The sequence below is a fragment of the Struthio camelus genome, chromosome 2 (assembly GCF_040807025.1).
Source record: "Struthio camelus isolate bStrCam1 chromosome 2, bStrCam1.hap1, whole genome shotgun sequence".
In the NCBI taxonomy this organism is placed as follows: Eukaryota; Metazoa; Chordata; class Aves; order Struthioniformes; family Struthionidae; genus Struthio; species Struthio camelus.
The window spans coordinates 59,559,779-59,630,637 of record NC_090943.1 but is presented as its reverse complement, the minus strand read 5'-3'; the positions used below and the strand labels follow the sequence as shown (position 1 = coordinate 59,630,637).

Here is a 70,859-nt window from a genome sequence, read left to right as displayed (position 1 = left end):
GTCAGAGGCCAACGGGTCTCCTTCTGCACTGCCCAAGAGACAGCGGTACAGGGAGGACTACAGGGCCATAAACACTCGTTGCATAAATTTAGCTGAAACACTAAATTCCTTCCCCTTTCTTCTCCTTCCTTTCTCCCCCAAGGGTTTTAACAGCTATAATTAGGACAGTGCCGGGGGAAGTAGAAGGCTATACCTCATCTTAACATAGGCCAAGTTCTGTTATTTTGGTGCCACAAACCCATAAAAGAATAGCAGCCCAGGGCTGAAAAAGAGCCACGAGATTAGGTAAACTCTCTAAAATACTATTCTAAGACCTATATAGAATGGCCTAGCATTCAGATGGTTTACACTTCCCTCTTCTCTGGCTCAGCTGAGCAATACAAACTAACTACATCCCTATTAGAATATTGGCCAGCTGAGTTACAGAAATACTTTCGGAAGCATTAATTTTCTATAGTGTCTCCACTGTTCCAGTGTTCTTCTCTAATGCATCAAGATTTGTGATGCATCTTTTTTTAATTATCACTTTGATCTTAAAGGCTCCTGAATGAAAAGTAAAGACAGACATTAATGAACAGGAGAATTTACAGTAAAGTAGTTTATGGAAAAAAACACATATAACATTCTTTAATGATACTATTTTCTCTTGCAGCTTTTAATATGAGTAACTGCTTATATTAATGTATATAATAAAGTATGTGGGATAAAAATATAAATAAACGATATAAAGTATATAATAAAGTAACTAAGTGCATACCAATATTAATATAACCAGCTCTGAAATAGAACCTCTGCACCTGAATCCTTTCCTCCTTCTTCTGTTTCATGCTGAATATTAGGCTTTCAGAGCAAACCTATCATAGCAGTATTGTAACTTAGCGGCCATGCTACCCCTTCTCTTTTCCCTCCATGCCGACAGCACTACCCTTCCTCTCCTGTCAGCTTGAAATTGCTCACTCCTTTTTCTCTTGTCTCACGCAGAAAGGGTCCCAATGGAGCATCATTCAGCTTTCTTTTCCAGTTTGTAGCACTAAGCATTCTGGAAGCTGACGTTTGGTCTAGAAAGAACATTTTCTATCGGCCACTCAGCGTTCGGCCGCTGAGCAGACTGCAAGCGCGGTTGTTTTAAAGTTCTTCAGAAGTGTTCTCTCCTTTCAAAGCAATCAGGTTAAAGACCTTCTCTGTCTTCACTGGTTGGTTTGGAAACAAACCAGTGATTTCATTAAAAACCCAACGATTTCAGCCTAGTGATTTTTAAGTACACCTCCAAAGGGTTTCGTGCAAAGTCTCTAAGCGAATTTATGACAGCCTGTTTACGTGGTTGAGCACAACAGGTGGCGGCGACCACACTGCACATTTGCCTCCCTTGATTTGGGCAGTGCAGGGTTCACGTGCACCTCACTGCTGCATCCAGAGCAGCAGACAGGCGAGTGAGCTGGTTCTCTTATTCTTATTTTATATAGAAACTTGACACTATCCTACTGTAACAGTAAAAAAAAAAAAAAAAAAAAGACTCCGAGAGCCTCTGGTTGAAGCCAGGCCTGTTCACTTAGGGACAGGGGCATAAGTGCCACTTTCCCAGATGCCCTGAGGACATCGCCACAGGCGATTTTCACAATTTGTCCAAGGAAGTATGACAGTTACAGCTGAAAAAACCCCATCTCTTTGATTTGCTGTGCCCTGTGCAGGATGGCTGGCTAGCATTGCACTTAATGTAGTGTTTAATTAACATAGCCAAAAATGAAGTTTGGATTACAGCATGTGGAGCAATAGTTTTCACTTTAGAGTCTGACCCTTTTCTTTAGCCACAATGAAACAAACAGAGCTCCCTTAGAAAGAGGATCGCAAATATATTTGTAAGCATCAGTAATCAGCTTATTCCTCCCCATTCTCCCCCCGGTTCTGCAAACACAGCCTGACTGTGAAGCCGACTGTGAAACCCACACATGTTGCATCCTGGGAAGCGCGTGATGGGAGAGCATCCTTTTCATTTCCTAAATTAAAAGCGGCAATTGAATTGGCCCCCCTCAGCATCGCTGCTGCCCCACGTAGCGTATGACCGAGCTGGCTGCCTCCAAACAATAGGCCCATTCGGAGGAGGCACAATAACTCAGTGGCCAAGTTGCGATCTATCTTGGTGGCACCTGCTGCAGCTGAAGCCCCCATCTGTGCTCCCTGGAGAGCTATGACATGTTGGTACTTAATGTGCTTGGTGTCACTGCACTTCCTCAGCTCTCATTTGCTACAAAGGAAGAGAATTTGAGAGGAGAAAGAGGGGAAGAAGGGGCTCACAAAACCACATGGATATGCATGCACCCTGAGAGCATGAGTGTCAGTTGGAAAACGGGTCAGGGGCATGGACACTGGGGCAGATGCTTGTGCAGAGCAGAAGTAATTAGGTGCACAAATCTTTCTGTTGTTCACAGACTCCTCAACACCTATTATCCCTGGTGCTGCACAAAGGAACAGATCCCATGTGCAAAAGGGGTTGGAAAGCCTCTGTTTCGCTTTGCGCTGTTGAGGTGGTTTGGGCCACAAAGAGGGAACAAGAACTGGGAAGGAGACAACACGTTGTGCCCAAGATGTGGGCACCCTCTACCCGCCCTTCCCCACTCCCTCACTTGTCTTACCTCTCTGTCCTCCATTCCAAATAAAATCCTTCACCCCTCCCAAGCTATGGGCTTATTTTGTTACAGATTTGACATTTGGTTTTTTTTCTCCCACTTCCATCACGTTATTGTTATATTTTAAAAGTTTCAGCCTTCTCATGCAGGACTTGCACTCTACGCCTAGGCTAAGTTGATAGGTAGGAGGCTAAAGCTTACATCTTGTTTCATTTGTCCATACTTTAAGCTTGCTTACAAATCTTGCTCAAATGTGAAGTGGCCACTTTGTGCTGGAAGCGCAAAATGACAGTAAAAGATGCAGAATCTTCTGTTTGGCGCTAGATACTTTCTGTCACTATCAAAAAACAAACCTCCAAAGTATTAGGACCTTTCATATAATATGTTGATTCTGCTCTTTATATTCTGCCAGTATAAACCAGAAGCAACTGCCCTGAACATATGAGACAATACCAGTTTGCATGACATCAAACATACAGGCAAATGACTTTCTGGACTCACATAAATGCCTTATCTCCCCCAGTACTTCAGATGAATTTTCTCTGTATTTTACTAAAAAACCCCACAAATTCACAAAGATTTTTTTTTTTCAGATTTAGATAACCAAAGTTAAGCGCCTGCATCTGCAGGTAGACACATAAATGAGTGTCCTGCCTTCTGACTTCAGCTTGCACTCTAGAAACAATGATCATGAAACCTGACCTCGCACACAGGATCATCTCCAGCACCCACTGAAGCGCACAGGAGCCTTCTCTTTCAGATTAGCAAGCCCTGACTCATCTCCTGTTGCACCTAACTTCAGGCACTCAGGTTTGGAAATATAGAGGGTTGCTCAAGGTCACAGGAATTGTCAATGGAAGGGTCAGGAAAAAAGCTGAACAATCTTGTCTTCCCACTGCTTGCCTCATCATTGCAGAGCAACACTTTGGTGTGCAAAACTGAGTGAAACCATTAATTTACACTGTTCTAACTGCTTGTTTTAAATTATTTATTTTGTAAGCAGATGCTCTTTCCAAGGCTAAAAAGGGGAGCCCCATAAACGAGAAAAGATACTGCCTACGGAAGAACGGAGTGCAAAAATATTTCCCCCGACTCTAGAGATACTCTGAGAGGTGCTGAGATGTGTTCATATGCAATTGTACCACACCAATATTAGGGCACATAACAGCGTGGTGCTCAATTAGCTTTGCACTGTTGTGACCCTGAACACTGCTGTGACTGGACTGTCCCCTGTTCACATACTGCAGGCCTGATGGCTGTGCTCACCAGCTGCACATACAAGCGTGGAAGCCAATAAGCTCTGTAAATGCTCAGACCGAAAACCACTCAAAAATACCCATCCAAACACAACACACATCCCAACTACGGTTGAGAGTTTCAACAGAGACTGTTGTAACTTGCTGCAGCCGTTGCTTAATGCTGCCCCAGGAGATCTACACTGAAGTGCATGGGCACCTTCACCTTGTGGTGAAGGGCCGGGGAGTCGTCCCAGCATGAAATATGCCATCTTGATTCGCTTGCAGGCTACATTATTTCAATACCAGAAAAGCTGAGTTCATACTACCAATTACATTTTCAAAGCTACTTTATGTTATTTGAGAGAAGTGCTAAGCACATAATGCAAAACCACAAAAGTGCTTTTTTGGCATTCTTTAACTTAGGAAGAAACGGCCATGCTAATTTAAGGTTGTTGTAACCATCCGCAGACTGAATTTCAGCCCAGGGAAAGGTTATTATTGTTAAATGCCTTTTCAAAAAAAAGTAGGCTTATTTTAAGAAGTTAAGATGACCTTCATTTGAAGTAATAGTCACTCTAACACCATCATTTTACTAACAGCAAGCACGGAAGGCATATGCCTACTCACTAGAAAATAATAATAGGAAATCTGAACAATTCAGCCTGTCCTTTGCTCTGCTGTGGACTTATTACTTGGCCTCATGCAAGTTCAGGGAAGTAAGTGGAAGGATTTCCTTTGACTGCAATTGTCTTTGGATGAGACTCTTAAACATCCTCTACACAGGCTCAGCTGACCTCTCTGTAAATCTGAGATACTGACTGCTCCCAGAATTTAATTGATTAATCTTTGCAAAACATTTCCTAATCCTTGTGCAAAACAACTTGATGATTATTGCACACATTAAGTTATATACATTATATATATATAATACAAATACATATTCATTCTTCTCGCTGTAAAAAATTTCCAGATAAAACATTGAATTTTTTTTTTAAGAGCATACATTCTTCTATTAATAAAGAAGGCAAATATTTAAGCATACTTTTATCTACAGGACCCTTTTCAAGCTACATGCAGACGACATAAAAGACAACCAATAAAGACAACAATGTAAAAGACATCAACATAAAACCCATCTTTTAGTGGGTCAGCTCCATAACTGCTTGAAACTGACTTAATGTAGGTTGCCACCACCAAAAAAGGTCGTTTCATCCTCTCCCCCTGTCATGTTTTCCTACCTACACTCTTGTGTTGGCACTAGTGCATTGACAAATCTCACTCTTCGTTTTTTCCCTTCCCCAGGATAATTTGCAGGTAGATCCCTTCCCTTGTATGGTTCAGTAACCGCATGGCCACAGAAACACTTGCGCTAGCACAAACAGGGTGTCAGAAACGTGTGGCTGGGGTGGCAGCAGGCACCTTTCCTAAGCAAGCATCCTGCAATGAAAGGTAAGCTTCCACGTCCACCCTAAGCCATCTCAGGTTGTCACTCCAGGTCCAGGAGAGAGACTGTGACCCAGAGCACAAAATAAATTTCACTGGGGACCCAGAAGCCACAGTTCCCTTCCATATTTCCTAAACCTCCTCTGTGCACCAGCTTGTGAGCAGCGCCAGATCTGCCTGCCAGCTCAGTGGCAGCCCAGTTCGCGTTTCTCCGTGTTGCGTGGGAGCTTCCAGCATTACTATGTGAAATCCATCTCTGAGTACAAATATCACATGAAGTGACAGCAACAGGAGAGAAGTGTAAAAGCTGTCTGTGCTGAGAGCCCAAATACACACACAAGCCTTAGTAACACAGATTTAAGAAGTAAAATAAAAGAATGGCTCATTTAGCCAGACACATGAAGATGAACACTTACCTTGGCAGCGTGTGTTTTATATATAGTAAGAAGGTAAGGTCTCTGAGGACTGCCAAATACAGAACACAAACAAGTGCAGTGCAACTATTAATAATAAATTTTAACTCTTAGTTGGTCACTTCACTCACATTCCTTCACTCCTCTTGTCAAAGCAGCAGAGCAAAGCATGCTGACAGCTTCCATAAATAGCCGAGATTTGAATAATTCATCAGCAGGCAAATGGGATGCACATTTATACAGAGCCTGAGCATCTCCCTTGCCGGCTTTGAGAACCCAAGTCAGCTGAACGCATTTCCTTGTAGATATCAGTCAGCTCCAACATAAAAGAGTAATATAAGACCACAGAATCAAAGAGATTTGTCTAGTTTTATGTAGGGTTTTAAACAAGGGACCAGAACTTTCCTGATTCTTAAGACTCACTTTGGCACTCACTAAACTTCTTGCTTGTACAATGTGAACAACTATATTTCTCACTCAAAGAGTCCTCCCGGATGCTAAAAGAACGAGCAATAAGCATTTAAAAGAGAGAGAACTGGCTTTGCAAGGGGGTTGGATGCTTACACTTAGATACACTGAGATATTAACATTCATAAACCCACTCCTTAGGTGACACCTAAGCAGGTAGGTGCCTAGAGGTATGTTATAGCACTGCCATGTCCTATTTGTAAAAGCTAGCTGTAATTAAGGTGCCTTTGATATTGGGAGAAACACAGCAAAGTGTGAGACTCCCAGTCCAATATATGTTGCTTCTCTACAAGGCCAAAAAGAAGCAGGGCAAAGTATCACAGTAACAAGGCTAGATTGCTTCCAAGACCCAGTTAATTTATTCAGCAATGGCTCAGTTGCCTTTACACAACACCACCGCTTAAGTATTTGCACTGCTATCTGAATGCTGACAGCATTAAGGAGTTAGGTATCTAGCACATGCTGAGGCACCATGAGGATTCACAAAATACTGTGAACCTGCTAATTTCACCTGCAAGGCTCAAAAGAGGCAGTGCGCCCTCCATGCACCGACCCGCCTGTGCTACCGAGGAGGAGCGCAGAAGGCACCAGCACTTGCTTTCACTTTACGTCCTTGTTTAGGACCTTCTCCTGGAAGGCTCTAGGAATCAGTGCAGAGTGTTGCACTTTGGGAGACACAAGCCAAGTTTTTCAGATGGAGAAGGGTTTCAAACTTGTATAGAAGGTTTGTAAAGGTTTCAAAACTGTATAGAAGACACATAAATGTTCTAGCTGATGACCTAGTAGCTACAAGGAGAAGATTCAGCACCAGCTCTTCCTTTGGCCAACTGCTGGAGTAAAGCTTACTCAGAGAGCAGACTCCTGACATACGCTAAAGAGAAGCTAGTTATTTGGAGATCATAAAAGAAGACAGATGTTGCGGATTCTAATTTGTACAAGGACCTAAATTTCCTCTATAATATATAGTCAAGCAGAACAGGCTTGTGCCAATGTAGTGCCTGGCATTATTGTGCCACATACAAGAATGATTCCATGAACAAAAAAAGATCTCTGAAATTAGCCAGCCTGATGTGCAAAGATCCAGCATAGCCCTTGAACATATATAAATGTCTATAAGAATTGATGTGACTTTGCTCATGCTTAACATTAAGCAAATGAACTGATGTGACTTTCTTTGTGCTTAACATTAAGCAAATGCTTTTCTGGATCAGGGACTAAATTTTCTTCTTGCAAACAAATAACACCAAGGTAATTAATATAAAAAAAAAGGAAATATATGGTACAAGATTGATCATTTCAACAAAAATAACCTTACTATCTGAAGGCAAATGCCTCAATATTCAAGAAAAATGAGTTCAGCAGATCGTATATTCACATCAGGAAAATCTATTACTTATTCAGTAGCAAATGCATTAAGGGTATCATCACAAGCAGTAGCACTGCCAAGCGCTATTAAGAAGCTGTGCATTGAGTCAGGCCGCTCCTCATAATTTATTAAATGAATGCCTCTTTCTTCATTCCAGCAAAGACTGGCTTCTGAGATTGTGATGTTAAGAATGATTGGCTAAATTGTTTTCTGCAGCACGGTTTTCCAAACAGCAATGATTTCTACTTGTTTTGTTCACTTTGGAAACCAGGACCTGACGTTGGTGCTGTCCCAGCAGGCCTCACTGCCCCCACAGCAGCATGACTTCAAGCCCCAACAAGCAGAGGGAACTTGTCCTCCGTTGGGAGCTGTAACCATCTCCGAGAAAGCCAGGTGAGATGCCAGTGGTCCTGTCACCTGCCCTGCTGGACAGCTGAGTGTGCTGAAGGCTGGGGGCTCCCTTCGCAAGTGGCTTGGCACTGCACCGGAGAAGGCAGGGCCAATGGTGGGTAGCGCCTTGTTCCTCTGTGCTCTCCTCAGCTTTCCTCTTGCAACTCCAGAAAGCACCATCGTTCTTCAGGTGTCTTGGAGATGGAGGAAGCGGGGGGCTGCTCTCACCTCAATGTTTTTTTTAATATATGAGGCAGGGCTTACAATAGGCGTTTGAGTTTTTAAGTCTATCTGGAACGTAGTGCAGCCAGGCACTGCATTGGCACAGGAGCCACCACAGCTGCTATAACATGCATGAGGCAAGGATTTCCCTCAGCTGGGGGAGTCCTTCAGCAGCTGCAACCCACTGAATTTACATTTCCTTTAGTGTCAGGGAGGCTGTACAAAATAGCAGCTAGGGATCTGAGAATAGAGCCTTCCAAAGATAACTTTATTATTCCTGGTAACTATGTAATTTTCACATGTTCTGTTATTCATCTGCACAAGATAATGCCCCCAGGTACCCATGGGATAGGGAGTAAAATATAAAGGCCTATGCTGGCAGGTCCCTCTGCCTCTCCAAGTTAATCAAAGATTAACCTCTTTGGTTAACTTTAGTGGGATGCTAGGCAAATACTTTAAAAAACGCAAGACAAAGACTGAAATCAGGAACACCTTGATGTAAGTTCAAATCTAGAGGTAGGTAACACAAAACTCGGTGTCGGTTCAATACCTTTTTAGGAGAGCTGCACTTACTAATGCCCTACTACTTAAACCCTTCACAACCTTTTTTCCAGACAACAATGAATACTTCTCTGTCTTGGGAATCATCTGTGCTTTTATTCTAAATGACAGTGTTATATGAATCTGATATTATAGATGTCCTGGGAACCCATTCTGCTTAGCCTCAATGCAAGTAAATGCATAATCTTGAAAACTATAGTACGTATACATATACTTAACTAATTTGGAGTGTTTTGAGTTTGAAGTCTAGCAATAAAAATCTTTAAAAAAAGCCTCTAAGCATGGTGGATGTCACATCTAAACAGCAACATGCAATTTCAGAGCAATTACAGAAACTCTGAAGAAATTCAAATCTGGAATTTCACCACTTTGGCTTATCTCAGCCTCTTTCCTGTGCAATATTCTTGATAAGTAAATCACTCATTTGCTAAATCTTAATGTTCTGATAACATAAACACACAACAAAGCATGAAAAGCAAGCTGCACTAAAAATAGTGGCTTCATGGAAAGGTTTTACAGCATGAGTAGGGAGAGCTAATAGAGGAGGTAGGAGGTATTGACGACATAGTGCTCAGAAACCCACAACCTTGCAGGTTCAGAAGGGGAATTCCCTCACGTTGGCCGCCATAGCGCAGGCACAGCTGCAATGCATTGCCGTCATCTGTTATGCTGCTCCCTGAAGTTACCATCCAGCCACACTTGGTGGTTGAGCTGAAACAAAGTAGTGGTCCTGGTTTACTTCCAAGCAGATCAGCCATTATTCGCTAACTGGCGCTTTTGTTTTCTACTTCAGTGCGCTTGTTTCCCGTCCCCTGAGGGGCTGCCTTGAGCCCAAATTAAGGAAGGTTGTTGAGATTGTGAGAGAGAGAGCCCTGCACCACTGCTGTATGTTTTCTTGGGATATGCAGAAAACTTCAGTATAAAAGGCCTCAGGTAAATCCCATAATTAATAGATATGCACATTATTTTGTTTTTCTTCTAGAAAAATACACTTTTTGCTTTCCCAACACAAAACACACAGCATGATAAATTATTAAACCAGAGCTTCAGACAATCATGTTGTTTCCACATCTTTGCACATCTAAAATCTGACAACATATATTTGTAAGAGCAAAGATGTCTTTTCCTCCTTTGTGCCCCACTTCTCCCCCCTCTCCATCCTACTTCCAAAGAAGGTCAATTTTTCATGCAAGCTGTACAAGTAAGTGGCTCAGTTGTTTTGATTTTGCATTTCTGAGTTTTCATGATGCTGGCACCTGTGGGAAATGTTCACTGAATCTGGATAAAAAATCTACCTTGGTGGATTTAAAGAGGGCTGGCTGGAAGCTATGTTTTTTCCTTTTTCCATTTTTTAAAAATAGAACAAAATCTCAGTGGAGACCTAAGACTTGCAAATATTACTGCAAGAATGGGGAGAGCAGAGACGAAGGGATACGTTCTAAATTCTCACTCATCTTATATATTCAAGGAGCAGGGAAAGAGGAAAGGGAGAGGAGTCAGCTGTGTCTTTTTGCATGGTTCTCTCCAGGAAAATAAACTTTAATTTCAAATGAATATTTTTGGAAGCACCCACAAAATGGATGCAGCAGGACCACCTTGGATATTTGTGTACAAATGTAAAGGGTCCCTCCTCTTTCCTCATTTGAGGAGAGAATCGTTCTGAAGTGGGTATCACTCTTTCTGTTCTAAGCAACCTGTTTCTAGCTGGTATGAAAGTCACACTGGCTTTCAGATCTGTTGTTTTTGTTGCTTTTTTTACCCCCCTCCCTGGGGGAGAAACACAGCATCCAAGCCTCCAGGTGTGAATTTGTAATTTCAGGTTAAAAGTGCACACTTCTCTGAATATGCATTTTTAATTGTTTTTTTCATTAAGAGGTCACTAGAACTATCCTCTCTCAGGCCTGTGGAGGCCAGTTGAAGGACTTCTCCCCTTGCATCTGAGGTGGTCATCCACACATCTTACTCACTCCACAGTCTGCAGAACACAAAAGCAGCACTAATAATTTCATTTTCTAGCTTGCTTCCCTGCCTTGCTAGTAGCTATGAAGACATAGAGGAAGGTAGAGCCCCCTCCAGCGCTGGCTGCAAGAAGTGCTTTTGAGAGGCCATGTCCTGGGAAGCAGGAGAATGGGAGAGTCAACCTTTAGTTTCTTGTGTTAGTCTCTCTACAGGGCTAACCATCAAGTATTTTGTTTAGGAACCTGGAATAGCTTATTATTTCTAGGGAACTATGTTTCCTTTAGTAGTCATTTCTTGTGTGTGTGCTGCTTCCTAAGCCAAAGAGTAAAGCAGTTAGGTTTTGCATTAAGTACTTTAAGCTACTGACTCGATTTTCCCAACAGGATGGCCCCCTTTCACTGCATCTCAACCCAGCCTGTTATGAACTCAGCCTCCTGAAGAGTGAGGAAAGCTCCATGTTAATTGGATCTCAAGTCTTCATGACATTTGCTATTTTACCTCTTGGAAAATGCACAAAAGTCTTCAGAGTGAACCAGCAAGAAGTTGTTCCAGTACTGAGAACACTGGGTGACAGAAAGCTAGCCGAGATCTCTGTCAGGATACAAGCTCCTCAGCTGTTTTTTAAATTATTTTGGTGGTATCTGAGCAGAGCAAGGAGACATTGGTAGAGATAGAGAACTGGGTAAGACAATCAAAGCTGCAATCAAGCAATATAACCTGTAAAATCACATACACTGAGTTACTCTTAGTTTGTTCTACCCAAAGTACAACTGGGCTAGGAGACCAAGGGTGACCTATGTTGAAAACCTAGCAAGTGTCTCTCTGAGTGCCTCCAGGAAGAGAAAAAAGGTGGAGACATAGTGGCAGACTCTGCGATAAACAAGAGTTCTCCATGTTAGAGGCTAACGTTATGGCATAGCAGAAGAGATCAGAAAAGACAAAGCGTGATCTTGAGCTGTTGACTCCGGGATTGCTGCAACCTGAATAAAACCGAGGAGTTCTGAAGCTTCTCTCATTATTGCCAGTAACAGTTTCATCAAGGGTTCAGCAACTTGCGAGGCTGGTGTGCCAGACCATATTTTTCTATCCCAAGTTAGCATGCTGACAGAAACTCAGGGGGAGGCATGCTGCTGGTGTGACATGCCTCTGTGTAGAACAGTACCTCAGTTCTGCTGAGCTTGTTTCTCAGTGGGAGCTGCTGCTTCTTGTGAATGTCTCACTCAAAATGTTGCAGATCCCTTGCAAAGCTGCCAGCACGTCATCTTTGGCAATCATGCTTGAGGTGCCTGCATCCCAGTTTTAATGAAAACGGAAGGGCACCTTACCTGCTGCCACCATCCTATACCAGTAACATTGCTGCATATGAGTTTGGCTCAGTGGGAAGTGACCTGGGTCTCTTTTGGTATCTATCTCTCTTCAACTTCTTTGTGTTCACTCGTTTTCATTGAAAATCCTTTTTTGGCTTACCTGTTCTTCACAATGCAATGCAAGTCTACTTATTTCCACAGTGCTTTCTTTCCTCACAAGTTTGGCAGCCTTTGTGACCTGCAGTATATTTGGCAGCTGGCTAAATACAGACTCATACGTGATTTTAATGAAGTTTAGTCTAGTCTAGTTTTGATGGAAGGTCAGTAGTACAGTAACCAGCTGGAATATAAAACAAAGTACAGCGCCCTGTGTAAACCCTCCCTGCCTCTGTTTTATCTCAAGCTAGTGAGGTAAAGACCATAAGTTCATTACAAAAGGAGCAGAGAAGGAGAATTCCTGAAGAGGCAGAATTGAAGAAATCATTTACTTTATTTGATAAACCTGTATAACTGCTTGAAACACTTCACAATATTAGCTTTCAGGACCTTTGTGACTCAGATTTCCTCTGCAGAGGCAATTTTAGCTCTGCCAGTTGGTCAGAAATGACCTAGGGAATCTCATTATGAGTTTAACTTTTCCACCTTATTCTCCATTTAAAGAAGTTCCCAGAACCCTTTCTGTCTTAGAAAATAAGATGTCTGTCTTTACACACTTACTGGGGGGGGGGGGGGGGGGGAAGCTTAGATTCTCCTTGTGTCACCCATCCTTGTGTTCTTCAGCAATTCACACAATCACAGAATAAGCTGTATTTCACCTGCATTTTAGTTGTCTCTGACAACAACAGATTTTAAAAATCCAGCTCTGTATTACTGGCATATTTTAGATTACGGGATAATTGCTAAATAAACTAATTTCAACACTTTCCCAAGAGGATAGGGATTGAACACAAACACCCTGTTGGATGCTTCAGTGGTCATAAACTGTTCAAAAAGGTTAAGTCAGAATAAGTAATTTAAAATAAAAAACTGAAATAGGCAACTGGGGAATATAAGTGAAATTTTCAAAGCAATCTATGGCCGTGTAGACACATTCCTATTTATTTCAATGCATTTAAACTGCTTTTTTGGAAATTCTGAAATTTTTTTTTCATTAAGTTTTCTCTGCTTGGCCACATCTTTTCACTTCTGCCTTCCTCCCATGACTACAGGTTTGCCCATGGGTTCTCCTAAACACAGGGTTTTCTTCACTATTAAATAAGACTAGGGGCTAGCCTGTTGCTTGGACTAGCCACACTAGGCTATAAGATCGAATGCTTCAGTCACACTGGAACAGAGAAGGCTATTTATGCATTGGAGCTAGAGAAGACAGAATGGATAGTCCTAGTTCTGCTTCTCTGAGCCAGCATTTTGTGGAGGGAACGTTATACCAGCAGTACCTTATTGCCACAGTCTTTCTCTCAAAAGCAAAAAAGAAGGCAAATCCAAAAAGATCCAACCCAAACCAGAAAAGCAGTAAAAAATGGTGTAGGAGAAAAATGAAATTCCATGGGGAACACCAACTCATGTTAACTATGGCCATAAACTCAAATGTAAGGTGGCAAAGCAGAAAAAATGCATTTTTTAGTTTAAGTTGTTGTCCCATAGGAACTAAAAATTACTTGAAGGCTAGAGATGTCCAGCGCAACTTCATCACAGCATAGCTTCCCAGCTCTGGAAGGATTAAATCCCAGAATTAAAACAAGCATTTGCTAGACTAAATAAAATCCTTTCAAGCCCAGTTTCCACAGCTGGATTAATCCTTCCTGGCTACAGCAAGATAAGCAAGGTTAACCGAAGTCTTTCTCAAAGGCAGCCCTCCTAAAAAGCCTTTACTTCGTTATTAGGCCTAATCTTACAAGGCTGAATTATGTATTTGTCCAAACTAAAATCACAGCCTAGACCAACTCTTCTACACGTAGGACAAACTCATTAGCTCCTTATCTCTACCGTAGACAAACTCCAGGCAACCAGGAAGCAGTTCTACTGCCTGTAGTAATCTCTACTGTAAAGAGACTGCTAAAATTTCTTATAACATAGGTCCACACTTACTCTGAGCTGTACCTAAGGTCATGACCTTGTCTTAAAACAGGAATTCACCCCTGCTACTGCAGAGGATAAATAAAATGGAAGATGGGAGGTTTTTTTGCTGTAGTGTCACAAGCTGGCCATCTTCCCAACAGCTGGGTAGTTTTGCTAAAGCCTTACTAGCCATATTCACAACTACCGCAGCGGTGCATCAGCTATTTAACGGAGGTAGTGGGAGAAGGTTCTAGGTAGTAACTTAAATTTAGCGGTGACATTTATTTTCCTAGTGAAATAGCTTTTTTTTTTTTGCTAAGAAAACGCTCACATGCTCCCCTCAACTCCTGCCAGTTTAATTACACCTTCAATAATTCAGTTAGCAGCTGCTTCATCTTCCTAGCTAAATTATTTAGTAGCAGACTGAGGAAAAAACACAAGTGAACACGTGAGGACGGGAGCTCTAGGAATGCAGCTAGAGATGGGCATGCAGAACATCTGGAAGAGAAAGTCCTGCAGTGATTCTCCATCAGAGCCTAACCGCACATCTCCCAACATACAAGACATCCCTCTATCCTTCCCCCACCCCCCATTTTTTTCCTTCGTTTTAACTCTTTCCTGAGCTAAGCTTTCCTGAGCTAAGCTTTCTAACTCTTTCCTTGTGGCTTCCCCAGTAAACTGATTGTGTTGTTTAAGCTGAAAGGACATATCAGACCCCAAACACACTTCAAGGAGAGGCCTCAGAAGAGCAAGGAAAGGTTTGTTTTCAGGAACTAGGGAACAGTTATCCCACAGGATAACAGGGTATCCTGAACACCAGTAGGGGTAAAGATAAGGGTTTCATATAGGTCCTAAAGATTAAAAAGGGAAATCCTTAGAAGAAAGTATGGGAAGAGAGAACACTAAAAATGGATCAGAGATGTGGGAGTAATGAAACAAAGCTGATAGCTTCACTGAGACAAAGGAACATGGAAAGCAAGAGGGAGAATGGATTTGGGATTATATATGAAGTGGGAGAGGGAAATTAAAATGGCACTTTTTAATGATATAATTAACTGTCCTTACTGAGGCTTTCTCTCAGCCGATAAATTTTGCATATCTGCTTACTGTATTGATCCACATTTCTGGTTATTAACTTGTGACAAGGTCATCCACTTGAAAAGAATTTCCAAATGAGGCAATGAAGTAATTAATTTCTCTGTTAGAGAACCTGTTTAGCCAATAACAGTTCTGAATATTTTAAGAAAATTTTCCCCTACTTAGAAGAATATATGGAATATGTGTGAATAAGTAATAGGAAAAATCTTACCCCTCCAGGAAAGTGGTGAGCTAATTAAAGAACTTCTCATACACTGATATATTATTAAAAAATTAATTAATTACAAAGTGTGGCTTTCTGGTGGCTTTATGAAAACCAGTGCATAAATAACTGCAAGGTACTGCAGCCAGATACACTAAATGGCAAGTGAATCAAAACAGTGCGGGTCATTACGTGATATAAAGTGGTACCTGGTCCACAACTAACAATCCATATTCTATTTACATGACCCTAAGAGATCAAGGCACTTATCTCCACTTTCCCTATAGAGTACTAATGCTGAGCACTCTCCAGCTGTTTATTTCCCCCCTCCCCATTCCTATTCCCCTACTGCTGCTTTTCTGATAACTCTCCACTGCCTCGGGAATTCCTCTGCAGCTAAAATAAGATACAAAGCCATAACAGTCTCAGCATAATGAGTGACGCATTACAGCTCTACTTCTATATGCTACCACTCTTTTTCAGCTTATCAGAAATAGGAAAATTTGGATACACATATTTTGGGATGCTTCTTAGTTTTCCTCCATGAGTAAAAGGGAGCATCCCCCTTAGCATGAGCTGTCCTTTGTTATTATTAGTGTTATGTGCTGTTTCCACTCAAGCTGTGCAGACACCAAAGCATTCTTTTGTAGGAAATGAATTGCGCAAAAGTACAATGTGCTTTTCTTTAAAGGAAAAAATAAACTGGAAAGAAGAAATTACAAAGGCTCCAAAAAAGCCTTTAATAAAAGGCTCGGCTTAAATTATTGCCACAATGTCAAGCATCCTGGAAGAAGCAATATGTTTCTGGCCTGTGAAGATTACTAGTGAGGGAACTGAGTAAGAGAGTGGGATACACTAGTAATTCATAGGCAACTGCAAATAGAAATCTTCATATATGTTATGGCAGCATAACTCTCCTGACAAGGTACTGAGAGTCCTCCACTCTCACTGACTCTCCTGAGGATTGAAAACTGAAAGTAATTAGCAGCCAGTTGCTCATCAGTTCTTGAGCTTTGCCTCAGTATGTTACTTTACTGGAAGACGACCTAGGAAGAGAGCAGGATTTCTGCCAATTCAGGATTTCCTAAAATAGAGGAAGTTTGAGAATACAGCTTAACCTCCAACCTGCATTAGTTCTTTTATTCCTAAATTAGGAGTGGACTAATGTAGAATCCTTGGTATTTCAGCACAGCAGTGAGTCAGCTGGAAATACGGAACCAAGCTCACCCCAATGTAAGCTGCTTAGATCAATAGTTTATACCACAGGTGAAATTATCTCCAAGGACACAGGCAGAAAATAAAAGAAGGGCATTAAAAAGGCTGGGATTTATGAAATGTAAGATATTCTTTCAAGAAAGGTGTCCAACAGTTAGCATTTCCTGAAAATTTCACATGGGGGAAAAAAGGGATTGGGTTGTGAAATGATAAGGAATGACAAGGCTGTGCATATTTTGGCAGTATTGCTAAGCAGCATAATGAAGTTTAACACGACCAGATTATAATACAAACGTCTAAACATTCAAGCACTGCAGCAAGAATTGCCTTACAGATGGTGTCCGGGACAGCAGAGTACCAGGGAAGCTGAGGGAAAACGGTAAGGTAGGAGTTCCTGCAGCAGGAATAAAACCAGAAGTTTCTGCCTGGCCCATCAAACGCTCCACGTACTTTTGTCACATCTGACTGATGGAAGAACTATGGTACACTTTAGATAGCTTAAATTTAAAAATCTCAACTCTACATTCTCTCCATTACCGTAAGGGCAGAAAGAGCGGGTGAGAAATTTAAGAGATGGGGAGAGCTGCTTCCTGCTGCACTCTGTCCTGATCTCAGCATAGATTCAAGAATTTTTACAACTTCTGTAATTCATGACAGCTGTGGATGGTGGTGGTTTATGGGAGGAAAAGAGAAGCTGCAAGTTTCAACTGCCTTTATCTAGGAACCTGAAAAGGTCAGATAGTCCATGCTTCCTTTGACCATTTGGTATGGCCGAATCTGTCCCTTAATTTTTAGAAGCCACAAGCGTGCTGCAGTTCATTACATACAATGAAACCGAGATGTGGTTTGTGCCATTTCCGTGAGGCTTTGTAGCTGCTTGTAGCTTCCTAATAATTGTTTGGAACAACTATCTTCCACCACTGTTCCTCAGAGACCTTCAGCAGAGAGCTGCTGTTAGTGCTTCTGCACAGGCCCGCGATGTTGTGTTTTGTGGTCTACAGCAGTGGAAGAAATACTTTTCTGTAATGGGCACATCACAACCAGAGGCATAGTGAAAGGGGCTAAATGCGATGATTTCCATAGAGAGAACCCCTCCAGCCTTTCAGAAGTTGAAACGGGCACCTGTAGTACCTGGAGCCAGTGGCCAACCTTGTTGAAAACAGGCTTGCAAGCAGCCCATGTGAAGTGGACTTCTGGGTGCACCTGGCTTTTCTTTTAAGCTGTTGCCTGCATTCCAGCGACCTTAAGAGTGTGAATGGTCCAGAAAAAAAATATTCCTGACAAAGCTCCGTGGGGATGCCATGAAATTAGCATTACCTTCATTTCAGGGATGGAAACAGATGCACTGAGAGATGGGGGCAATTTTCTGCACTGATTGTTAGTGTACCTACTAAGCACCATGGCTTACAGTAACCACTTAAGGGAAGATGCTCAGCTGTGAAATGTTATTGTCTGTAGCTTGACCAAAATAACTACCGATTTTACTGCTGAAATAAGGGCCTGGTAGCTCATATTTTTCTTACAGCTTTTTCTGATGCTTGTACGATTAATAAGAACTCCTTCTGGCCATGATTAATACTGACTGTAAACACATAGGAAGAAATCTTTTGGGACATGGATATAGTATGCACAGTATACAAAAAGAGTAGCCTGCCTGACAATGCTCTTTAAATCTCTGAATTCAGCAAGGAACTTTAATCTTTTTATTTTTTAACTACACAAGCCAGGCTTTTTAGGAAAACTCTGAGAAACATATTTATCACTGGTCATCATTTTTCCATTTTAAGTTTATCTTTGGAAAGAAAAGAATCTTGATGAAAGTCTCACATACTCCTTCATACTTCTCAGACCCAAATGTGGCCAGAAGATCTGTCCATAAAAGGAAGGGACACAATCTGGCCATAAGATGCATATCCTTAAAGTGTCTCTGTTCCTGATGCAGACAACATTCTAGAAAACTGTATTAACAAAGCTAATATCTATGCTCTTGGGAAGAAACAGTCATTGCAATCAGGGCCATTATAACACCAATAATCACAAAATTAAATTACTTTTGATCAAGACGAGCTATTCTCAGACAGCTCTCTGTTGTATCTGCTAAACAGTGATATCACCCAAGTGACAGATTCAGGGATCCCAACATCCGTCAAATCAGGAGGATTAGGAAGATACACTCTGGCGGCTTGCAAGTAAAGTACATCTCTTTAATCAGACAGAATAAGACAAAAAAATGATAGCAAATTCATTTCCTTCATATTTTGCAGCATTAAGTGTCTCAGAGGAAAATAATTTCTGTTTTTCTTGAAAAGTGATCTAAACTAAATCTTTGCACATCAGTTCTGATATTTTTGCTGCTGAATGATCTCTGGTTCTTATTTTTTTTTTTCTTAAAAAATTTAACTGATTTTTTTATTTTTTTGATTAGACGGAATGTTATATATAGCAGGTAAAGGCGGCACCTTATTTCTGGACGAAAGAATCTAATCATAGGAGGAGAAAGTCCTACTTCTGGGATTACAATTATTTTTAGATTCATACGTTACAGAGAAAGAATCCTGAGCATAGATTCTGCCATTGTTGTTCAGCTGAGTCATACTCTTCTTTTACAAATGATCCCACTGATCAGAATGGGGTAAACCACTACCCTGTAGAACAGAAGTGATCGAGTCCGGTCCTTGGAAACTGGGTCAAAAATCAGGCTTTTTTTTTCTCCCTTCCTCAAATGAAAGGTGAAAACAGGAGGAATCATTTAGTAATAAACCAGATTTTCAGCTGATCTGAAGAGCTCTGGGTAAAGACCTTTATGGGCCTATGCCCCAATCAATGTTTCAATATACCGTATCTTTGCAGCAGTTTACTTAAACTGGGAGAGTAACCTAGCCAGAATAACGGCCACTGCTAGTGATAACTGTTATAACAATGGCTTCGGTACCTGCCTTTGCCACTGACTGAGGGGGCAACTTTGAGGGAGTCACTTGCTCTTTCTGCACCTCAGTGTGCCACCTGTCAAACGGGAATAATGCTCTTTAGCTGCCAATATAAATCACTAACAACAAAGTGATGCATGATGTGGGAGTGATATTTGCTCTGCCATCTGTTTTCACCGTGCCACATGCATGGTTACTTTGCCGTTATTCCCTCATTGCACAACATAGGTACCTCTCTTCCAGCAGCTCCTGTTCTTATCACATAAACGGCAACAGGATGCCTCTTACTTCTACATACTTGCCAATAACCGAACCTTTTTAGTCTTCAGATCTGAATGAAGTCCCTCATTTTCCTTCTTCCATTTCTTTTCAGTGTCTTTCTGGTAATCTCTTCTGGTCAGCACAAAAAAACACCCAAGGAGGACTGATTTGGGGCTAGAGCAAATCAGCTTTCCCAGAGCACTACGGTTGCGCAGGACTCATGGGCTCTAGCAATGTATCATGTTGGGAGTGGATGACTAATAGACAGGTTTAATTTACACTTCATTGATTTCAATGAAAATCCTTTCATGATTTTAAGTAACTCTTGTTTATAGCACCACAGTTTGGTGCCATATTGCCTCCCTCTCTCACTTACTCAGAATTGCAATTTCCCTTAAAAGAAACCCCATTGAAATTAATGGCTTCTTGAAGACTAAGGTATAGTTTATCCTGTTTCAGAGTGATAAAATAAAGGTATTTTTAATTGGGACAAACCCTCCCTCCTGTTTTTCCTCAGAAAATCATAGATGCTTTGCCTGATCTGATTATGACTGAGCAGGGATAGTCATAAAATTAATGAGAAGGGACTTCAGAATGCAATACATTTAGAATGAATGTTTCCTACAGAACTGGTCCCTTTTTAAGCTGCTCTGTACAGCCCCTTTAAAATCACTATTCTTTGTATTTAATATTAATCCCAGATTATAAAACAACAAAATCTATCTTTCCGACCGCCTGCTCAAAATCCTTATTTCTAGTGGAAACATTTTCCATAATATGCTGTAGAGCCACAGTATAATGGAAAACTGAGCTGTAAGCCATATTGCTAGACAAGCCGATGAGCCTGTGTGATGGGAATAGAAACCCCATTAGCATACCTCGGGAATGGATGTAAAAATTACGTCAGTCATGTAAGTGGGGCCTGACTGCCCTTCCTACAGTATGACACACACTCCATTTAATGTGCCTCATTCCTCTTGAGTCTCCTGAACTAGTTCCTGCTTTTAGGAGACATAAAGGATTAATTAGACTTATATCCAAGACATGACAGACAGGGTATTTCTATATGCTTGTGTAGCGAGAAGAACAACTAAAAAGCGCAATCATGTTGAGAAATATGTTGTATATATATAGAGAAGAGTCTGTGCCCTTCTAAGAAACAAACAGAAACAGTCAAAAGTTTGTATTGGGATGAAAAGAATACGCAAAATATATCTCAAGTTTTCAAAATCAAAGGATTGTTTTAAAAGGTATGATACTTAACAAAATAGTAATACAGGGTTGTTCATTTGCAGATTTAAAAAAAAAAAAAAAAAAAGCCTAAGATTTCACATGATCCAGGAGTGGAGCTTCAGAAAAATCTCTTATAATGTTTGATAAATGTGCAACTCCACAAAAGTTTTTGTTTTGGGTCTTCAGACCCAAACTGCTCCAGAGCAGGTTCAAGCTTTGCTTTTAATATGTTTAACCAGCAGATTCAATATGAAATCAATCCTATAGTCTTTCTTCTAAATGGGTCTATTGTCTTCAAGGAGGGAAACTGAAAGATAGGATGCTTTAATTTCTGTCAAACATCAACTGTTTAGACTCAATTTATGACAGTCATCAAATGCAATCTTAGTTTTCAGCTGTAAACTCAATCGCATTAGTATCCAATAGTATTTTCCCAGGTTCTCCCCAATCTGTTCTGCATTAAAAAACAAAAGCACCATACTTGCATATATCCAGAAGTCTTGGGTTTCAGTACTTGTCATTAAATACAATAATGCAATAGACCAAATTCTGCCTTGAATTATACTTCACTGACTTCAATAGAATTTCCAAGGTATAAACATAGACTGGACAAAACTGGATTTATGCAGCAGTAGGCTGCATAGCCTACTTCTTTCTCATCCTTTTCATTGATTTTCCTCCTTTTGGCCTCAATTTTAAAAATATTTGGCAAGTTAGAACTTAGGCAAATTATTTGGAAACCTAACTTTTATTTACTGAGTCTCATTCACCATATTAATTATACAATGCCCGCAGCCACATGAGGGGAAAGGATTTTTGCTAGTATTTTGTTTTTTTAAATACTACTTAAAAAATAAGTTCTAAAGACACAGGCACCTCCATCACACACGTGCTTTGAAAACATTTCAAACCTTTGATGGAGCACAGAATATTCTGTTCCATTCTGAGGAACTATCCGTTTAACACATTGTTTTACTGTTCTTTCCATTTTATGTCTGCTTTTTGCAAAGCGGTCCTTATGACTGTACAAATTCAAGGCCGTTATACCTTGAAAGTCACTGGAATGCTGTCAGACCCATTTGCCTGGCTTTCTGGCTGCATAAATAAAGTGTCAACCGACTAGACATACACAGAGGCCAGTACATTAGTTCTCAGTATAGATCTAATTTAACTCGGTCAGAACTATGTATTACAATTGATTAGCTTGTGTCCCATAACAACTATCATATTTTCCTTTGTACTTTGCAAATTTAGTCTATTTGCAGATCTTTCACTTACATGGATGCAAGTTTCTTAAATCTGACTTTGACTGTTTCATATCTCAGTAATGACTCTTCAGCTTTTGTTTTTCGCCTACCAGAAAGCTACACTCCTCTGCCACCTAGTGCTTTAAAGAAGTATACTTTATATCTACCACCTGCTCTTGCTGACATAGTGTGTTCAACAGAACAGATAAAAGGTTTCTGCACAACCCTTATCAGAATTTGCTTAATGTTTTTTGCTTATGTTCTCTATGGATATCACAACCCATCACTGCCAGAGATGGCCTGTATCTGTGTAGACTTTAGTATGACACAAAGTCATTTAGCAACTTCCATCCTTGTATTTTAGGACATTACATTCTGCCTGGGTTCTTCTTACATTTAAAAGAAAATAATTTTTACCTATAGACTCCTTACAGGAAAAAACATAATCACATAAAACATTTATTTAATCATGAAATTTTCAGAAAAGGAGTCTGTCTTTCGACAACTACTGATAGGTTCCCATAGTATCAAAACGGAAATCCTTGAGGCATACAATTTTTTGTTTTCAAATGGGTTCTGGAGTACAGCGTTTGCAGCATCCTGCTTGCTTTTTACTAGTTTCAATTTACATTGTTGCAAAAAATGTATGTAAATATACACACATTATTGCAATTTGTGTTTGTTTCAAAATATCTCAAAGAGATTTTCATCTGCAAATGTAAATGCTGTAAATTGTGGGTCATAAGTTTAACATGAATTGGAATCAGAAAAAATATGAGCAAGATTAGAATATCCTAATTTTGATAAAAAGAATTTGGCAAAAGATTCCATTATATATAAATAGGATTTATCTCAAGTAACAGACTATGCCACGTTTTAGAGGCGTTCTGGATTAAAAAGAGCGTTGTGTTGTCACTGTTCATAAAGCTAAGCTATGAAAGTGAGCTTTCCTTTACTCCATCTCTTTTGAAGGAAAAGTCATTCATCTAAACAAACCATGATGACTCTCACTGAAGATCCTTTCTTCCCTGGAAAATTAATTGGTACTCCATCAGTTTTACACAAAACTCAACTATTTTTCAGTTGTTTCTACTTTTTCTTTTAAAGACCAGGAATACCAGACATTTTAATTACTTGTTCCCACAACATAGAGAAACCACTATGAAACAGTAGTAAGTTACTTGTCCTGTCCAAGTTGCACAAATGCAGTACTAACAAAAGCAAGCTGCAAAGGCTGTAAAATGAATTACCACCTATGACCTTGCAAGTACCTTAAAACTTCTAGTGGTGACGCAGCCTAACTTCACTAATGTTTCATAAGAACATTATTGTAAAGCATAATTCAATAGAGTAACTCACTATATTGCCACTTATACTTATTACTCCATTAGGAGAAACCACTTGTCCTCTCTCATGTTCAGAGATAAATATTCATATACTTTTTTTTTTTTTTTTTTTTAAGAATACTTCTATGCGTCTAAGGAATTAATCCATGACTCTCTCAATACCCTAAGCTAACAGAGCGCTGTACAACTGATCTTATTAAAAACCAAAAATATCCCCCGTCCCTGGAATCCGTACACACTTTTCCTTCAAGACAACAACATACCACTCTTAATGCTTGGTTCATCTCACCTCCAAAAATGTCAGTCTCATCCCATTCAGCTCTGGCAAATGTAAACCTTCCAGTGTGCTTCCAGTCTGCCTGCTTGCCACCTTTTATTGGCTTCATTTCTGAATAAGAAGTGAAAGAACAGATAGCGACTGGGATAAATCCTGTTTAGAAACGTAGGAAAGGACTCATGTTGCTTGCTTAGATACCGTCAATTGAACGGCATCAACAGTTAACAATATTCATTATTCCCTTAGACTACAGGGGAAAGGCAAGATCCCCACTAACATCTGTTCCTGATTTCCTACACCAGTTGTCTTTCAGAACATGGAATCCAGAATGAGGAAAGCAAAAGTGAAGAGTTACAGCACAAACACTATCTCATTCTTTAAACTAGCATAATCCAAGATTGGTGAGACATATACAGACAAAGGCTATTCTGAAAAACGTGGTCCAGCCTCCTTTTATATTCCTACTGCCTGTGTGTCACGTTTTGACCCTGACACGCGCCAAGCTACTGTCAGGTACCAAACAAAAACCTAGCTGTGCAAAACTAGGGAGTAGTTTTGTAGTGTTATAGCTCTCCAAACCAGGACATCACAGGGCTGAATACATACAAGTGCCAAGGAAACTGTAGAGGAAACATAGCCAGAGTTCAGAGGAGACTTGCATTTTTCCTCAGCAACTAGCTCTTGGATTGGCTGAGCTGTACCTTTTGTATATTTAAATCCCTTCCTAAAATGTAAACTCCTTAATCTTAAAAGCAATGGCAGTACTCGTACAGCTAAAACTGAAGTGGAATCCACAACTAGTAGGCCTAACTACATCACTGAAGAGCAACGGACAGTAGAGGGCAGAGCTGCCCTCTCTGCAGAAGACATACAAGGCAGGAAGGCACACTGTTCTTTTTGCTTTCCCGAGTGCATGCTGACCACCCACTTAACTGGAATGGCTGCAAAGAATCACCTTTCACCCTTACATTATTTACAAATTTCCAGTCATTACGTTTCAAATCATTCTCTCACTGAAGAGCCATAGTGCACTTTGAAAAAAAGTCTGTTTGTGTCCCTTTAAGGCAGAAGTCTGTTCTGTATGCAGACAACAAACAGAAGTGCCTAACATACCGAGCAAGCAATGTGACAACCACTGTTTTGCTCAAAACCAGGAACATCAAATATTTCAAACAGCAGCACTGTGGAGAGATCCAGGCCATGGAAATTACCACAAAACTGCATCTTTTCTTGTAAAGGTACTTTGTATCTAGTCAACATTACATTTAATTAGCATCCTTTTTTTTAGAGCAGCAGACAAAAAGAGAAAACTGATCTCCCTATGAATCTTTATACATTTTATTCTATATACGTGAATGTTTTATCTCTGTTAAAAAGCGTTATTTACAAAAACAGCATACAACATTAACATATTATTCTGTCTACAGTAAGCAAATATCCAAACTCCCGGTAGATCCTGACTTCTCTTTAATTATGACTGCTACGCGTCACTGAGAGGCATTCACCACTGCATGCTATGGAAACAACACATGACTGTAATCCCATATGAAATGAAATGTGTTTCAGTCAGACTTCCCAAAACTTGATAGGTTCGTATCAGCATTAAGTGAATACAACAAGGAAAACAGTCTTGAAAAGCACCATCTTTCCTGCTGTAGCAACTGTTTTTGTTTATATTAGTTCTATAACATCAACTTTGAATAAACCAGGATGGACGCTTCCTGGCTCTTTCAATGATCCGCTTGCCTTCATCTTTTTCTGTAGGCTTTTCTCCATCATAAAGAACTACAGTTTCCAGAGTAGGAGCATTAAATGGTCCTCCTTCCTTTTTACGTATCTCAAGCCGTATCTGTTGAGTTTCTGCTTTGACCTTTGCATAACAATAGCCACAGAGAACATGCTTCTGTTTCAAGTGTCCACATTCAGGGCAAACATCTATATTTCTCTGAAAAAGAAAGTGAAAAATAGGAAATTTTGAAATTTGAAAGAAAAAGAAACAGGGAAAGATTACAAACAACATATGTAAATGAAATATCAGGAAAATTCAATTGCATTTTCAAAATGTATTGTTCTAGCTAAAGACTTTTTTCTGCAATGCACTGCTATGTCAATGCTCACTATTATAAGCAGCCTATGAAGTCAATGCCTACATTATTATGCCTACTGATGTTTGGAAGACTGAAGCCATGGGGTTTCCACCAAAACTATCGCTCTTTAACTTAACCACAGCCTACTGTTACACATTCTGATTGTCTTTGTTACAATATGTTTTGAGAACTACCATGTCTTTTAAACCTATTTACAAACAAATTCCAAACAGGTGTTTCAGTCAGTAATGACCGTTAGCACAAATTAGTCTCTAAAATAAGTGAAACTAAAAAGCACCAGAATTAATTTTACCCTGGCATGCTCACTCATCATTAATAAAATTGCTCACACGGAATAAGGTGGCTAGCCAACATAAATTAGGTAGTTACCTTTACTTTGATAAGCTTATTTGGATTTCTTCGCCTGCAGCGGTTTACTTCAATGGTGCGTCTTTTCTTTGGAGCAGCCATCCACAAAATGCTATCTAGGAAGCTTGGCGCCTCATTACTTTCACTAGCCTCTTCTACAGGCTCTGGAAAAAAAGCTGGAGCTTGGACAGCCAGTGCTGGCCCTGAAGGAAGAAAGAACGCGTTACATTGCACCCAACCTCCATTCTCACCGGCAGCCGAACAGATGCAACGCGAATCCTTTTACTCCTGTCAGAGAAGGAGGTAAGAGCAGCCAGCGATGCCCCCGCGGCCGCGCGCTCGCGCCCCAACCCTCAGCCGTTTAACGGAAACAAGCGCCCCGTAGCCCCAGCGCCGCCCTCCCCTGGGGGCAGGATGACGGCACCTACCCCAGGGCAGGCTCTGAGGCCCGGAGAAGCCCGGGAAGACCCCACGCCCCAACCGCCCCCAGCAACGCTGGAGAAAAGCATGAAGGCGCGGCAGCGGAGAGGGAAAAATCACCAACGCCGCCATGCTCCTGCAAGGCTCCGCTGAAGCCGGGCACCAGTGGAAGAGGGAGATCGCTTCCTTAGAGAGCGCACTGGGCATGCGCACCGACCGCTGCGCCTACTGGGAAATCGAGTTCTCTGAGACATATACGGCGTAATAAGGAAGAAGACTGGGACTTCAAGTCCCAGCATTCCTGGCGCGGGAGGGGGAGCGGGGCGGAGAGGGAAGCGCGCTAACTCCCAGCATGCCGCAGAGCGCACCCCTTCTCCAATCGGGACCCTCGCAGGGCCGGCGCACAGCGCTGCTTCCCGGCATGCCCCGTTCTCCCGCTACCTCTGCCCAATCACAGCCGTAGCCGCTTTTATACGCAAAGGGGGCGGAGCTGCTGGGCCGATTGCGCTTGCGCAGAGGGAGCCGCCGAGGGGAGCGAAGGGGTTTGTTCCAAGATGGCGGAGCGCGGTTACAGTTTCTCGCTTACGACGTTCAGGTGCGGGGAGGGGGGACGACACCGCGGGCCCGGACTCTCGGCCGGCCGTCGCCCGAGAGGCTAGGTGGCGCACGGCCTCCGCGGAGCGGCTGGCCAGCGCCGGGCGGGACGGAGCGGGCACTTTGCAGAGTCATTGCGCTGCCGGCGGCCCTGGGGAGCCGGGCAGAGGAGCCGTGGGGCCTAGGCAAGAGGAGCGGCAGGGGCTGAGGGGGGTCCGGAGGTTTCACCCTCTCTTGGGAAGCTTGCGTGGGCCGGGGGCTCCAGGGGCGGCCTGGGAGGGTGCTGCGGCTCAGGGGGAGACCCGTGAGCTCCCGCCTCACTTTGCTGCCGACCCTAGCCGTAACGCGGTCGCCTCTCGCACCTTCTCCCGTTCCCGTGAGGCGGAATCAGTGCGGAGCCGGCCGGAGGCCGTCTGGGCTCGAGTCAGCACACTGGCGGTGCCTTATAGCAAGAGCGCGATGAAATGTCTTAATAAGCTTGGGAGCGTGAAAGGTTCTTAGCGTTAAAGGTTGTCTCCCCTCTCCCTTTCCCCCCTTTTAGGCCTGGGCGGTAGCTGCGTTCTTCCCTGCAGCTACCCGGAGGCTTCTGACCTGATTAGAAATGTATGATGATAGTCGAGCTTGATAGCTGGTACCTTGAGAACTTGCTTCAGAAGTAATTTTGCAGAATTTTAGAACAGAAAAGTTCTAAAGAGTCTATTTCCCTTCCCACTGCACTTTGCAGGCAATATTCTTCTTGTGCTTTGTGTTACGAACACTCTTAAGTGTAGTGGGATGATTGTATGCACACAATAAAGAAGCTAAAGTGTTGCTCTAATACAGGCACTTGAGAGAAATCCAGCAAAAAAGAAATGATTTTTGTGTTGTTTTTCAATAAAGCTCTTAACTAGTCAGGATTAGTTCATAAATGTGCAAAAAGAGAAACTGAAAGCATGAATCTCTGCGCTGATTTTGGTAAAGTGCTCACTTAGTCTTGGAGAAGGGTAGTGCTGTGTAGTTGCAAAATGGCTCGCTAAAGTCTTGTTGTAGTTGAGCCAATGAAGCAGTTTTCAATCTAAAACCAGTAAAAGAATCTTTGTAGTGGATGGGTATAGTCAAACATACACATTGCACTCAAGTGGGTTGAATTTTTTGCTAGCTTTTGAAAGTAGTTTCCTAATGGAGTTACAAGGTTTTCCTGTATTTTACAGAAGCACTTCATGCCCTTAACCTTAAAAGCTATTTGATTTTATACTCTCGTAGAAGACAATACAAGTAGTTGTGTTTTCCCTCGTTCACCTTTTTCTTGCGTTGAGCATCGTTTGTTTTTGTATATCTTGCTTTTTAAAACATTCTACTAACGTTCTGTATATTTTAATTGCTGGCACAGGAAACTGTATTGTTCTGGTTTATTGGTTTTCTGTAATGGAGAAGTTAGAATTCTTACTTTGTTGTCTATACTTACTTAGTGTATGAAAAACTACAATAATTATTGCTTGCTTTGTTCTTTACCTCCTCTAAGTACAGAGGTGCATCATTTTCTGTTTTACTTCTGTGTCTGTTAACACCAGAGTGCCTGAAATATAGCCCGGATAATAGATCCCACTTGTCAAAATCATTTGTCTTATGAGTGACTCGCTCCATTCTGTCCTCTTCTCTGGAGATTGAAATTGGACCGCAGTATGGATGAGTTATTTTGACAGCCTGCCACCTGCTGCTCAGTTCTGATGATTGTACATTCATTACCAGCCCAATGTAGATCATTTAAACATAAATGCCGAGATATCTGGAGCGTGGAAGCTGTTTCTTTGTTATGTTATTGACCTGACGTGTGCTAAACAGTCAAGAAAAATAGTGTTTTGCTCATACCTTTCAAGAGTGAATGTTGCCGTCTTGAAACCTTTTGTGAACAACGTGTATAATACCATCTAAATATATAAATTTGGGAGCTTTTTCTTACGTTTGCCAGAAGTTCGTGACCCACTAAGTGGAAAGCTTGTTTATAACGTTACAAGGTTGGTGAAGGGACTTGTCCTCCTTCAACCTGCATCCCAATTCCTACTACCTATCCGAGGTACATTAGCTTTTACCAGACATGTAGGGAGGCACTGTATGAGTACCCTTGAAGAACTGTGCTGCAGTGAGTTACGCGCTAAACCTGTCTCATTCTTTTAAAAGCTATTATAAATGTTCAGACCTTCTTTTTTCTTTTAATTTTGGTTAGACTATACTGATGTTAGATCTAAAGAAGCTTAAATCAGCAAGTTAGAATCAGATTGTTGCAGTAAAGATTTGAGTATATTAGAATTATGTTATGGCTTACTTCTGTGTTTTTCTTTTTAGTCCTTCTGGAAAACTTGTTCAAATAGAATACGCTTTGGCTGCAGTTGCTGCAGGAGCTCCATCAGTTGGAATTAAAGGTACATTCAGAACTACTTTAGTGAAGGATGCAGGATTCTGAAGATTGGTTGAGAGCGCTAAAATAGTTTAGTCTACTTACTGGGTATTTCTTTGCTTTCTATTACCTTGCTTTTTATTGCCCTTTTTTTTTTTTAGTGGATTTTCACATATTTTAGTGAGTGTAATATTTTCTCTTCTTTTTCTGCAACTCAGTAATTATTAGGAAGGGAGCATAGATATCTTGCTGGGGTAGTTTTGGAGATGTGCAGCTAGTAGAACTAAACATCTTCAATTTTGAATCTTCCTGTTCCTTAAGTAAATGACTCCAGCTGCATGTCTGCATTTATGGAAATTGCACATAAAGATACTTCAACCGATCAATTATTAAAGTATTCTTCAGAATCTTTAAAATGGGATTCTGAGCGCCATGTGTTTATTTGAAATGAGAGGTGATATGCTGGGTGGATTAATCAAAGGATCACTGTTTAACATCATTATAAACCTGAAGGGCCTTTTAAAAAGGGGGGAAGAAAATTCTTTATATTCTGGCAAACCTGTTCTATTTCAACTGATTTTGATAATTTTATTTTAATATGGAAAAAATCTTGTTCTTTTCCAGCTGCGAATGGAGTGGTGTTGGCAACTGAGAAGAAGCAGAAATCCATTCTTTACGATGAAAGGAGTGTCCACAAAGTAGAACCAATTACCAAGCATATAGGTTTAGTGTATAGTGGTATGGGTCCAGACTACAGGTATTAAAAAGTTTTGCTTGGTGATCGTTTAGACATGTTTTCATGTGAGAAGAAGCTGATAAAGATAGCAATTTTTGTTTCTTTTTAAGTGTATAGTATAATAATATGTTGTAGAATGAGTTTAGTAAAATATATGTGTATAGTATAATGATATACTGTCAGTGTATTAAATTCATGTTCTAAGCTTTTCTTGATATACTCAAAACCTTAGCAAATATGTTATGTTTTAAAAATGAATAACAAATTAACAGCAGTGTGCTTAGTTCCAGTTTGTCTAAGCACTTCAGAAATTACTGAATTGATCAGGATACCCCAGTAAAATACGTGTTTTCTTAAATGACATTTATGCCAGATATGTAATTTCTTACCATAGTATTTGTTGTAATGAGTTCTTTTCAGTATTAATTGTAACAACTAATTGGAGATTTTTGTCATATAATTTTGTCTTTGTTTTTAGGGTACTTGTGCACAGAGCTCGGAAGCTAGCCCAGCAATATTATTTGGTTTATCATGAGCCCATTCCAACAGCTCAGCTAGTACAGAGAATTGCTTCTGTGATGCAGGAATATACGCAATCTGGGTATGCAGTTTTCAGAAGCTTGAAAGTGCTTAGAAAGATTATGTTAGTTAAACATAAGGTATAACTACTATCTGGAGATTTAACATTTTTTCAGTCAAAAAGGTAGTGAGTGTTAACCTTTCTTAATGGAGAATGACCATGGAAAGCAGGCCAGTGGGAGGACCACTACATGGCAGGAGGCAAAACATGCTCTTTAATATCTTGAAAATAAACATTGGAGAAGCCAGCAAACTTTTTTTTTTTTTTTTTTTTTTGGTACTGTTGGTCAAGTAGTCATTCCTGATCGCAGCTCTGGGCTATTGGGAGGCCTTTGGGGGAGGTTAACGCATCCAAAATTATTCAGTCAGTTTTGGTGTTTTTTGAAATAAATTTCAAAACTTTTGACGTCAGCTGTGTTTGTTTTTGTTATTTTTTTGCCTGTAGTGGTGTTCGTCCGTTTGGTGTATCACTGCTAATATGTGGCTGGAATGAAGGGCGGCCCTATTTATTTCAGTCGGATCCATCTGTAAGTATTCTACGTTTGAAAACTCTACTTATAAAACATGTAAAAAAAAAAATTTATACACACCTATGAAATACTTTGTGATGAGGAGCTAGAACAAAGGATCCCTTAACCTATGTAAATCACAATGATCCAGTTTCAGTGGGCGCTGGGAGCACCCCTGGATGTTTGGCTGCTGTGCCAAGGCAATGTAGGAAGTGAGTAGCACCTGCTAATTCTGCACTTGTCTGTTTCTGGACTGCTTTTGAGGAGTGGCAGTTGTTGCTGAGAAAGATCACCACCCTTTTCATGCCTTCCCACCTCCTTGGTAGTGACAGGAAGAGTCTAGCATTCTGCAGCAGATGCTAGGATAGGCATTCGGCTGTTTGTGTTGCTCACATAGCGTTCCCTAAGCTGGGTGGAAATCAGGCCATAATCAATTGCATTATGAAATGCAATGCACTTACTTCACTATTTAATGATCACAGTGATTAATTTGAGTGAGTTTGCTGTAGTATATTGCACATGTAATAAAGTCTACCTTTTGATGCTTGTATTAGTTACAACACTTTTCATCAAATAAAGAATTAGTTGCTGTAATGATTCTTGGTAAACTTTAGAAATTTGTATTACTACCAGGTGTTCATATGTAAAAAACTAAATGAAAATGCCTTCTGCAAGGCATCTTGATTGATGAATAGAACTGTTGATGGTCTTCACCTCAGAATAAGACAAATTGCTAAATACCCTATTAGTAGCTAACAGAAATTAGACAGGCTGATTTGCAACAGAAGGGAAGAAAAATACATGGAGTGTATTCCAGGTTTCAAGAAGAAATACTGTTGGTTCTTTCTTGAAGGCAAAATATGATTTCTGTTTAAGGAATCCCAAATTAAAAACGTGATAGTGACTGACTTTCATCTTTCAAAGTAGTAGGAGGGTGAAAATAGTGGAGTCATACAAATGTTTTGTGCATTTTCACAGTATATGTTCACATATCTAATCAGTCTGTGACCCAAAATATTTAATGTGTTCTCAAGCGACTCAGTATTTTCATGGTTACTCTTGTCCTTTTTACAAAGGAATTGAATATGTAGTGTCTGACCAAGCTATGCAGAACAGTTCAATATATTGTTGTTTTTACAGGGAGCTTACTTTGCATGGAAAGCAACAGCAATGGGAAAAAACTATGTCAATGGAAAGACATTCCTTGAAAAAAGGTAATATGTTTAAAACTTCTCAAACAATAATCTCTTTTGTTCAAGTTCCACATACAACAGGCAGACAAAAATGCATACTTCTAAATTATCAGAACAAAATTTTGAAACCTTTAAAACTTTAAAAAAGGAAGCTGGAAGCATTATATGTTAACATGCCCACAGGAAATTTGCTTTGCTTAAATGAAACTTGAGCTTTGGTATTCATGGAGAGTTATCTCAGTGCAGTATACAGTGTATTCAACATAGAGGTATTTGCAGGTATTTTGTTCCAGACAACGTTGGTAGGAAAAGTCATGAAATACTTGAGCATAATATTTACAAATATTATTTTTGAATATTAATGTAGCAATGCTTAACGATTATATTTGTGGGAAAAATGGGGAGAATTCTAGCACTGCTTACATTTTGAGACTTGAAGATTACTATGGTTTGGAAAGATCTATGTCTGTTTGGCTAAAACATGTGATCTTCTCTTTATAGATACAATGAAGATTTGGAACTAGAAGATGCCATTCACACAGCTATTTTAACACTAAAGGTTAGCAAAATATTTAAGAAATACATTTCTTACTGTCATGAGATTGTTACTATGGTTCACTGAACCCTATTTTCTTTTATAGGAAAGCTTTGAAGGGCAAATGACAGAAGACAACATTGAAGTTGGCATCTGTAATGAAGCTGGTTTTAGACGGCTCACTCCAACTGAGGTTAAGGACTACTTGGCTGCAATAGCCTAGTAGCAATCAAGCAAGACTGTGTGAATTCACACAGGTCTTTTTAATTTTGGCTACTTAAATGTTTTTGTTTGCAGTTTTTGCATACTTATTTCTACCTGGTTTGTCTGACAGATTTTTTTAAATATCATGGGTGCAAACGCGAAAGTCCTAATATTGTAATACATGGAATCTTATTACAAGTAATTCTTTCCCTTGACACATGGAATATTTGTACACAAAATACTGTACAAAATGTAAGGTTATAATGAAAGCTTATAAAGGCTAAAGAATAAAATTTGCAGGACACTGTTTTGGGGGAAGATGTCTGTGTGTCTTTTTAATCATAGCTTGTTTTTCTACACAAAGTAGAGATTTCAGTATCTTTATTGTTGAGGAAACAGAATTGTCCTCATCCGGATCGGCCATAATGAACTGATACCTGGACGTTCTGTTAAAGAATTTTTAAGTTATAAATGGACAAAATAACTTTTTTCTCTTGCAATTTTGTTTAAATGTTATTTAAGTATCTTCCAAAAGTGGGTTACTCTGGTGTAAAAGATTAGGTACTCTCACAAAGAGGCAAAACGGTCATCCATACGGGATATAACCTGTGATTCACTTCAGCAGCTCTGCTCTTGAGGCTCTAGCGCTGGGGTCTCAGACTTTGTGTCTGCAAGATACTTGTGTTTTCTGTGGGGTGATTTTTCATTGCCCTGGGATTTTTGTTTGTTTGTTTGTTTTTCCCCAGCCCGGAAATACTGTTAGAAGTAATGGAGGCAATGTAAATTCCTACTGGCTGAAAACCACCTGCATTTATCTGCATTGCTAAAAGTCAACAGGATGTACAAAGCAAAATGAGTATATTTAATGCAATCGTTTTATCCCTTGAATTGTGGTAAAGCATTTTCCAAACTTGCAAGATAACTTGAAAGGTGCAGTAATGTAAAGAGCACTCAGTGTACACATCACAGTTTCTACAGGTGCAGAACTAGATCCTTGAATATTATTGTGTGTGTGTGTGTGTATGTATGTATAGGTATATATTTTTTGTGTGTTTAATGTCTTTAATGTCATATAGAAACATCAAACTTAACTGCAAAAGAAACTGAAGAACCAGGATAAATATATAAACTTTTTGTTAGCAGAAATAATCTGGTCTGAAGCTATTTAAGTTGTTGTTTGCAGATTTTTGATACATTTTAAAAGCAGTCTGATTGTTTAAATGTTGATAATGAAATGGAAACTGAGAGCAATAGCCAGATCACTTTGCTTCTATGTAAGGATGAACAGGTATGGTAGCAGCTTGGCAGATTACATGATAGCCAGAAAATACAGAGTATGAGTTAGTCTGCAGAAAATGACGTATAAGCTTGATTGATCTGTTTCTTCCTAAGTCTGTCTGCTGATGTTGTTTTATGTTATTAGGCAAATAAGAATTTCTGAAGCATGACCTGAATGGAGTTTTATTTCCTAATGCCAGAAATAAAAAGCTATGTCCAGATGATTCATTAAGACTCATTCCAGATCACTTTTCAGTATTTTACCCTGAGAAACAATCTCTGCTCTGATTCTTCTTGTAGTGAAAATGAACTAGGAACTGAAACAGGAGGCTTTATATTATATCTTTCATCAGACTTTCGTAATGATTCAGAAAAACAATGCAGCTTGACTATTCCTACATATTTCATAAATGTTTATGATCTATAAATACTAAAAAGTTTTGTGAGTGAAAAATGCAGATGGGTGAAAAATAGTTAGCATGAATGCAATGGTTTAGCTGCCTCCTGCACTAAAAATAGTTGATTAGCTAAGAACACCCTATGAAATGGAATTTGAACCTAAGTACTTTCAAATATATCATGCTGTCTGATTACTGAGATGGTAACAATGGAGCAAACAAGAAACATGTTTTGAAGAATTTTTGAAAAAAATAGGGATTAATTGAACAACTTCCATCTGTGTGGCATTTTACTCATGTTATGGGTGGTATAGAGAAGTGAAAAATAGTTATCTTTCAGCTTTGGCTCTGATTTAATGATTTAAACATAAGTGTTCTGTGTGTTGTACTGGGACTATTGTGTTCCAAGGAAGAAAAGTGTGTTCTTTCAGGTACCTGATTACTGGTAGAAATTTTGAGGGCTTTCTTTGCCTACTTCTTCTCCTCTCCCCCCCCCCCCCCCCAAAATAGAGTGGCACACATGGCGTATTTTTACTAAGCTGTAAACTTAAGAAATGTTGCTGGTTTTACTTCCCGTTATTAACGACCAATGTCGTAAATGAGTGGCAGTATGCTAGTCAGCTAGGTTGAATGGCTTTTTGTACCTGATTACCTTAGTCTGTATTTTTAGGAATGTAAATTGTTTGAATTACTAAAATAGCGTGTGGCTTGATTATTATCAAATGGTGGCATCTCCTGAGAACGAATGGAAGCATGCCCTGAAAAAGAGCAGAACACTGTCACCAGGTTGTCATAATACCATATATTAGCACGTAGTCTGCTTTTATGGCAAAAAACCCCTTCAAAACGATGAACAGAGTGTAACACAACTTCTGGGTTCTTTTTTCAGGTTTTCTCCCTGAGGTATGAACTCAGACCCCCAGTCATCATTTCTTTGCCAGTATTCAATTGTTTCATGCGTAACGCAAAATGAGGAGGGTAGGTCTATACTGTAGTCTAACATAGTTTGTCAGTGGTATTCATTTTGATGAGCCACAAAGTTGGTAATTTAGAGGGACAATTTTTATGTAGTGCAGAATAGAGTCCAAGAGCCCTCTCATATATTTAAGCTCTACAGGGAATCAAAGTTCATAGGACTTAGTGTCACTTGGAAAGAATATGCATACTGTGAATTCAGGCTTTATTTAAGAGTATTAGAATATTTGGGGGCAGGGGGGAGTTTAGGGGTACAGACCTTGATAGAATATATTATGCTGTTTTAATAGGGAGTGTGGTGTATTTTAGGGTGGTTTTTTTTTTTTGCTTTGTTTGGGTTTTTTTAAGCTGAATGCTTAAAGTAGGCAGTGTTCCTTTGCTGTCATGCATCCTGAAAGATGACCTGCTCCTAGAAACTCGGGGTAGCAGGACATCCATGAGAAGGCAGAATTTGCTTGGGCTTTATTTTAGACGTAGGATCAGGATCTAAGTGGCCCTCCTAAACGCCATTACTGCTTCGGGGAGCCAATTAGTTCACGGAGGTGCTGGAGTGACAGAAGATAAGAGGTGCAGTAAATCTTCTCTTGCCTTGCAAAATGTTGTGAAATCACTTGTACTATTAAAAATGATTTATCTACTGCGGAAGACAGGAGATAAACCCCCGGCTGGTAGTCGGGAGGTGGAGGGAAGGCCCGAGTCTCTCGGGCTGCCCAGCCTTTAGGAGCAGCACAGCCTTTCGCATTGCTCCGCAGGTGCCCGGGCTACCCGGCGGAAGGAGGACCCTTGCTCACGTCTGACCATAAGGGTTTAATACGGCCCCTTCCCGTTATCTCAGCCTCACGGGCTCCAGCCTGCATCGGGGCCACGCGTGCTTCCTGCCCGGAAAGCGAAGCCCAGAGCTGACCTTGGCCCCAGCCTTCGCCAAGGAACAGCAGAGGGTAAAACCGGTAGGTTTTGGAGGAGCTCGGCCGGCGGGGGGCAGGGTGCCCGCGGCTGTCCCCGCCCGGCGGCCCCGGGGGAGGGCGCAGGGGGCCGCGTCGGGGACGGGCCGCGCCGCCTCCTGCCGCCGCCCGTCGGTGCCGCCGTGTGAGTAGGGGCGGCGGGCGGGGGGAGGGGGCCGCCGCCCTGTTTCGGCGAGGCACCTGCGGGTGAGCGGGCAGGGGGACCCGAGCGTGGAGCCCACGTTAACGGCTGGGGGGAGGGGGGACGGCCCCCTTGCCTCTCGGCCCTGTCGAGAGCGGAGAGCGGGGCCGGCCGGGGCCCGGCCGCCGGTGCTCCCCGGGGCGGCGGGGGCTGAGGCCGGGGCCGGGCGCCGCCGAGAGGGGCTGGGGCAGCGCTGAAGGTGCCCTGCCCTCACTCAAGATGGCGCCGCGCCCCCCCCCCCCGGCGCAGCTGCCACGTGACTAGGGCGGGGCGGGGGAGGCGGTGGTGCGGGCTGGCGCGGGGGGGAGGGGGAGCGCGGGGCGCCGAGGGGCCCCTCAAATGGCGGCGCGTCTCGGGGCAGGCGACATGGCTGCCCCGGCCTGGCTCCTGCGCGGGGTGGGGGCTGGCACAGCCCGAGGCGGGGAACGGTCCCTAGCCGCAGGCGTTGGCCGTCTCGGGGCGTCAGGGAGCCTCCTCCTGAGCTCTTAACGCGCGGAGGGACCTCTCAGCGCTTGGTTTTAAAAAAATGCTTCGTGTAAAGTTCTTCTCCCCCCCCCCTTTTTTTTTTGTTTTAAAGGAATGGTTCATCTGACACCTTGTTGATAGTGAAGTCGCCTCGTGTTCGTAATTCTTTGCCTGGAAAAAGTCCTCGGGTGCTTGGCGCGAGGCCTTGGCAGGACCCCGCGGGGCGCAGTGAGCGCGGGTGGCGGCTGCCGGCCGTTAGGCAGGCGGAGGCTTCCCGTGACAAAAGGCGCAGAGGGCACCAGCTATATTTCATTTTTGTGTCAGTGCCCGCAAGGCAGAGGCAGCGTCCGAGTGTCCTTCCGGCATAGTCAGTGGGGTACTACAAGTCCTACCTGCCTGATGAGGATTTTTTTTTGGGGGGGGGGGAGGAAGGGCTGATGTCACTGGCTTCTTCAGAGCCTGAAGAACCCATAGTTGGAAGATGTTAAGCCTTTTGCCTGAGGAGGAAGGGTGGATTTTGGTGAGGTTAGATATTGATGGGAGCCGGTAGAACTTAGTGCTCGCTGTAGCTGGGTTTGTGTGTAATGCAGATGTGGTTTCAGCTACCTGGTAAATCCAGGTTCAGAAGCTGTACCGGCAGAACTTCTTATTGTACCTCGGCTCTATACTGTTGCTCAGTTTCAGCTGGAGCCTTGTTCGTCTTGCCCCTTAATACCAGTTGACCTCAATTAATGCGCAGTTTAGGTAAAAATTACAGCACACGTGTGAAGTGTGAATAACTCGTTTTGACTGCCAATAACATTTACTCATAGCGGCTAGTGTATGGTGTGGCTTAAAAATGGTATTCTCTGCTGCGATATTTAGTACTACGTTTTTCAAAGCCAGCCCACATCTGCTATTTCCTGTTGTATTTTCCTCAGGGAGACTTCCTAAGTAAAGTAGATAGGGAGGAGTGGACTTATGTGAAGCCACACATCATATAAGTAGACTTATACGAGCCAGAGAACGAGAAATTTCCCGATCCTCCTGGATCTGGAGTTATAAATTACAGTCTGTCATGATGCTTGTGCAGTGCTGAAACTTTACCTCAACCTTGGTGTGGGTCCATTCGCTGGATTCTGCAGAGTAACTCAGAAGCTGCCGTGGACAGGGCTGTGCTACTGAGAATTGTGAAATACAATGGGCTTCCTCAATGCTTTTTTAAGTAGTTGCTGGGAGCCAGACTTCACAGTTTCTATATGTGCCTGTAAGTACGTTAGGTAGCTTTTGCTTTGTAATGGTAACTGTGGTGGGAGAGGCAGGCAAGATGTGCTTGTGGCATAACAGGGTTTCTAATTTTGCTATGGATAGCAACTTTTGCAAATGAACTTGGAGAACTCAGATCTCTCTAGTGACTAGCTCGGTTAAGGGCTCAGATGTGGAGGAAAAAAATCTTGCAAGGTCTCTGGAGGTTTGAATACTGTTGTTCTCCCTTGTTGAGAACTTAGATCTTCCGAGGCTTTAGGTTGGATTCCCAAAGGTATTTAAAAAGGTATTAAACACTTGGGGAGTGGTGCTGAGGTTCCTGGTGCTCGTGCTTTACAGGCCTTGTAGCTGTTGTACAAAATCTACTGCAAAGCACTGATGTATATTGTTGGAAAACCTCTTTTGACTGTCTATATTCTTGACTGGTGAGTAACAGTCTCTTCTTCTGCTTTCACTTTGATAGGAATAATGTTTCCAACATGTCTGTGCAATCGCTGCTTTGTGAAAGAATTGCTGTTGCCAAAGAATTAATCAAGAGAGCGGAAGCCCTTTCCAAGTCCCAGAGGGGGAATATAGAAGGTGGGGCAAAACTATGCAGCAAACTGAAGGCCGAGTTAAATTTCTTACGCAAGGTGGAGGCAGGGAAAGTGGCCATTAAAGAATCCCATCTGCAGAGTACAAACCTTACCCACCTCCAAGCCATTATTCAGTCAGCAGAGAACCTGGAGGGCGTTGTCAGTGTCCTCCATGTTTTTGCTTATGAGGACAGGTTTGGAGACAAACAGACACTAGTGGTAGATGTTGTTGCAAATGGAGGTCACACGTGGGTGAAGGCCATTGGTCGGAAGGCTGAGGCCCTGCATAACATCTGGCTGGGAAGGGGCCAGTATGGTGACAAAAGCGTCATTGAGCAGGCAGAGGACTTCCTGCAAGCAAGCTGTCAGCAGCCAGTGGAGTACAGCAATCCTCACATAATCTTTGCATTCTACAACAGTGTGTCCAGTCCTATGGCAGAGAGACTCAAGGAGATGGGAATATCTGTGCGGGGAGACATTGTTGCTGTGAACGCACTGTTAGAGCCATCTACAGAAAACCGACACCAAAGTGCCAGCGAATCAGATGAAGAAAGCCCTGAACTCCTGCAGGTGACCAGAGTAGACCGGGAGAATTTAGTGGCCAGCGTTGCTTTTCCCACCCAGATCAAAGTGAATGTGTGCAATAGAGTTAACTTGGACATCACTACCTTAATTACCTACGTCTCTGCTCTGAGCTATGGTGGCTGCTACTTCACCTTCAAGGAAAAAGTGCTCACGGAGCAAGCAGCTCAAGAGAGGAGGGAGAGAGTTCTGCCTCAGTTGGACGAGTTTATGGAGGGGAAAGAGCTCTTTGCCTGCGAGTCTGCTGTCAGAGATTTTCAGTCCATCTTGGAGACCTTGGGAGGACCTGGGGAGAAAGAACGAGCAGCGTTGCTCGTTAAAAGAATTAACGTGGTGCCAGATCAACCATCTGACCGTGCCTTAGGACTAGTGGCAAGTTCAAAAATCAACAGCCGTTCTCTAACCATCTTTGGGACAGGAGACTCTTTAAAGGCCATCACCATGACTGCAAATAGTGGTTTTGTGAGGGCAGCAGCTAACCAAGGTGTCAAGTTTAGTGTTTTTATCCATCAGCCGAGAGCATTGACAGAAAGCAAAGAATCTGTTGCTACACCTTTACCAAAGAGCTGCCCACCAGATAATGGACTCTAGGTCATTTAATGAGTTAGTCATTGAAATAATCTGTTCTGAAGGATGAGTTTTTTTCTCTTATGGTAGCTTATGGCAGATGCTGCAAAGGAGGCCTTTGGGGAAATGCAAAAGTCATAACAATACATGTTTTTGGTGTATATCAGTGAAAAGAGTAACTGTAGCAGTGGAAGGGTTCCTAAGGGGACTTGCAATATCTTTACTCAATTCTTGTGTTTTTGTTCAGCTGACCTACAGTAATTTATTCAGTAAGGTAATAAGTTTTCAGTGAAAATCGTTAACTGTCTTATGATATATTAATTGTATCCGTCCCTATTAAAATGTTCAGTTAAAGCACGGTTTTCCTTGCCCTTTGTCATTTTTGCCCTCTTCACAGGGATTAAAGTCACCTCCTTAAATGGACTTCAGACTTCGCTTCTGTGGAACTTAAGTCCTTCTTTCACCTAATCTGTTCCACAGAGTTCTCTGTGGATTCAGAGGTACCTCCTACAGAGACCTGTGCCTTATTGAGTGTATAGTTCATGAAGACATGACTAGTAGCCATGAATAAAAACCAGCTTAAGCCTTTCTTCTTCTTTTACTCAGAAGAGCCTCTGTATGTTTAGTGTGTTAGAGTGAATTAAGCAACAGCTTTAACATTCCTAGAAAAATCAATTGAGACTGGAGTTGTATTGGCACTAGTATGTTGGGACTCACAGGCCAAACTAACGTGGGGGAGCCAGTGGTAGCTGACCAAAGTGTGCGCGGGGCAAATTCACTTCCTTTTCTCCGTCTTAGGTTTTGTCCCATTCAAGAAACAGATTGATGCTTCAGGTAGTAGAGGGCTTCTGAACAGAGCCAGCGCCCAGGAGGTTTCAATGTTGAGGAATTCTGTACTGAGGATGCAGGGCGAGCTTGAATTTGGCTCTATTACTTCTGGGTTATTTGCAACAAAGCGAACAGAATGCTCCCTGAGGTCTTTTAGGGTCAGCATGGAGAAGCAGGAAGTTTATGGGGACTGTGGTTTATTGCTAGTTTGCTCTATAATAAGTGGGAAATTCTTTCGCTGATGTTATAAATTGCTGTTTTCACTTGGTGTTGAAGAAATAACAATTTCACTTTTTTTTTTTGTTTCCAGGAGAGAGATGCTGTTTTAGAACCCTTTCTAATGTTTTTCTGTATGCTGCAATGCCAGCAATTGCTGTTTGGTAATAATTTGAATCAGGTTCCCAGTGGAAAATGTTGAGATGCCTATGAACCTTCTGGCCCTGAGCTATACGTTTTATCAGGTCAATGAGAGAGATACCTGCTGAATATTTTATAGGCTGTTGTTGAACAAGACAGCTTTATTTTGCAGCTTATAGTTCATGTGAAGGACATTGTCTTGCCTCTTGCCTCCTCATTCTAAATTTCCTTCTTACAATCTGAAGCAGCTGCAGCACTGCAATGCTGTCCTTAGCCATAGTGTGTGCCAGTTTCCTTCTGTCTCCAGTATTCTGGTGTACTCTAGCACTGGTGTAAAAACACTGAGTACTGCACTTAGTGTGCCTTTTCCAGCTGAGTAAACTAGCACCAGGGAGCAAAGCCAAACTTTTTGCTAGTGTGAATCTTGTTGTGCTCTGCTCTGAATGTGGAATAACTTGTTAGGAGCTGTCACTTATATACCCTTGCTGTGTATCTTTACCTATAACTTTTCATAATACTTTTGATAATGGGGCAGCCTGTTCTTTACTTTGGCAGGTATTCAGCTTCACCTGGTGTTCATTCTTGCTGGTCCCTGAGGTAACCTGTGTGATTTAGCTAAAGTAGATACAAAACTGGGTTTTGTTTTTTGCTACTTCAAAACCCTTTCCTCTACTTGCCAGCTTCACAGGTCTCCCTCACTGAATTGCTCTAATAAAACATCTAATTTGTTCCTACAATCTAACGCTGTTTAACAAAACTTCACGATAGGCTGCCTCAATGTATCCATTAATTTCCTCAGAGCTCTTTTGAAGAGAAGAGAGTAGAATGTACTGAAACAGTATAAATAGTACAATATTCTGGCTGTGATAGAGAAGCACAACTCTAGCTCTGTAATTAATGCAAGTTGCATCATATAGGAGGTCAGGGAGATTTATCATAGTATGATGGATTTACCAAAGCACAACCACAGGTACTTGTGAAACTTTGCAGCGATTTACAGCTCAGTAAAGAGAGATTTCTTTTTATTTCTGCCATGAGAGCGCTTACTCAGAACACCTGAAAGACATCTTTCTACTGCAGTAGGTGTGAGACTCGAGGTGGGAGAGGCCGTCTGTGGAGATCATGGACTGTGTGTCTAAAAAACTGTGCTTCTGTTTGGTATTAGAAGTCTTGAAAGAAGGTGCAAGAAACCTCATAATAATTTATGAGTAAACAGACTATGAAAGAAGAATTTTCCCTTGTTTGCAGCTTAGAGCTTGTAAAGCTAAGGTCCCAAGAGGCAACTTACTATATTCATCACTGACTAATCTGTTTTACAATTTTACGGGATATACTTGAAGCTGAGTATGTGATATCAGTGAATTCTGCATGATAATTCACTATGGTCTTTTTTAAAAAATAAATCCTTTTAAATTGTTTAAATTGCTTTTAAATTGCTTGCGGCTTTTTTATAGGAGAAAGCTACTTTATTTCACTCCTTTTTGTGGCTCTTAAGAACGGGGTTTCCACAGTATTCCTTGATGAATCCTGTTTCCTCTTGAACACCCTCTAACGATGTTTCTGCAAACTACAGGTTTGTGTATTGAGGGAGAGAGCGAGCGCAAACGAGCACTCACTCACTCGCCCTCATTCTTACTGGTAGATGACCTAGAGGAAGCAATTAAAAACAAGTAACTTCTGTATTGCCTAATAAGAACTGGGCAAATTCTGTCTGCTGTATTTATTCTCGGTCCTGCTGCTGCAGAGCTAGTTGATTTGTTTTGTACTGACAGTTTGGTATGAACGTCTAGTGAAACTCTGTTTAAAAGCCTTTGTATCTGGAGCCATCGTGTTGGTTTTATTCATTACAAGTCAAAATACTTTTGCCCAAACATCCAGCACGATATTTATTACTAAACTAATTTTATTTGTCCTACTAGTGTATACCAACTATATGATCAATATTTTAGGAATGCAAAGCTCTTTTTTTTTTAATTATTATTATTTTGTGCTGTGTCTGCATGTTGCATGGTGCCATAAAAAGTGTGATTTTTGAGCCATTTTCCCCTATAACCGATGTTCTGGCTTATTGGTCAAACAGAAGTGCAACACTGACAGACTGTAAGAATAATTTTACAAGGTGAGCGCTGAAACTGGATGCTGATACGGAACCAAAATGTGCTTTGATTGTAACACTGAATGTTTTTTGTATTGCTTTCTAAGATGTTGGTGATCTACATAATATTAATAAAAGTTCACCGTGTTTGGGCTTGGTGAGTTTAGAGAGCTTCCATTTCATTTTACAAATGGGGAGTTAGAGGTAGGAATTTATTTACGATTTTACAAATAAGGCATTAGAAAATTTCAAGTTAGGGTTGAAAATGAGCTGGAAAAACTGGCAACCCAGGACTGCCTACCCTTTCTTCCAGTATCATACAGTTGCTTTGTCTGCACTACAGCAGGCACTTGCGGATATGGAGACTTCTCATTTGCTGCAATATATTTTTGTTGTTTTTGGTTTGATTTTGTTTGTTTGTTTTTGTTTTGTTTTTTTTTCCCATGAAGTCTTTCAGCATTAACCTGCTTGATGACGAAGTGTTCCTAAACTGTTTTAGAGAACCTTGGTCTTGTGGCACTGTTTTGATTTGCGCTATCTGTGTATTGTTCTACGTTCTAAGCCTGTAATGGCTTTGAAGAGAACCAGCGTCTCTGCTCTGTGCAGCACCCAGCCTGCTCTCTTTGCTCCAACAGTAAGACTACTGAACAAGGAACGCTGCAGTTGATCCCAGGCAATAGAAAGTACTTGGATATTAAACAGGAAATAAATAGGTAAGTTATATAGTACGTTCTTATTTCTATTCTAACTTTGCATCCACGGTTTTGTGAAAAGCAGACTTTTTTTTGGATATTCCTACTTCTGTTTATTACTTACCTGTGTTCTGGCAGACAAAATTTCCAAAAAGTGACTTGTGTGTCATTGTACCTGTAAGCCATGAAAGCCCTCTGCGGTAGTTTTGCACATTGCAGCCACTATTGGGTAAATGTAGCATTCTTTGGTAGAATAATGAGCTAAAGAATAGCTTTGGTTTTGAGCTGTCCCCTCCTCTGATGCCTTTTGATAGTAAAGCACTATGCTGTAGTTTTCTGGAGCCTGTCTGAAAATATTTTTGCAACCCTGTTCCTAAATGCTGAATACTGTACATGGACTTGGTCACAAGTTAACAGTTAAAGAGCAAGAAAAAAATATATCAGTTGTTGAGAAAAAAGTTTGAGAGAAGACTTAGAAAAACTGCCCTTTTTGTTTTTTAGGATTTTTTTTGTTTTTTAATGGCGAATAGGATTTTCAATAATGACAAGGCATGTAGCTGCATTGGCATTCTTTATTTCTGATTGTTATGCAAGCAGTACAGCACACCTGTGATGAAACTAAAGTGTTACAGTTGAAGTAAGCAAGAATGAAACCGAGTTCTTGAACTGAAGGCCATGGCTACTATTTTCCTACAAGCTGTAGTTGCAGGCTGCAGTGAGTTCTGCCCTGCTGTCTGTTTTGCTGAAAGCACTGATTGTTCATATGTGGCAAAGTCAACTCATCAGGTGAGTGTAGCTGTTGCTTTTCCATCAGGATTTAACGTTGCACTTCATTCTAGAATAAAAACAAAGACAGTGAATGTAGAGATGTTCTACAGAGTGACAGAGCTGCTTGGAATTGCGAGTTTGGGCTTTGCAAGTTTTTTCCTATGAAGACCACGGAAATTAAGATTGCTTCTATGTCGATTATTGACGTTTATTAAAAAGACAAAACAAACAACATCCTCCCCTGGCCCTGAGTGTTCAGAAGATCCTTCTGTCCACTTAAAGGATCCTTATTTATAATGTCTTTCACAAAATAAATTCCTCCCTTTTTAAAAAAAGAAAACAGCCCAAAAGAATTAACAACATCTAATAATGAAGCTGTGTCCCTTTATTCCTAAATGAGGCTGAGTGCATGATAAAAAAGCAGCTCGCTATGGCAGTGAGAAACATGGAGATATAGGACATAGCAGTTTACATTGCAGTGTAGGAACCAAAATCCAGATGATGAAAGAGCGAGTAGTATGAGCACTCAATGGTATTTTTTGGCTAAGGTTCTTCACATTCATTTGGTAAAGCATTTGGGGTGTCAGTGCTCCACTGCTGGTAACAGTGGCGAAGGTGATATTTTACAGAGAGCTCAGGAGATTCTGCTGTAGCGCTGCCTTGTTATGTGAGTGGTAGTAGTGCTGACTAATTGCTGAGGTTGCTCCATTTTCTGAAACCACACTGGACGTGATATTATAACTTAAAATTTCCCTAGGACATACATAGGCTCTAAAATGCCACTGAAGTAGGTGAGGAGATGGACTTAGCCATCGTGAGAGAAGCAAAGCAGGAAAACTTCAAAGGAAATGTTTTAAAGAGAAAGCATTTTCAAAAGATGAAGCAGCTGATATGAACAACAGTAAAGGAATATGGAAGGTAAGGTCAGTATTAGATTGTCTTGCTAACCAGACTGAAAGCATGGTGAGGAAACTGGTGAGGATGACAGGAAAATTAATTCTTTGGTGTGTCCTTCTTCCATGTTCTGTGCCCTGCTGTGAACTCTAGAGAAGCTGCTGAGAGCCCTAATGGGGGTAGAGCCTTCAGAGGGAGGTAATGCTATTCGAGACAAGATCTTGGTCTAGATGACATATTGCACAATCTCTTTTCAGGTGAAAAACAATCCCATACAGATGAATGGTATGACAGAACCCCTACTGTAGTCATTGAAATTCTGACTCTTCCAGTTCTTCTTCTGTAGGGGATAATTTGACTCTTTTCAGAGCAGAGGTTTACTGGAGTGCGATCTCACTCAAATGGACCGCGGTGCTTTGTAACAATGAAACTCTGCTATATAAATCTGTTCCCTCCACACCACGAATGCACTTCAAAAGCCAGTATTGATTTAATCTGCTAGAAAAGCCTCTTTCATGGAAAAAGGGAGGTGAGGCTTCCTTTTTTCACATACAGTTGTAAAGCGCACTCATCCATAGTAACTCAACTCGTCTTAAGGAGTTTGACCTTCTTTTCCATTACTAACTTTTTTTTTTTTTGGAAGAGAGGGGAGAGAAGCAGAAGTTCACTACATCTCTCTAGATCTCTGGCATGCCAGATACCCAGTCAGAATCAGACTACAAGAAAAAGCGTTATTTCGTATGTGTCTTCCGCCAGCAGTGCAGGTAAGGTGGGAGCACTGGAGTAACAAAATAAAGTCAGGTAACAATAACATGAGGACAATCAAAGACAAAATGGGTCTTACCAGATGTTTCGGTGGCTGACTCCTGGGTCGGTTCTTTGCTTGGCTCCTCGCTTGGCTTGGGGGTCGATTCGGTACTTGGCTCTCCGCTCAGCTCCCAAGTACCCTGTCCACCTTCTTGCACTCCAGTGTTCCCTCTTTGTTCCATGCCTTCCTCCTTGTATGAGTCTCTGCTGTAGTCCAGGGGGGACTCAGTGCTTGCTTGCATGCTGGGATCTCTGCTTTGCTCTACACTTGTTGCCTCAAACTTAGTGGTAACAGGGGTACCTAGAAAACACAAAAGGATACACAGATGACGAGAGTAGTTTGAAAAGCCAAGTTACTTTTATGGGTATCTAAATGTGTATGTACGTAGTTGTTTTTATCAAGATCAGAGATCCCAAGTAGGAGTTTGCCCAGGGAAGAAAAAAAAGTATCTGTGAATAAATCCATTCTTGAATGTGAATCTCTCATTTCAGATTGACAGGGGTTGATTTGGCTATATGCTGCGGACTGGACAAAACGCCGTAGCCTGTGTTCTTGCCGTGTGTTTGACTCACCTTGTGCCTTTAGCAGATCAACCAGAATCAGAGCCAGCAGCGCTGAAAGGATTGCCATCTTTCTCAACATCGTTACCTGAATGCCTCGTTAAACACAAATGTTGGGAGGCAAGGGAAAGAAGTTTGAAATATCTAGCTGGCAGGAAGCTCTGGCTATTTAAAGGCAAGCCCGTGACTCTGCCCACTTTGGAGCCTTCCTGAAAGTAGCAGGTTGCAAAAACAATGTCCCGATTACATTTTCAAAGTGAATTTAGGACCTGTCAGTGTCTGTAATCAGTCAGTTCCTGCTTATTGCTTCAGGGAGAGGTGACCTTTACTGCAAGCTGTGAAGGACATTGCAGGCTGAGAGGTGGGGCAGTTGTGGCAAAGGCCCCAGACCGTCGTGATGCCACTAATGATGTCACAGCTTGCTTCTGGCAGTGCTGGTTTCTCAAGACAATTGATCCTGCTGGCTTTGAATGCGGATCTTCCAAAGTCCTTTGATATGACACTTGACAAATTGGAAGTGCCTCATGGTAACAGGTGAAAGGTGAAGTGACTGAAAAACATGCAGCTGGCTTTTGTGTTGTAAGGAAATAGTAGCAATGTTAAAGAGCTGGGGTGTTTTGATCAAGCCTAGAAGAACGTTTTGTTGTAAAGCCTTCCTTTTTCATTGTGGAGAACACGTGTGTAGATGTGCGCATCTACAATGCTGTCTCAGCCCAAAAGTGATGCATTTGAAAGATCTGGACAGCATAAGACAAATCACCAGGAAGGAGCCAACTGTTTTGTGTGGTTTAATTTCTGATGCAGAAAAGATGCTCTGTTTGCATCGATACAGGCCCCCATGACCTTCCCCATCCCTGCTCCCTGATAGCCAGGGGAAGTGGGTCTCAACAGGATACCCAGAGGTTGTGGCAAATGCTACTAGGTCAGCAGTCAATGTCAGCTGGGGCAGGAGGGGACTTCAGGCTCATATATTCGACTTTGTAATACAGATTCTGAATTGTGGGCCTGTTTCTGTATCTTATGCTGCTATGAGTGAATGGTATAGTTACTGTAATTAGCAATTAGCAGAATTAGGTTTGTAGCAAATTATTGAAAAGGAATTCAGAATCTGGCTCTCTAAGGTTTTCTTTTTCATTCATCTGGTTTCACTTGTTTAATATTGCATCAACTTATTTTTTCAGCACAGTGTTTCTTTCAAGCTGTTTCCACCTCTAGGGTTTGCCTAAGGCATTATTCTTCTAATCAAGCTTCTTATGGTGCAACAGAAAGACTCTTCCCCCCACCCCTTGAAGTGAAAAAGAAAACTGATGCCCTCGAACACCTACGGATATATGCTTTCTGCAGTAGACTTCTCCTGTGTACTAGTTTCAATTGAAGGCTGATGTGTATCATCTTTTTTTAAATTGAATGGAATAATCTGACTGATGAAGACTCATCTGTATGAGGTATCAATGTGACACACAGTTCAGAAGTCTTAAGATAATTGTCTGTAATTAGCATAAATCCTCATTGTACACTAACAACTCTCTCTTTTTTTTCTTCGCTGTTCTTGACATTTTTTTTTTATAACACAGTAATATAGCACAGTTAAATTCATGAGGAGATGGGCATGTTACTTGTGGAGGAAAAGCAAAAAAAAAAAAAAAAAAAAGACGCAGATTCTGTTGTTCCTGCTGAATTATACCACTGTGCAAGGAAAGAGGAGTTGTCATGTTACTCCCTCAGCAGATATTAAAGTCAATTTTAAAAGTATTTCTCTTATGGTGAGTGGAATGAAATGCTTCAGGAAAAAGGCAAGCTACTTTCACAAAGTTAATTGAGCAAATTTGCCTATTTCTCTCTGTTGAGATCTCTACTGCTTGTTTGATTGTTACAGCATCAAACAAATTGGATGAGCTGAACTTAAACATTCTGCAGCAGGGTTGGAGGCTGTTTGTTTGTCTGAAGACAAAGTTGGATTCACTGATTGCTCACTGCTGCCAGTCATACTGAGTGAGTAAAGACTTGTGAAGGAGAAATCTCAGAAGCCTGTAATCAAGAGGTAAATTCTGAATAGGAGTTCTTCTGACTGGGTATTTCAAAGATTAGTACAGGGCATGTCTCTACAGGGCATATCTCTCACCGTTTAATATCTTCATCAGTAATCTGAAAGTAAATTGCTGAACAGATCAACACATGAGATTATTAAAGAATAAATAATGATGAGGACAGCACTATCTTATAGGGTTATTGCCTTGTTAGCTGGGGCCTTTTGAACAAAATGCAACCAAATGGCATGTAAAAATTAGGCATATAGGGTAAAGGAATGAAAGCCATACTTAAAGCATGAAGGCTGCATTCTGGAAAACAGCCCTTCTGCAACTGATTTTGTCCCCATATACTGCCCACAGTCCAAATTTTCACATTCACTATGGAATGTGAACAAGTTAGGATAAAGAAACAAACCATAAACGTTAGTTTGTTTCTGGAAAAAGATCCCTTCCTATGAAGGGAGAAACTTTTGAGATGCCTAATCCATTTATTTTATCAAAAAGAAAGATACAAGAATGACTTAACCGTTTGTAAACATTTCCATGGAGGGAAAAAATGATAGGTTCTAAAGCAATCATTAATGCCATGGACAAAGGCATAGCCAGAGGCTGTGGCTTGATGCTAAAACAAAACTAAATTAATGATTTGGGCACTACTCACAGGGCTCAATAAGGGGGAATTGGGTGACATTTAAAAACCTGATGGATAAAGAAAAAATAAAGTCGATTAGTCAAGTTCCTCTTAGCCTTGCGGTTTCTGAGTCTTGATTATCTGGGTTATGTATCATTATTGAGCTTCTAGCAGGAAGCAAATATAACTTGAATTCTGTGGAGGCGGGTCACCACTTTCACCTGGTGGTAGAAGGTGTTTGGTCTCATTGTTAAAATGCTGAAGTTTACACCATAGTAGGCACAGCTGTATGAATTGTTCAGCTAATGTGTCCAGTTTGCTCTTGTGCAGCAGGTGAAAGCTGTGGAAGTATCCACAGAGCATCCTTCTTCAGGAAAATAAAAGTAAAGTCTGTCTTAACAGAATTAGAGTTTCTAAGGGATTCCTAGTAGAAACCTTCAGTAACTAAAATTGTTTGATAATCCGTGGAGCAGAAAAAAGGATAGGCTGTGATGGTTTTGTTTGTTTGTTTGTGAATGCTATTTCTATGGAGGGACAACTTCACTCATTCTTTCTTACCGTTCAGGCCAGGTGCTTTGATTGATACTGAGGCTGAGACTGTTACGTGGAGCTCCAGGAGCAATGAGACAAAGAAATTATGTTTCCTACACTTCTGTGCCTGTTCAGTGACTGGAGATGAAAACTTATTTTCCCTCTTAACAAACCAGGGCAAGTATTCCAAAGGTGTGCTCTGCAGGCCGGCACAGGGCCAAGGGGTTTTGGCATCGATAATCAATGACTGAAGCAAGTCATGGTACGTAACCTCCCTTCTCCCTCAACTCCAAATTGGGAAATGTGGTACAGGGTATTAAAGGGTTCTCATTTACTAATAATACTGTAAACAAATGATAATAAAAGTATTTTTTTACATTTGGTTCTTTTCCTGCCTAGATGATGATTTTTATATTTCTTTCACCTTAAAACAAACAGGGGGCATGAAATGAAGCTCATTAGAGCTAGAATCAAAGCAAGAGATATGACTTGACAGGTGATGGAGGAACTAGCTGTCAGAAGTTTGCATAAACCTCAAGAGAAGACTGAGTGCATGGTATAGTAACACTGACAGAGACTAAGTGCATAGAAACCCAAGTGATTTTTAGATGAAAGAATAGGGTCACAGGATAATTCAGGTTGGAAGGGACCTCAGGAGGTCTCTAGTCCAATCTCCTGCTCAGATCAGGCTCAGCTAGCTCATACCAGTTTACTTGGAGCTTAATCCAATCTGGTCTTGAAAACCTCCAAAGATGGCGCCTCTCCAACCTCTCTGGGTAACTTGTTTCAATGCTTGGCTGTCCTCATAGTAAGAAAGTGTTTCCATACAGTCAGTCTGAACCTCTCTTATTTCAGCTTATGCCTGTTGTCCCTTGTCCTCCCACTGTGTACCACTATTAAGCCTGATTCCATCTTCTTGATAACCTTGATAAATAGTTGGAAAGCGGAAAGTGTTAGCTGGACGCTGACGCATTATATGCCTTTATGTACATATACAGTATAAAGGCTTATTTTTACTCTTTTTTGGGCAGCAGCTTATCGCCACTGTTGGAAACAGGACACTGAGTTAGGTGGATCCTTGGTCTGACTGGGAACGTTAAGCATATTGACTGCTTTCCTCATGCATTAGTCCAGAAAAGTATTAGATGATGATCCTAATTTGACTATCTGAAACAGCTGCAGAACATTTAAAACCAAAAGTAACCAGTGTTTTCATTGAGTGGTAAGCAAATGCTAATACTATTTTTAAGGTGTTACAGAACACTTTTTATGTATAAAACCTAGTCTTTTTCAGTTTTAGGATCTTTCCAAAGGAGACCATTTGGGAAAGTGTTTAATTTACAGAAGTAGACTCAGTCTCAGAGACCTGTGGGATTGCACAACATTTGAAAGAAACTACTATTTAAAAGCTATCTATTTCTTTGTTAGCAGCAAGGACCAGATTTTCTGGAAAGGTGAAAGATGCTGAGACTATCTCATTCTTTTCTTGTGAGCTGAGGGTTCTAAGTGCCCCAGGACATCTTGTGTCAGATGCAACTATTTAGGTTTTGGGAAAAGGATCTGTGGTAGCGTCCCTTCAGACTTTTATTTGTATTTTGCAAAGATGTTTTTCTTTTTTCATGGATATTAGCTTGGGAGAAAAGTCAAATATTCTGTTTCTTCAGTGTTAAATTCCACAAAGGCAGGAAAAAAAAAGTTTTGTGGACTGTACTTAGTGCTTACTGTTCCAGCAAGCTTCATGAAGCTAATGCTTATCTGTTCTTTGTTTAGTTAATAAGGCAGATCTTGTCCTCTGGACAATCTGGGAAAAATGTAAAGTGGGATCTTTTGCTTATGGATAATGACAGTTACATATCAGAAGCTCTAAATATAACTGTTTGGAATAATGTTCTGTGTGCTCTGCCAGAGTTTCAGCACTACTTGAGTCTCAGCCACTTTTTTCCCAGAAGTCCAGTGTAATTTACAAAGGTGAATAAGTCTTTTTCTCACTTCACAGCTGGGAGTACTGAGGCACAGACAAGACTGAATGAATCATATCAGGGATGTCTCTAATGTATTTATCTCAATTTTTCCAGAGATGCAACAAAAATAGCAATGAAGAAGAGGTGAGGGAGGTCATGAGAGAGAAAGATGTTATGGAAAGTTAAGATACCTGAGGTAGGTCAGAAGGAATTGGTGTTTTGGATGTGTTTTCTTTGTAGGTCCCATATACATTTCAATAGAGAATAACTCAGGAAGGGAAAGATTGAAACAGCTCCTGTTGTCCGTGCTTTGGCCCTAAACAAAGTTGAGGCCCATCTTTATCAGAGGGAGGATGGTTTATACCTTGCTTTTGGTGGTCAGTCCCTCTATTTATAGAGACATGGTAAGCTGAGAACAGTGAAGCTGTGCAGCCCTTGATCCCTGTATAGAAGGCTTCCAGACTGCTCAGATGCTTCGCTTTTGATTTCCTATTCATTTTAATCCAAACTGAGAGAGTAAAGAAAAAATGAAAGACCAACCACCCAATTCTTTACTATTCCTACCTCTTATTTGAGGAGAACTCTAGTCTTGGGTATGTAAGTGAACTCTTATTTATTTATTTACATTTAGGATGTAAATTTGAATTCTTACAACTGAACTGATATAAAAAATCCTTTATGGGTGCTCCTATTTCAGTTTGAGAGACATAATTTGATGTAACTTAAATCTGATTGAGTTTGAGAGTTCCCTGGAATGCACCTAGGTAAAATAATAAAAGATTGTTCAAACAGCTCAATTAAAGAAATGGAGGAGCTGCCTGAGCATCTTGATGCCACCCAAAAAGGCATTCCTGATTCCCTCTCATGCTTGTGCTCCCTACTCTGTGCTCCCATCCTGTCTTTTGTGTCACCTGTGGTGCTCACCCACCTCCTGGGGAACTGATTCAACTCCTAAATGTGGTGGAAAACTTTTATTTCCTGCTGGGTTACAGAACTAGATCTCCTCATTAGGAGATGAGATGAACACTGGAACCTTTGTATGGAAGCAGTCAGTGGGAGCTCCTGGCCATGAATAAAGACATTTCAGTGCCAGTGAGCTGCTAGGTCAGCCCAGCTGATCTCATTTGTCTGACACCTAACTCACTGGAAAACATAAATTGAGTCTGTGGATTGTAGATACCCTCTTTCCTTTGGCTGCATAGTCCAGAAGGAGGTAATGGTGGCAGTTTTAGGCCAGACACAGTAATGCTGTCTCAGAAGAGCCTCTTCACAGGTTGTGACTCTAATGCACTTGGCAGCCCTGGACAGAGATCAGCTGATTGTATGGTTACAGCACTCAGAGGCACACTCGGAGCTTCCCCCCAAGCCTCATCATTTTAGTGGAAACTCTCAAGCAACTCCTAGTCTTCTCTGTCATTACTGACAATGCCAGGAACTGGCAGCTGAGGGCGGGAAGGAAAGCATGAGCCAGAAAAGCAGATACGCAGTTTGCAGTGGTATTCTTGGGAAAGACAGACAGACAAGTGGGATTAGCTGACGCATTGTGTATGTGTTTTTGTGTGTGTGTTTAGTAAAACTTGCAGGTTTGGGGGGGTGGGGTTGTTTTTACAGACGTGATAAATTCCTTGCTTTTCTTTGTATTTGTTCCATAACCTTTCATGTGTCACCAGCAGCGTGTCCTTTCTCATTTTCCTTTGTGCGTCTATTTCTCCAGTCACTGTTTTCTACACGCATGTTTAGATGTGCTGTTTCATAGGACAGCCTTAGTCTCCCTTCGACTGAGAGTCACCTGAAAGAGGTCAGATTACTGAAGGGAAGTTCCTCTGAGCTTTGCCAGGATGGAGTGGATGAAAGTATTTTCTTATCTGAAAAACATGAGGCTCTCAGCTTTCTGCCAGAGGGCAAAGATGGTCACTTACAGATAATGTGATCCTACTCAGCCTTTGAGAATGTCTGTTTACCAAACAGCATATTTGACCCCATAATGTCATGGCTTCCCACTGCCTTTGAGAGCCTTTCTGAAATGGGCTGCTTTGTGCAGGGAGGGAACAATGGAAATGGTAGGTTACTTAAGACTTAGATGCCAGGGCTTGCCGGCTGTCAAGGGTGTTCTGCCTGGGGGATTAGCATGCTGCAGCGCTTCCAGAAATAGTTGGCTAATTCCAACAGGTTCTGAGAAAGGGGCAGCATGTTGTGTAGAGACACCTCAGCTCTTCTGAGGGAGCCATGGAGAGCACATCTCAGTCAAATGTGGGAGGTGCAGTGCAAAATGGTATTCCGATTGGCTTCTCTCTCTCTCTTTTTTTTTTTTTTTTTTTAAAAGATCAATGGAGTTACAGAAGCTTGATGCAATTTTGAAACTTTTGTGTGACAAACTAGGTGCCAGCAATGTTAATGCAGCACAGTAACATTGTCTGCAAGAAGATCACTTCTGTCCACAAGGCAGAGAAGAAATAGGAATGTTGCTCAGAATATCATTGTATGCTTTAAAAATCATTTGAGTAACGTGATGAAGCCACAGATTTCGTGTACAAGATGACTTCTCTTGTACGAGGGGGATTCATGCTCTATTATGAATTGCTTTCCCTTTCCTTTTAGGATTCTGTACCACTAAAGTGAGTTTAAGCCGTGTTACAAACTGTGATAAGAGCAGCTGAGAGCAATGCTAGAGCTAATATTTCCTGCCTTTTCTAAGCTTATGTGAGCAAAGAAGTTACCTTCTACCCCTTCTGGAATACTCATCTTGAGGAATGGAATACTCATCACATTAGTAAATTTAGGTTTTTTTGGCCTATGCCTTTGCTCCAGCTTCTTTGTTGTTGTCACTGTTGATAAGTTTTCCGTATCACCAGCCCTTGAGCGCAGCAGCTGCTGGATCAAGCAGTTCTTTACAGTTCTAACATCTTGTTCTTTAGCATCTTGATTCTGCTCTAAGATGTGGGTTCAAATATCCCTGGATCCTGCTCCATTAGCAGTTGTGAGATGTACTGTTTGTCTTTGAATACAGGATTGGGTGGGTGTGATGGATGTATAACCAGTTGAAGGGGTAGTTTGCGCATATTCAATATGCGTTTTATAAGACCTTGGTGACCCATAATGAGTGCATCAGAATGAACAGAAGTAGTTTTAACCTTTGCCACTATCAGCACATAGGTGAGAGACTTGCCTTCTAACCACGGTATTCTTGTGAGATGTAGGACTGCCATTTTCAAATCATTGCCCTGACAGGTACTAAAATTGATATATTTCAAGGAAGAATTTTGATGGGGGGATGGGGAAGAGAGAGATGCTTCACTAAAGAAGTCGGTGATCATCTCTGTTGCAGAAGACTACTGAAAAAGCTATGCTAATGCAATGGTAAGTTCTTACAGGCATAAGGCTTACAATGGGATCACTGGTGCTAGTTCCTGCCTTAAACATAGATACTGGTTCTGTTAGTCTTGATTCTTTAAACATTTCTGTTGCTATTTGCCTACAATCATTAGAAGAGGAGGATTGTACTGCTCATAAATTTCACTCCTTCTTACCTGAATTCCCTTAAAGATTAAGAGAGATTTTTAAGTTTTTGTGGAGCCAGCTGAGGTTTTTTAAGTAGAACACTTTCCCATTGGAAAATACTGATTTTCTGGCGCTGAACCATTTCACATTACTATGTTATTCTGCCAAAACGTTTGAAAGAAACCAGGGAGAGAGGCTGGGTAGCCTGCTTGGTTTCCTGCCAGCCTGGACTCCTTTGGCTCCCTGGAAAGTTCTTCCTGCCTAAACACTCAGTCCAGGGAGGTTGTAAGTCAGCAGCTGGTTTTCTAATTCCCTGAGTTCCTGATTTTCCAGGCACATTGGGGGCTAAGGAGTCAATCTTGTTAGAAGAGACTAGGAGATGTTAGCTTCTTCAGCCTAGCAAATGAAGGCTAGGTGGTGATCTGTTTGCTACCCACGCACACATCGGGAGGGTAAATGCCACAGATGGACAAGAGCTGTTTAAGTGCTGGCACAAGGAGAAATAGCTTTGAGGATATTTAGACTGGAAAAAAAGAAGAGCACAATTCTGCAAGAGCCTTCCAAAGGGGGTGATGGAACCAAAAAGAACAAACTTTCTAAGATGGAATATGATCTATGTATGAAAGGGATAATATGGTGTAATTGCGATAAGATGGGGCTAGATGCAATGATCCAGAAAATATCTTTGAAGTATATCTCTTGTATCATCTTTTGTAGTCTGGAGATAGAACAAGCTGGGAAAAATGAGTTTTTCAGCATTTCTCCCTCTTGTAATTTTTACTACTATGTCCTGTCTTCAGATGACTTCCCTTTCTCCTCGTTCTGCCCACTGAGGAAAAGGAATGGAGTTTTTCACAGGACGAGGATTACGTTTGACAGCCTGCTGTTAGCTCAAGTGATACTGAGAACACTTTTGTGTCTCTCAGGCCCTTCTTGTTCTCCCATGTTTGGTTATGTCCACTCTTCTCATTTAACGTTAGTATGAGGCCAGGAGTAGAAATAATGGGGTGATTTGCACTGCAGTACAACCTCTAGTAGTTAATACTACTAGGTGATGTATATTCCTCCAGATCTCAGCTTTCATTAGGCTCTTGCAATCTGATATTGGAGCTTTTCTTATAGCTGTTTGTTATGCTGTGATTAGGCAGTTACATTTTAAATCCGACGTAAAACCACAATGCTGCCAATAGCTCTCCTTCACGTCCCTTTGGGGAATGTGGGACAGAGTGCACCCTCAGCAAGTTTGCTGATGATGCAAAACAAGGAGAGGGCTGTGCTGCCATTCAGAGGGACTTGACAGGCTGGGGAGATGGGCAGAGAGGAACTTTGTGGCGTTCAATAAAGGGAAGTGCAGCATCCTGCACCTGGGGAGGAATAACTCCCTGCAGCAGTACAGGCTGGGGGCTGACCATCTGGAAAGCAGTCCTCCAGAGAAGGACCTGGGGTCTTGGTGGACGACAAGGTGACCATGGGCCAGCAATGTGCCTTTGTGGCAGAGGTGGTCAACGGTATCATTGGCTGCATTCAGCAGAGCATTATCAGTAGGTCGAGGGAGGAGATCTCTCCCTTCTACTCAGCCCTGGTGAGGCCACACCTGGAGTATTGTGTCCAGTGCTGGGCTTCCCAGTACAAGAGAGACATGGAGCTGCTGGAGCAGTGAAAGGCCACAAAGATGATTAAGGGACTGGAGCATCTCTTGTATGAGGAGAAGCTGAGAGAGCTGAGACTGTTCAGTCTGGAGAAGAGAAGGTTCAGAGGGATCTTATCAACGAGTGTAAGTATCTGAAGGGAGGATGTAGAGAGGATGGGGCCAGACTCTTGTCAGTGGTGCCCAGTGATCGGATGAGAGGCAATGGACACAAACTGAAACACAGGAAGGTCTGTCTGAACATAAGAGAAAACTTTTCCTATGAGGGTGACAGAGCACTGGAACAGGCTGCCCACAGAGCTTGTGGGGTTTCGATCCTTGGAGATATCCAGAAGCCATCTGGACAGAGTCCTGGACAACCTGCTCAGCTTGAGCAGTGGGGTTGGAGTAGATGATCTTTAAAAGTCCCATCCAACCTCAGCTTTTCTGTGATTCTATGCCTGACTGCTTGTTCCCACCATCTAACTTTTGCCTTTGTGACATTTGTGTGGCTATGCAAGGCAGACAAGCCAGGGAACTACCTGGCTGAAAAAGGATTCAACAACAAAAAGTTTGTTTTCTGCTGGATCAGTTTCCTGTCCTGGCTTGTTGTGCAGCTGTGTGAGTCCCCAAAGAAAAGGACAGGACTGAGTGTGGGAAGACAGAAGTGTGGAGAAGGTTGGACTACCCCCTTCAGCAGTCATCTGGGTTTATGTTAAGTAACTGCGACCTTAGAAGAGACTTGCTTGGAATGAGGATCAAGGCAGAAAAAGCAGAAGGGATGTCAGAAATGGTGAAAGAACTCACCTTTCCCTTGTCAACAGAGGAGCTATTTGTAAAGTGAGATGCTAACTCCCACCAGGGGGACCGGAAATTCTGGCCTTAAGTAGTGCACGTGCTACTTAGTAGGTAAAGCCGTTGTGATTTGTGGCCAACCAGAAAGGCACTATTAGTACAGCAATGGGGGTTTCTACTGAGAAAAAGCATTAAAGATCTATACTACGGAAGAAATATTCTTTGACTTAAATGATTGGGCAGGAAAACTGTGGCTATCTGCTTCTGTTTCTTGGGACTAAAAACTGAGCCTCTGCAATGCAATATTTGTCTATTGTAGGGTATAAGTACTTTATAAGAAATTCCAGTTCTGCTATCTGTGTGGCACTAAAAGAGTTAAGAGGAAGCTGTCTTCATTTCTGTTCAGCCTTGCAGCACCCAGTTCAAAAGATAAAAGTACCCCTCACCATGAACTGGCAGTGAAATGTATTTGCAGATAAATTCTTTAATGCCAATTGTCATTATGAATTTATTTTCAAATATGTTTTGCAGTTTTCTCCTGCTGAGAGCTCCTTTTATCTTTTGAAACTTCCAGACTGTGTGGCTGAACAAAATAGGTAGCTTTCCTCTTAAATAAAGTGGAAAATATTGGAATGAGATTATATCTGTCACAGATTATAATATTTATATGTATTTCTCATCAAACCCAGTTCCTCTAGGGACTCTCTCAGATTCGCATGAGGTCTCTCGAGTCCTGGATTTTGTGTCTGGGTATGTGATTGCTTTAATGGAAGACTGTGCCGTTTGCATTTGCTGTACTGACACTCTGTTCCACTTGGTCGCTTACACATGAAAGGCGGTCTAAAGCTGTTTATAAGGATGATACTTTGGGTAACATGATGAGTCAATGTGTCATGGCTCAGCTCCTGACACTTAGGTTCACATTTGGCAGTCCTGGCTACATCTGTTATGATTTGTTAGCAACTTCCTGATTAGGAGCTAAGTACTATACCTAGCTATAGTTTGCTTTCAAAGCTTGAGTGTAGTTTGCTTACTTCATTGTGGTCTACAGTTTTTAGACTGCAGCAATTACTTAATGTGCTTAAAATGCTGTGAATCCTGTCCTTGCTGGAAGACTGTCAATTACTTTTTGCTTCTCCAGAAGCACCAAGGGAACATTGAAACTGCAGACAGTTTTGAACAGTTGCTCTTTGCAGAACAAGTTAATACTGAAACAAAAATCAAGCACAAGGTTGGCTGCTGGAGGGCCCCTGCGTAGCAGCTGTGGCCAGCTCAGTGACCTCAGTAGGAGTTCTGGAGTCCTCCATGAGTTCAGCTTTGTCATCAAATGTTCAGTTGGCTAAAATCTTGGCTCTTTTTTCCTTGCAGTTATTCAGAAAGACCTTCCTGTCTACAGTTGGACCCATTCTTTTGGGGCCAAAACACGGGCACCATTCTAGTTTTACTGAGTCTTTTTCTAACATAGATAGTGGGGGATTTGTAACATTATGCTCAAAGAAAGATCTAGGAACTTGAAAAATTAATTGGGAGGTGTTCCTGAATAAGAACAAAACAAAGGGTGATAATGGCTTCAGGATCTGACTCCTAGATGTTATGCATTAATTGCACCTGTGTATTAATAGTAATGGCTGTTCAACTCTGGCAAACAGGCTACGACAGGCGCTCCTAATACTTGTCTACCAGCAAATGTTTCACAAACCTCATTTTCTCTACAGTATAATGTAGTGGAATTTATTTGACACCACCGTTTTTTTCATATTAGAGGTGGGGAAAAGAAAGCTATGGATTATTTTCTTTCTGTGAAAATTTACCAACAATATGGTTATTACAGCATTTCTCAGTGAAGTTCATGATACGCACAGAACAGTCAAATCAAGGATTTTCTTTTTGCTATTTTTGATACTGTGCTGACCTCTAGAGATGCCAAGTTTGCTAACCAGGAATTGGTATGGAAGTTTTGGAGGTAGGATTTTTGGGAGGAGGTTAATCAAAATTTTTATTCTAGCAGAGCTGTAAAAGCATGATTTAAATTTCCATAAAATATAGTCTGGAAAAAATCCCACATTCTTAGTTTCACAAAATATATCTCAGTCGCTAATGGGACTCAAAGTCTGATCTGACAGTATGCTTGTAAGCTGATGCAACAAGAGGGTACTCCCAAAAGGGGCAATCCTGCTTTTCCTGTTTTCCATCATCAGAGGCATCTGTTTTTTAACTTTGCCTTAGTGCAAGGTCACCTGATCCTCTGTTGAGGCAGTTCAGTGAACTAAAAAGACAGAAAAGTGCCAGTGCCAGCCAGCAAGGTGGTGGGAGCACTCAGGACATGGAGAATGTATCTGCCCCAAAATACCTCCTTCCCTCTTTCCTCTCCTAATTCCCACCCCCACCCCCCCCAACCTGTGCCCCCATGTCAGAAAGGGCTGAGGTGGGGACAGATTGGAGACAGCCATGCAGGGGGGCCAAATTGGAGGGTGGAAGACCCAAAATCCTTGAACTCCTGGGAATAGCACGCAGGGCAGTGCTAAGAAAAGAGGTGGTTGAGAGTGCATTTCCCTTGTAAGCTCTAAGCACTTCTCATATACCCAGGTCAAAGCCCAACTGTGAGATGTGAGCAGTGGTACTGAAACAATTGGAGGAGATGGCCTGGCCTGGCTGTCTAAAAGGGATTCAGCAGGCTGACAGAAAGCAGCAGAGTGGCTTGGCACAAGTTTCAGGGCTAGAGCATGCTGAGCAACTTGACTGAACTCATTCAGTGTACACAAATATAGGTAAGGAAAGTTCAGTAAGGGAAACATCTCGTAGCCCAATGAAAGAGTCTAGGCACCCCTTCAGGGATCAGCTCTGCTGTTGAATGCCAGGTTCATCAATCCAAACATACCAATACATCCACTGTATGAAAGAGAGAGAGCATGCATTTTTTCAGGAACTGATATGCTTGCTGCAAGCAGCAGAAGGGTTCTGCAAAGCCAACATCACAGCAGCGATGTAAAAGCTAGCCCTTATCTCCAGAACGAGAGGCACTCTTTTCTGAGGAAAATGAAAGCCCACCCATGTTCTACCTTACTGTTGAGATTTCTGCCTAGTACTTTTTAATGCTGATGTCTGAAATGGAAAGTATATGTCTCTCCAAAATGTTATGTTTTATTATTCTGGTTATTTCTCCAGTGCCCAAGTCTTGTCCATAGAATGAATGTGCATTATATGTTTCAGGTTTCTAAAGCCATGAGCTGAAGAATCTGTCTTGGGAATCTTAGCAAATTTCATTGTGTTTGAATGTACCTTTAACTTTTTTTCTGGAGGTCATGCCTTTCAGTTTTCTTTGCTGTGCAGGAGGTGAATTGCTAAGTGAATCCTGTATTGGCTGAGGTCCAAAGAAAGAGGGTGGGGAAAAGTCAGGTTGCAGCTGACCTACTGCTCCCTCGATCACAAAGGAATCTGTTAAAGCCAGCTCCATTTTCATGATGCCATGCAACATGTGGATACCTGGTCTAGTGTGGATGGTATGTATAGAACATGACCTAGGATTTCTAGCCCTCTTTGTTCAGAGATCATGAATCAGACCTTCAAAAATCCTGAGATGTACTAAAACATATGTTCTGCCTTGTTTTTTTTTGTTTTTTTTGTTGTTTTTTTTAAGGCTTCCAAAATCTGGATGTTTTCAGGGTTACAGTCAAGACTCATATACACATTCAAATATGTATCTGTTGCAATGACTTCTTACTGTTTCTGCATTGTGCTGCCTTTGATTCCCATACCTTCATTAAATTGGCCTCCTGTTTCTCAGTGCTTTGTTCCTGTTAGTTTCTGTGTCCTGCTTACGTTCTGGCTTTGCTCCTGGACCATAAAGTAGCAGGCATTTTGCTTGTTGTAGGATTGCAAGAAGTGAGAGTCAGTATTATTAAGAACAGCCTTATTTACTCCTGTGAATAATCTGTAGCTTGGCTTCAGCTCCTGTGGCATTGGCAAGTATTTTGAATAAGGAAAAAATGTACGAATTGACTACCTTTTGTCAGATTTTATAAAATACTGACTTGGAAAATTATTTCAAATCTAGAATTGTTACAAAGTTGGTAGAGATGACATCGCTGCGATGCTCAGTCTCATGATAAAGTTTAAATTCCTGTTGGCCACAGACCCCACGCTTCTGAAAATAGCACAAATGGGTGATAAGGATTGCTTTTAGAAAAATTAGAAGGTTTCCGTTGCAAGCTATTCACAAGCAGGTGAATTGCTAGGTGACCTTCTGGTTCAAGTTGAGCCCTTTTGCATATTTCCTTAACACATTTTTGATTGTTGTGTGATCTGAGAAATAAAAAGATTCAGTCTGGGCCAGCAAAGACCACTGCATCCTCTGTAAATATTCAGTGAAGCAGCTTGCCTGTGTCTCAGTATAATGCCTATCACATACCCCAGGGTGTCACAGGAGAGTACAGCAGAAGTAATGCAGAAAGTGAGTGCGACAAAGACAGTAGAGAAAGAAGTGGGAGCCTATGTCGGGGGAGAAGTGGGGGTGGGAATAGCCATTAATTAGCTGTAAGGAGGCAGGAGGATGTATGAGGAGGAAGGAAGAAGAACCTATTCCCTGATGTGCTCTCACAGCTAATGGAAACCGTGCATGGAATAAGATATGCCTTAACAGCTGTTCTCACAGCTAGTAGGACCTCTGAAGAAGAAAGCTGGTCTGAAGTCTTTTGCCAGCAAAAAGCCCATGCTGCATTCTCACATCAGATATTTATGGTGGTGACAGAATGGAGTGACAGAATGGAGCTGCTATGTAATTTTCAGGAATAATGATGATAAAAGCCCTGAGCTGTAACAATTTTATGAATGTGGTTTGGGATTTTCCCATGTCAGTGCCCTGGCCATTTGTGGGGAAGGGCAAGGGGGGGGGGAAAGCAGCTCAGTAGATCCTCAGAGAGGTGATGTGGGATGGATGTGATCTTCAGAAACACTATTTCTTATCACAAATTCAGTTTGGTTAGAGGTGGTAGCTACCAGCAGAAAGGACTATTGAATATTAAGAATTGCCTGTGATTCATATCATAAGGTGTGACTTATCAGGCCTTCTCAGCAAACAGAATGACCTGAGACACAGGTGGATGCAGATTTCTTGAGAGAAAGGAATTGCAGATAGAGGAAGTCTGAAAGGACTAACTGTGGGGTAGTTAAACATTTGCCCATTCAGTTTTTTTATTGTTAAGAGGAATTTTCTCTTAAATGCTTTTGCTCTAGATCAATGATGCCTGGTGTCACAGAGCTTGTCAAATAGTGAATTGCTCTGGCGAAAGCTGACTGCAGGGTCTGAGTCCCAGACAGCACACTGAGGTGAGGGAGGACTGAAGCCTAAAGCCCTAGTGAAGGTTCAAGAAACGTGCAGTTCTACTCCAAGAAAAGATAAACACAAAGCCTTATTAAAGATAAATTAAGAGGCACTAGGAGGGACCAAAAGCTTTTGGCTGCTCAAAAGCACTGTGACTGTTGTAATACAGCCAAGTTGCGTGAGTCTGAAAGTGAACTAATATTTTAATATGTTATAAACTTCACAGCATTGTAGTGAGAGAACAGTAGGCTTTATTTATTAATTTGTTAATTTATTCCCTCAGTATCAAATGCCATGTTCTTATAATGCTGATCAAATCTGCTGTGATCTTTCTCCTGGCAAGGCTAACTTCTATTAATTCAGAATACTGTAGAGGCTTTCTCCTTCTGCCAGATTATTATCATGATGATGATGATAAAAAAGGAAGAAATTGGCCTGTAGATTTTTTTTTTTGAATTACAGCCATATAGTTCAGCAGAGGGCAAAAAATAAGCCAGCAAAACTTTTAATAATAGTGATGACATATGAGGGATTTAGGAACTTGGTTTTTAGTTCCTTGGGTGTATTTTTTGTAGTGCTGGCAATTATGTGGGAAAACCCCCCAAACATCAATTTATGTGCAAGCTTGAAGTACTTGTATTCCAGTGGATGTGTTTTTATGACCTCTTTTGTGACTACGGCCACAACTTAAAACCTGTGAGTCTGTGCGGAGAGCACTGAGCTTGTTCCCAAGAAGTCCATGTTTTGTTCCTGGCTTTTTCTGATCCACTGCTTGGCATTAAGCAGCTCACTTTCCCTCTGGTTTTCCTCATAGCCTTTCTGCATCCCATCTCTTTGAATGCCAAATCTGTTGGGACTGGCAGTCTTTCTTTTGATGTGGCTGCAGAGTGTCTAGAGCAAGGAGGTATCTGGTGCCAGTGGGGGCTTCCTAGGTCAATGGTTCCCAGCCGAGGTCCGAGGCCTGTGCGTGGGTCTGTGAGCTCACTGTAAATGGCCTGCAGATCTCGCTGGCCCTGTATCAAAACCCCCTATTGCTGACAAGGCTGACTGCTGTTTGCTAATCTGCAGGAAAAAAAGCCAGAGAATAGCTGGCCTAGATGAATGCTGTCTTGTGGGCAGTAACACCATTAGTAGACAAAAGGTTGCTGTATTGGATCTGGAAGAACAGAGTATAGTTCTCTAATAAAGAGGTATATAGTATTTGTCGGATCCTTCATTATAGTACCCATAGTTGCTAAGTTTAAACTTCTTACTTGGAATTGGATTATTATTATTCCATTTAAACAGAAGAAAACTCACAGTTGCATTCATTCTTCAAAATCAAATCTAGAGAGATCCGACTGCTTTTCTGGCCATGAAGCAATATAGGTTATTACTACTATTATTTCCTTCCTGTCCTATTCTGAAATAATGAATTCCCACTTTGGCCATGATAACTATCTGTAGCCATAGTCTTATAGTGCATTTGCACTGGGGTATTAGACTGTGACTGTATTAAAGGAAAAGCTTCATGGAAGCAGGTGTCCACCTGAAAAGGTGGTTAAGAAATGTGAATTATCTGAAGATACAGTTTCAGTTTCTAGCAGTTTCTTCTGCCTTTTTGGAAGCGTCTGTCTTCAAAAGGAATTCCTAGGGAGGAGAAAATTCCCCATAGATGGAGGAGGATTTTTTTAATAAAACTATTTTGATTTTTATAAGGGAGTAAAAGGATATTTTTCATATCTTTGGAGAACTTGCCACCACATCAATGCTTTTTCTTGGAGGACTGCTTAACTCAAAGGCATTCTTGTCCAGACATAGGGTTCCCAGGAATTATCACCAACTAGACAATTTATTAATGATATAATTCTCCAAGCCTCACATTTAGAAATTAAGGAAAAAGAAGAATTATGAGCATCCTCACTCAGCCTGCTGCCTTGGACATCCATTAAGGTAAATGTGCAAATTAAAAAGTGAAGACTTGGTTCAGCTGCTATTATCTCTATCCACTACGTGAAGCAGGCGGTGTTGGACATGCTGCCCATAGCTCAGCTCCCCGCAGTGTACGCAGCAGAGGGACCATCAGACTATGAGAGCATGCAGGGGCTCCTTTCTTGCTCACTTTTCTAGTTGAAAATACCTTTCAATTACACTTGAAAAATAAAACAGAGTTCAGACTCCAGGAAATATGCTTCAATCAAAATCCAGAAGAGGGAGCCCTCCATCAAAATAAAGCTCTAAACTGGATGATTACCAAGATTCACAGAAGTTTCCACTTTCTTTTCCACCTGCTTATAAATCACTCGGTGGAATTTCTAGCCTGTCTGCCTATTCTTTAAAGACTAACAGCTCGCCGTTTCTAGCTTTAAACAATATCATTCAATAGCTGACATGCGTGTGTGAGTTTTTTTCAAAACTCTGGCTGGACATATCAGCTATGGAAGTTGGTCCCTATAAAAATGGCTTCCATTATCCAGCAAGGCAAAACATCTTTTTGTCCCATGATCAGTGCATCACACACCAAGTCCTGCTTTTTGACTCAGAGCAGAGTTTTTCTTCATTTAAGGAAGCCTGCAAACATCAACCTTGTTGCTGCTCCTCTGAAGGCAGTGCATTCACCATCGTCTTTGATGAGAAAAGGAGTAGGCCCTTTGGTATAACTGACGATGTTTAAACAGAAATCTCCCTCGGACTCATGCTATGAGTTTTTAGCTCCAAGCAAGAGGAACCAATTTGTAGCAGACTGCAGCCAAAAGACCTTTTCAGATATTGTGTGTGCTATTTGTAACGTGTGCTATGCTCGCTTCTTAACCTGCAAGTGCTGCCGACATGTGTAAGAGCACTGATTGTCTTAGTTGCACCATTTTCCAGTTGCTAAGATTTTGACCCTCAGCTGATACATTCATTTACATAGCTCTGGATGTTACTGCTTGTCCTATCACCCTCGATGTACTACGTAAGTTAAGAGTAGGTTTTGGGTCCGTCCCTACCATTGCCTCTGATAACTAACAGTCTTCTGCTACTTGTGTTCCAACTTCCTTATTTCCCCCCTCTCCCCCCCCAGAAATATCAAGTGTAATTTGCCTTGTTGTGGATGGTTGACTCAATGGGGGTCTCATGTTTGGGGCATGAATTTCATTTGCCTTCTACTTCTTTATTTAGCTACAATATCTTCTAATAAAAAAAATCCTCAACCAAAACTAAGGCAAACAGGCCTTGAATTTCTCATCTAAAATATCTCTCTTCTGTCCTTTCTGACCCTCTCCATTGATTCCATTATTCTAGGAAAGAAATCTGGATGTCAAAATCTCTTTTGGGCCTCTTTTTAAGCAGATAGGTATATCTGAGAGTAGCTCCAGGATCTGAAGGACTACAGTGCTCCTCAAGACTCAACTCCAATGTGACTCCAGGGCATGAATTTTGCCCAGGAGGTAAATCAATCTCTTTAGCCTTCTCCTGTGTGCTGCTGAAAGAAGTAGTGACACTGTTACACTGCCTTGTAGGATGGGATTTGAGGATGCAACACTAGAGAGCACGTTGTATTAGACAGGAGCAAACCTCCTGTAATGGGGGCCCTGGGCAAGCCTTTAGCTTTTTGTATAACTCCCCAGGGTTGCTAGCCTAGGTATCTGGGCTATGTCTTCATCTTTGATTTGTCCCTTGATGTACATTTGAATTAACATAGCTCAACACTGAATAGCCATTCTAGTCATAACTATAAAATGAAATTTATTGATCTGGTATACTTTATAAGGAAAAAAATCTAATTAAAAAAACGAAGGCATAGGCTAAAGAATTTTAAACTGGGCCCTTGGAAATTAGGCTTTTAATATATTTGTCGTCCTCTGTTACACCTATGTAGTGAATGTTAGCTGCAAATATTTTATGTTTATGTAGAGGCATGTTCGTGCTGTATTGGAGAAGACACTAACATAAGCCTATTTAGAGCACAGCTTGTGCATGTTTCCTTGTGCTGTAGAAACAGTCATGTTTTTCACTCCTGAGCTGTGTGCTGTGATCTTTTTATGCAGAAAATTTTTCCTAATATATTTTAAGGGTGGCAGGCATTGTTGGTAATTGGGTAAATTATGGTCATCCTGAGGTCTGTATGTTATCGGTGGGAAGGCAGCAGTGGACAAGTTACTTCTCTTCCGGTTCCCCTGCCAAAACACAAGGTTAGACAGGAAAATTGCCTTCCCCTTGGGTCTGAGTGCTGGAAGGTGAGATCAGACTGTCAGATTTCTTCCTGCTGGAAAGTGAAACGGGACTGGTAAATCAGATACCTTCCTGTTGATGGAAGGAGGGCTTGAATGGGAACACCAGCACCCTAAGCCTGTGTTTCTGTTGGGTATGTTTGCTGCCAGCTGTGAGGTAGGTGGACAATGGACGATGTAAAGGCTTACAAGAAGTTCTCTCACTTCCAGGCCAGAGCAGCTTAGTAAGAAAGGCTACAGATCCAGCGTTTTCCACACTGGCATTTGGTATTGTAATAACACACAGTGTAATTAAAAAAGATTCTAAATCCAATCCGTTCTATAACAGAGCTCACGGGAAGACTGCAGTAATGCCCTTAAAATAACCCAGTAATAAATGAAAAAGTCTCCTACTGCCCAAAGACAACCAGTTAACTTCCTTTTATGAAACTGTAGGTCTTTTTATTAGGCTACAAAACTGTTTCAAACAAATGAAAACCAAATGTGTAAAAAATAAATAAATAAATAAGGTTTCTTTTTTTCTTTAAACTCTCATACCAAAATAGCATAAGCCACAGGGCTCTTCAAGCAAAGATCTGCCTCAGTCTCTCCCACAGTCTGGCCTGTGCTTTTGAGAGTGAATACAAGGCGCATCTATTGAGTGAAGCGCTGCATCGTTCGGTTAGATAGAGGATCTATACAGTAACTGTAGTGGAGAGATTAAGAAGCCATTCAGTATAGAACTATTCAAAGTACCGCACCCCGAGATATGCAAAGCATTATGCAACTCAGATTGACACATATTATGTTCTCCAACCCAAAATTGTTGCTATTGTGGAAACAGCCTTTTTTAACATTCACATGCAAAAGCTTTCAGCATGTACTGAACCTATGCCCTGTCTTGTTATGTTATTCATTCTAGCACTAAACAGACATGAAGCCAAAAAACAGCCCTGCTATAAATGAGTGCATCTCCTATTGAGATCAATAAGAATTGCACTTGCTTACAGCAGGGCTGAATTTTTGCCTATAAATTACAAACAGTACCACTGTGGATGGAAAATATATTAACCTTCTGTGAGTATAAACTCATTGTGTCATCTGCAGGATTCTGCTTTTCAGTGATTACTTCCTAACTGGAGAACAATTACATTTCAAGCGGGAAATGATTTAGGAACAGGCCTTTGTATACCACCTGAACGTGCCTGTGCCTTGGCCTTGGTAAAAACTGTTCACATGTGTAATGATTGTGGTCGGGGCACTTGAATTCTGGTAAACTACTTGGAAAGACTTCAGGCCAGGCTGTTTTGGCCAACAGAGAGCAGTAAGTGAAATTGCAATAAGACATGTTATTATGTGGAACAAACTTTAATAGGCAAAATACATGCCTTGCTGTATTTTGTGTATCAGTGAGTCCTGTGTGGTAAGTTGCGGAATCTTCCCATTAAACACCATCTCATCTGGTCCATATTTCAGTGCATGACTAAATTCCTAATCATATGTGTTTACCTCAGCTTGCAGCTAGTACCTGATGCCAAGACTCATTAAGGCATGCAGGTGTCAATCTCCCTGTGAAATTAATGAGAATTGAGCTCCTAAATGTTCTTGGTGGATTTGGGCCATATTGGATTTTGGAAATGGCCTGCACATGTTATTTTTCTTCCTTTAAGCTTCATTCTGCACCACTGCTGTCTGAGAAACTTCTGCCAGGGGCTCCAGCAGAGCAGGCTCTCAGGGGGTGAATAGCCAAATAGTTCTAGGCTGTGGAAATTCCAGAGGAAACCACTTCATTCATTATAGATATTGGGCAAGATTCACACAGGGTGAGAAAAGTCCAGAGGCCCCCCCCCTTTTCTCTTTTTTACTTGCCCAGTACTGTACATAAAAACATGCATTGGGAGGTCCATGGTAAAAAGAAGCGGACACACAGAAGATAGATTAAATTATCTTAAAAATGAAAGTAGAAAACACTATAGTGCATTTGAGAAAAAACTGTGTGACCTTGCAGTTAAATTGTGTAGAGCAATGCAGGTCTGTAAGAGGCTACACATGGATCCTTAATTTGAAATGTTTTCTGAATGTTAAGTGTTTAATTGTGCTCTCTCAGTGCAGTTTGCTGCTTAAAGGAATATAGATTATATAGTCCACCTAGTCTTCTATGATATGATGTATGACATTTGGGCAAATGCACTCTGCTTTCAGGATAAATTATAAAGTACTTAAGTGTATTTCATTACACATTATGCTTCATCTCCAGGCAAAAATGTGTTTTGTCAAAATATTGATTTGTATTATCAGGGCACGTTGTATAAAATCCAAGACTGAATTTCATTTTACGGAACTGTGTAATTTGTCTCACCATTCCAGGGAAAAAGGACATCAAATACATATGAGCAACTCTATTGGTGAAATGAATTTTAATCATGTTTATCATCCTTCAGATACTCTGTACAATGGAATTTGATAAATTTCACTCCCTAGACCTTAGTCTGATCGCTGATGAGATAGGAATGTTACAACGTCCCAACGGCATTGAGCTGGATTCCTGCTCTTAATAGGGTGCTGATAATACAGACACTAGTAATCTATCTATTACTTAAGAAAAATTA

General features: G+C 41.3%; 3 protein-coding genes and 1 long non-coding RNA gene across 7 annotated transcripts; 3 read left to right on the top strand and 1 right to left on the bottom strand.

Moving 5' to 3' along the window:
* Nucleotides 1–25,177: 25,177 nt before the first annotated feature.
* MRPL32 (mitochondrial ribosomal protein L32) lies at nt 25,178–27,097 on the bottom strand. Its single transcript, XM_009679408.2, has 3 exons — nt 26,740–27,097; nt 26,333–26,514; nt 25,178–25,800 (listed from the first exon to the last, which is right to left on the bottom strand). The coding sequence occupies exons 1-3, from the start codon at nt 26,936–26,938 to the stop codon at nt 25,546–25,548; spliced, it is 636 nt and encodes a 211-aa protein (XP_009677703.2). The 5' UTR covers nt 26,939–27,097; the 3' UTR covers nt 25,178–25,545.
* On the top strand, nt 27,057–34,957 carry PSMA2 (proteasome 20S subunit alpha 2). The gene is made up of 8 exons (XM_068936009.1): nt 27,057–27,326; nt 29,648–29,724; nt 30,324–30,456; nt 30,914–31,036; nt 31,460–31,541; nt 32,664–32,737; nt 33,218–33,275; nt 33,358–34,957. The coding sequence occupies exons 1-8, from the start codon at nt 27,286–27,288 to the stop codon at nt 33,472–33,474; spliced, it is 705 nt and encodes a 234-aa protein (XP_068792110.1). The 5' UTR covers nt 27,057–27,285; the 3' UTR covers nt 33,475–34,957.
* A 1,710-nt stretch (nt 34,958–36,667) lies between these two features.
* C2H7orf25 (chromosome 2 C7orf25 homolog) lies at nt 36,668–41,040 on the top strand. 4 transcript variants are annotated; one of them, XM_068935986.1, is made up of 3 exons: nt 37,563–37,784; nt 38,787–38,960; nt 39,423–41,040. In XM_068935986.1, exons 2-3 carry the CDS (start codon nt 38,953–38,955, stop codon nt 40,705–40,707), a joined length of 1,293 nt encoding a protein of 430 aa, XP_068792087.1. In that variant the 5' UTR covers nt 37,563–37,784; nt 38,787–38,952; the 3' UTR covers nt 40,708–41,040. The 4 variants fall into 4 exon arrangements, with proteins under 4 accessions (XP_068792089.1, XP_068792090.1, XP_068792088.1 ...); XM_068935988.1 differs by lacking the exons at nt 37,563–37,784; nt 38,787–38,960 and adding an exon at nt 36,668–37,053; XM_068935989.1 differs by lacking the exons at nt 37,563–37,784; nt 38,787–38,960 and adding an exon at nt 37,130–37,192.
* An 8,302-nt stretch (nt 41,041–49,342) lies between these two features.
* On the top strand, nt 49,343–51,228 carry LOC138066367 (uncharacterized). The gene is made up of 3 exons (XR_011139767.1): nt 49,343–49,448; nt 49,562–49,726; nt 50,912–51,228. It is a non-coding gene; the product is annotated as an uncharacterized lncRNA (long non-coding RNA).
* Nucleotides 51,229–70,859: the final 19,631 nt, after the last annotated feature.

What these genes read in the sequence shown, in the direction of transcription:
- MRPL32 (XM_009679408.2), bottom strand. Translation starts at nt 26,938, where the DNA reads ATGCCCAGTGCGCTCTCTAAGGAAGCGATCTCCCTCTTCCACTGGTGC. An exon ending in GCCTCAGAGCCTGCCCTGGG is followed by an intron (nt 26,515 to 26,739) that starts GTAGGTGCCGTC and finishes TTCTTCCTTCAG; the next exon opens with GGCCAGCACTGGCTGTCCAA. An exon ending in ATAAGCTTATCAAAGTAAAG is followed by an intron (nt 25,801 to 26,332) that starts GTAACTACCTAA and finishes TTTCTTTTTCAG; the next exon opens with AGAAATATAGATGTTTGCCC.
- PSMA2 (XM_068936009.1), top strand. Translation starts at nt 27,286, where the DNA reads ATGGCGGAGCGCGGTTACAGTTTCTCGCTTACGACGTTCAG. An exon ending in GGTATGGGTCCAGACTACAG is followed by an intron (nt 30,457 to 30,913) that starts GTATTAAAAAGT and finishes CTTTGTTTTTAG; the next exon opens with GGTACTTGTGCACAGAGCTC. An exon ending in TATTTCAGTCGGATCCATCT is followed by an intron (nt 31,542 to 32,663) that starts GTAAGTATTCTA and finishes TTGTTTTTACAG; the next exon opens with GGAGCTTACTTTGCATGGAA.